We start from the raw sequence: 60,948 nt of genomic DNA, 5'->3' as shown, positions 1-60,948 counted from the left end.
TGAATCAGAGCTGACCCCTCTGCCCTAAAGCCCTACAGGAAAGCACTGGGCCCTTTTGCTAAGTGCTCCTTGTAATCCTAAAATGGGATGAACGTGCTTGTTAACTGAAGGCCTCTGTTATTACATTTACTCCTTATCAAAAAAAAAAAAGGGAGGAGCCGCTGGATTAGCCAAGCCGCTTGTTGGTGTTTTAACACCTAATGTGTCAAGATAGTTCCCATGGGACCCTGATAATCTGCTGCTGCTGCTTTAATCTTCTCAAAGAGCTTCTCTACAGCAGGTCAAATCTCTACAACGCTTTTGTGGGCAGCCCTGACCAGGTAGACTTTGGGCGCACCGTGATTAGAGAGACACTTGTTAAGTGTTGCTCACTACATTCCTCAGCATCACCGACAGCAGGCCGTTTCACACCAACTATGGGTATAAATAGAACAGGGCAGAAAATGATCTGAGGCTACTTGCTATCACTGTGCTTCTTCCTCCTCAAGGGATGAGGTTAGTGATAGCCTGCTTGCCTGTTTCTGATCATTTCTAGGATTCTTGAAGACTCACTTCCTGTTCCTGGCACATTACCAGGTTTCACAAAGCAGCCAGGGGCATGTTAGAGTGTTTTATCTTGACAGAAACTTGCCAAGCACAGCTAAACAAAGAGCGGGCGATGACCACACTTGGCATAGTGTGTAGACATGAATCATAAATGTAGTTTGTCCCTGATAGTTTTGATAATAAGTCTCCTGTAGATCTGTATTTGTAAACTAAAAAAAATGGCATACAAGTTGCTTGTAAGTGGTCTTGAATCTAACATAAATGCATAAACCTGCACACTGGAAATCTACTGTAATAAATCTGTAAAGAAACTTCTCTGTTGCACTGAACCAAAGGGTGCACAGGGCACCACAATGAAACAGAAGAACTGATGTTCTTGCTTACTTAGGATTTCTAAGAGTAAAATTAAGCTTGTTCTGGTTTCATTCCTGGCATGTGCATATTCAGAGTCCTCGCACTGTTTATCTGTGAAGACTGCTGGCTGTTCCCACGCGGGGTAGTCTGCGCACAGCTCCATGAAATGCTCTCACATGTTTGTGTGAACCTCTGCCGGACAAAGGGGTCTGGGCCGAACAAAGTCGCTACTGTTAGCCCATTCCTGTTGGCTTGTCAGCCATTCGCATGCTGCATAAAATCATAACCTTCCTCCGTGAACAAATCCACTTCAAACTAATTTTAATCTTCTTTTCATACAAAATATTTAATAAATACGACTTTCAAGAAAAAAAATTGTATTGCCAGGAACAACACCTCAAAAAAGTTTCATTCTCAAGTTCATAACACTAAGGTCAAAGTACACAAAATATTTCCATGATCTCAAATGTTAACAAGTGAAGTGAACATGCTTTTAAGAGCCTCTTAAAAGATGTGTGCAGCAGAAGCAGGGATATCTGTCAAGCAAGGCAGTGTAATTTGTTGCGGCTCTACAGTATTCCCATTTGGCCCTCCTACGGTTCAAGTATTCATGGTCTAGCTTATTACATTATGCCAATAAAAGCAGAAAGTAATTACAAATTGATTTATCTAAACGTGGTTCATTATACAGGTGCTGCCCGTATTAACAGAATTTTGTTTTTTCTTTCTTTTTTGTGTATCTTTTGTATCTATCTATGTATCTATTTTTTTTTTTTTTTTTTTTTTTTACAGGCAGTCAATAAGCTACACAATATTTTGTTCCCTTAAAGTATTTTCTGTGGCAAGCAATGAGTCTGCCACCGTTTCCTAAAACCCAAAGCAGCACGGTTACAGAAGAAAAAAGTCCTGGCAAAAAGTTGCTGTTGAAACGGTTTCAAACACCTGACATTGTACAAAAACTTTTTTTTTTCAGGCACAAAAATGCCCATCCTATTGTTTAAAAATAAACTATTCTCTCTAGAACACTTCAAATTTTGGCATTTATGAAACATGAAACAATATTTTCATCAAAAATAAAGAAGCTGTAAGCTTACAAAGCTATCAAAACCTTCAAATCTAGACAATACATAAATAAAAAGGAATGGTATTTTTAGGCTCTTGATTATTAAGTTAATAAATCAAATATACACAGTGATTAATTAATTTTTTTACATATCTACACAACGCTCTTAATTGACACTTTAAATTCTTCATATTGGCAGCAGCTGCTGACAGTAACCCAGCCTGCCCCCCCACAAAAAATATAATAAAAATAATAAATTAACTTTTTTGATGGTTGCTGTGGTATGGAGCTGCAAAGGCACTTTCAAATACAGAACTAGTCATACACCAACCATAGAGTCCTCATAAATACAGAAAATACTAAACTATATGGTCCATTTAAATATATATATTTTTATTAAAAAAGACTTAAGACTGTTTGCAATCACTTTGCAAAGCTTACGACTGAAGAGGAGAAAGGTGAAATCCACTTTTTAATACTCTTAAATATACCCACCATGTACGTTTGAAACTTGATTTATGAAAGGGCATTTGACACTAGTTTTGCATAGATGTGAAATGCAGCACTTGGTATTCCAGCCAACCACAGCAACGATCATTGCCAGTGTAAGCCAGCTTGTCAAAACTTAAATTAACACAGGGATTCTATGTAAATAATACCCTTAGAGTCATAATATGACACAACAGTTTAAGAACTAAAAACTCGGAGCCCTTCGCCTAAGAGCAAAGCGGGCTGGTTGCATGGCAACGCCAATGCCTGCTATACGATATACTCCATCCGGTTTAAGCTCTGTGCCGTTTCCAAGTCTCTGTTGTCCTGCTTATTTGTCCAGTTTGGGTGTTTGGCGGGCGTGGTGTGCGCCGTTTTGTCCTCCCTGTCCACCAGGGTGTAGGCTGGCTGCTTTGCGAAGCGGGCCTTTTGAAGGTGCTTCTCCTCCTTGTCCTCTTCCACCTCGGGGTTGTGTGTCCTAATTTTGGCGATGACCGAGTTTTTCCCGTCGTAGTCCCTGATGGGGGCGCTGTTGGCCGCATGCTTCTCGATGGGGTTCTTGATCTGGTTGAGCTGCTCGCGGACGTTGTTGGTGGTGTTGTCGTCTGTCGCAGACGCCGCTGCGTTGCCGTGGGCGCTCTGTTTCCGCCGCCGCCGCACGCACCACAGGAAGGCGGAGCCCACCGCCAGGATCCAGAGCACGATGAACACGGAGCTGAGCAGGGGGACCAGGTAGTCTGCTGGAGGGAGGCGGCGCACAGGAGAGCACATCAGAAATGACCACATTGAGCCACCCACCTCACTATCAAACTGAATAATTCAGTGCTCATGGAGACATATGGCCAATCTGTGAAGCTCACAAATGAACATTTAGCACAACCTTATTGGTGCAATATTTTGTAAAAGCAATTACCTGGACATGCCAGGTACTTATTGGATCACTGGCCCTTACAGATCTGGAAATGTTTGGTCTGTCCAAAGAAACACTTTCCCTAAGGTTCACTTTCTGATAGAATAACCCAAGGTGCCTTTGAAGGCCATTCACAGAGCAGAAGCAGTCCAAATCTCTCAAACTCTAAAGTAAGTTTCATAAATTTTGGTTTACAGCAATTATATTTCCCTTTCCAAGCTTTGGGTATTAATAAGTCCCAAAATGATAATAGCAGTTTGGGTTTGAAACCACTGGAAAATGTGTCGAATGCATTTTTTTCCTCAAACGTACTGATCGATGTTCATGAACAATAATTCAATTTGACATGTGTTTGCCTAAGCACATCATACGCCATGTCTGCACAAAGCCTTGCAAGGTCATTTCATGAAGACAATAAAATCCTCAATGATAGAGGTGTAATGTAAGGTCTGCAAAATGTCGAGTTATGTGATGCCTAGCACCAACTCAGCACACACTCAAACATGTAAACACAAATTCATCAATCAAGTAAACTAAAAGCACAGCTACAATGGGAGCCTACATTCTTTGTTCAAAAACGCTCCAGTGCAGACGCACACACCATATCTACTGTAGAACTGTGTTTCTGACTGAACTCCACGAACAGTGGGGCCGCACTGATGACACCAGAGCAGTGGGCTGGCCTTTGCCATGGAGAGGTGGGCTTGGACCCAGGCTTCCCCTCACACCCAGCCTGTAATTTTCCACGGGGTTTGTTTGGGGGTGGGGGACATGGTCCCCGTCTGCAGATGACGCCCCCGTGCCGAAACCAATGCCGATCCCGGGGCTTTAAACTCTGGAAGACCCTCTCAGACATGTGCCAGCACGGGCCTTTCTGCCAGCTTCCTTTCCCCCTTTTTGCATCTCATGCTCTGCACTTGTGTGCTTATGAGCCAAAGCCTCAAGAAGAAGCAAAACAACACTCGGAATGCCATAGAGGACCCATTTCCAAAAAAAAAAAACACCCCAATTCTCACCGGTTTTGCTCTTGGGTTGTCTTCGCTGCACCCGCACTTCTGCGATGGCTGTGATGATTGTGCTGTTCCCGTTGCGCTTACTGACCAGGTCAATGATATTATCTGTGATTCCTTTCACAGGGCTTCGGTCTAGTGTCTGGTCCTCTGTGGACTAAAATAAAGAAAAAGATTCACATCTGTGAACATGAGACAACTCTGTGAGGTGTGAGGGAGCACTGGACTTACAGGTACTATAAGCTAGGCTATTAACCACATATTGTACCAGAAAAACCAACAAAATTCCCACAATTCACAATACTTCAGGTTGTAACCCAAATGTAAGCAGAGTTGATACTTTTTTAATAGAGCAAATGGAACATGTACTTTGACCTTTTTATAGCAAAATAATCACATGAAATGTGTACGTACGATGGCCACGTGGATCTCATTGCTGGCAGTAGGTGAGGGTTCGCATGTCATGGAAACCAAGAATTCGGAGGAGAGGTTCTTCACCACATACAAGTGCCGCAGCTCACTGCAAATGTGCTCGACGGTCAGGCCCTGGAACCGCACGCCGCCGAGGGAGAAATTCATTAGAAAAGGGGCTTCCCATCCAACCATTTCATGCATGGCACAGTCAGTTTCTGGGAAGGTTAGAGCCTGCTATTGATTATGATATGCTCCATTAAGAGTGGGACCACAAGTCTGTGCGCCTGTCACTGTCTACTGTCCTTGAGAATCCTAGAGACTCCATGCCATTTATGGGACCAATAACAATTTTGGTCTCCAGCAGTCTCCGTTAAGTTCAGGTTCATATTATGCTCGTATTACGCTTACAGTGTTTCAGATTTTTTGGATGCAGTCATGGATATTTTGCTCAGGAATGCTTTTGTTTGGAGGAACACCCAACATTCAATGAGAATACAGCCCCAGACGGGCAGTCTAAAGCTGATTTTTTTTCTCCCTCTAAGAAAACACAAAGTTTGGCTTTGAGGCTTTTGAGAGCAAGCTGGACCCAAAGCTCTTCTCAAGAGGCAGATCTTAGGAACGGCTGGCCTGAGGCTTGCAGCGAATTCCATCTCTCGTAGCCCATTGCCCCCAGAGCTCTCCATGAGTTCACGAGAGGAGACTAACAGCTTGAAAGCTCCACTGCTTTTGCAGTGAGGTAACTCACTTGTGGCATGGACTCCTTGTTAAAGGTAAAGGTGATATTAGCGCAGCTGTGCTCCAGGAAATTGGATCCTGGGTGGCATTTGGTTCTGAGTGGAGGTGGATTGGAGGGCCAGCACTCCCCCAGACCCAGACAGGGCTTCACGAAGCAGTGGTCGTCCTTAATGGGCATGCAGGTTTGGCCCACGGGACACTCTGCGCGGCCTTTGCTGTTGACCCGGCATGACTTAGGCCCACACCACATCTGTCAAAAATCAGACCAACGTATGCAATCAGGAAATCTGACAAAAAATCCCATGGAAGTAAAGTCTGTAGGGTCTTCGCCGGAAGAGCATGCCATACCTTTGTGCAGGTGACCATCGCATTCTGGCACTGGCAGGTGTTGCAGTCCTCCTCCCACTTGGCCCCATCGGTGGTGACACGACCATTGGAAATGCAGGGCCGTCTTGTCACTGCAATCCACAGGAAAGATGTTTCTCAGGACCAACTCAACACCATAAACTGCACAACGAGCTGGATTTCATGACCTCATAATGTTCCACTGTAGTGTTTAACATTTACACGGTTACATGAAGACATCTGTATGTCTAGTATGTCTCATGTCTGCCCAAAGCATTACCATGATGATGCAAAACACATTTCTACAAGAATGACAATGAAGCTTTTGAGAATGAAGACCACACAAATGTTATAATCCTTTGTGCTGCCAGATCAACTGACCCTGAGTTCAGATGAAGGGTCATTAGATCCCAAACCAATGGGTTATTTGTGGGTATTTACTGAAATCTCCATCCTGCACGTAATGAGGGGGCATCAAGGATTCACACGCCAGGCCTTCGCTTTTAAATCGTGATCTCTGCCTCTTTCAGTACCTCTAGGTTAAGAAGCTACAGCCACCAAGTGAGATCTCTGCGGCAGGTCTTGCGAATGGGGGCAGGGCATCACAGACTAACTCCTTGGGAGGCACTGATTGGAATTCCCAGACAGGATCTCACCTTCCTGACATCTGGGGCCTGCCCTGCCAGGGGGGCACAGGCAGCGGTACCCGTTGATCTCATCCACGCAGGTGGAGCCAAAAGCACAAGGTGAGGACTGGCACTCGTTGATATCTAGGTATAAGAGTACAAAGCAAAATTGGTTATTAGTGACACGCTTGGATATTTCTACTTTACAGAGACAAGATAAAGTTAATTTTCCCCCCTTTCTCTCTGAAAATGAGTGACGGCTAGCACCAAACAAGTGTGACTTGTCCCGTTTCCCATAGAAAGAAGATCCAGATGGAAAACGCCCGGCCGTTTCACATTACAGCTGAACAAGGGCAAACACTGTCCAGAAACCCATCTCCATACACATAACCAAAAAACAAAACTACACCCAAGAACACGAGAATGCATAAATCCCTTTCTCATTGTGTCACTACCATCTAGGACAGGGACAGTAACTTCACTCATTGGGTTAACAGTTTTATAGCCTTTAGTTATCAGCTCCAGCTTGGCCATAAAAAAAAAAAAATTGATCAGTATCAATAGTGTAATGGTACTTCTTTAAGTGGCTAAGCCTGGGATACACTTTAAACAAGCAGAGAGGAAACCCTGCAGCCATATGAAAGGTTTTAAGAGAAAAATCCCTTTAATCAGCACTGGCGACAATAAGCGATTAGCTCTTGGAATTACACTTCCCTCCAGGGATCTGAACATTAAGAATGCAAGCTGACATCCCTCTCTTTGGCTGAAAGTCCAAAGCTTTCCTAATTGGACGGCTAGACCATCCATTTATGTCGCCGTGGCCCTCCAAGGCTCAGCTTTGGAGGTGGCTTTTGACACAGCAGACATTAATTGGCTTTAAAGGGGGATCAGCAATGGATTGGACGAGTAGAACTCACTTATCCGACAGTCTGGACCGGCGAAGCCCGGGGCACATTCACACCGGTACCAGTTATCTCCATCCACACATGTCCCACTGTTGTAGCTACAAAGAGGAGAAGGCGCACAGCATTAGCCCCGAGAGGTCAGTCACGGGTCACCGCAGTCCACTTCCCATTCCACATGGTGGACTTGTATAGTCTGGCAAATCCCGATCCAAAATTACTCAGCCCTGTTAAAGCCACAACAATGGCTAGTGTTCACCTTTTACAACATGGCTTGCCATTTATAAATGAAGGACGTACATTTTTACCATTTTCATTTGCAGTAAATGGACAATGTTTCTAAACTCTTTCAGTTTGTGATTGCCCGACAGGGCAATCATGTTACAAAAAGAGTGGTGGTGTTTCCTGCCACTATTTAGCATCTGCGAAAGCTACTTCACTTCTGTAGTTTCATTTCAGCAACAGTTTCGGTAAATGGTTTTGAGTGACTTACCAGGGGTGTGGATTGCAGTCATTGGTATCTGCAAGAGAGGTTTTTTTTTTAGTTAAACGCATATTAAGGCAATCATATATCAAAACAATAACAGGTCTGGGCTTGCCTGTGTAGGCTGCAATGCTGGCAGCTCCACTGCACCTGGGCCCCAGCTACTGACTGCCCCACCTTATTAACCATGCACGGCAAGTCTCGCTGCCACCCCTAATCTACACTACTTCCAGGCTCACCCTAAATAAAGGTATTTATGTACGTAGGAGGAGCTGTATCAAAAGGCAACAACAGGAAGACAGGAGTAGAGGTAGGCCAGAAATTTACAGGGGAGTCAAGAGGGAGAATCCAGTCATCTCCTTCTTTGAAATGTGCCCGAGGCCTGCAGCCAACAGCTCATAGATGTGTGACACAGGTGACGGGGGTCCTTTGGTGTGGCTCCTCCCTCTCCTCATTTTAATTGCCCCCCCCCCAGACCACACTGAAGAGCGGACACTCACTCTGAGTGCAGGTGTTGCCCTCCCAGCCCTCCTTGCAGACGCAGGTGAAGGAGTCACCGCTGACGACACAGGTGCCCCCATTCTCGCAGGGGTTGGGCAGGCAGCTGCTATTCTTGGCTGAAAGGAACAACAACCCGTTTCTGCTGTCGTTCTGCTACCAAACACAAATCCAGACCTTACAGAGATAATCCCCCCCCCACATTACACACGGACGGAACTGCCCCCGTAATGGTTTTTATGCGCTTGCTTTTAGGATATACAAATCGTGAATTAAGTGTTCTCGCAACTTGGTGAGGATAATCCTTTAATTCAGACTTTTTAAACAGATTACTGTCAACACCAGCCGAAAATTACAAGGGAGGGAGTGGGGAGGGGCTGAAGGGATAAAAGAGTGCTACAGCTATGGAAATGGTACTCTTTGTAACTGTGGGTGTACCAGCTGGCACCGGTCAAGCCGCACGCCAGCCAGCGCACTCGTTGAACTTACCTATGTTACAGGTTGCTCCCTCCCATCCGGATGCACACATGCATTTAAAGGTGTCTCCTTCGTCGTAGCAAGTCCCGCCATTGTTGCAGGTGGCTTCGTCACACTGACTCTCACCTGGAATGAATGTGTTTGTCAGCCTCACGCAAATGCACACACGCAGACACACACACACACACACATACACATGCACAAACAAGACACAAGAAGAGCGAGGGCTTACGGGAGTGGCAGGTCTTCCCCTTCCATTCGTCCTTGCACTCGCAGTAGAAGTCGTTCACCACGTCTTGGCACGTGCCTCCGTTGTGGCACGGCCTTGTGCTGCAGTCGTCAATGTCTGAGGGGCGAAATCCCGAGACAGAGTCCTCAGAATGGGTTACCCTTTCATACCAAAAGCACCCCCACACCTTCTGTGCGGGAGGTTTCCACCCAGCAGCTTTAACGCACACGATAAGTCACACTCCCCAGCGGCTATCAGACAGTGATGGCTTTATAGACCACTGTGGGGTGGGAGAGGGGGGCAGAACTCACTGGTCTCGCAGTGCACTCCCTCCCAGCCGTCAGCGCAGATGCACTGGTACACGCTGACTTTGTCGATGCACGTCCCGCCGTTCCGACACGGGTTGCTCTCGCAGTCGTTGATATCTGCCGAAAACGGAGACAGGGAGACGGTGAGACACTGGGAAACTGCAGGAGGCAGACAACGTTGAGACAGTAGATAAAGTTGTGAATGTGGATCCAACTTTAACTTTGACAGGCTGGATTTCCATAGCACAGGCTAATTGCTTTGAACAAAATCAAAAAGGGCTATTCAGTAACAAGTGCACAATATCGCCCTTTTTGCATTGAAAGGCTGTAGTGAGGAGGGGAGATGGCCAGTGAAGTTCAACTTCCCCAAAGGGCAGGCCTTTTTTCCCTGTAGCCACTTGTAACCCCAGAGGCATGGGGGCGGGGCAGTAGCAGCTCATTAAACATCTTCCACTCCGACAGCCAGGAACCTTCCCCGTCTCGCCTTTCAGCCGGCTCTGTCACCAGCGCGAGACAGCCAACCTGCTCTCTGGCCTCCAGTTGCTCTGCGGGTCCTTCACCAGCCGAGAACACACACGTCTAAAGGTCCCACTGAAGCGCCACTCAGGGTCACCTCACTAACATTCAGACACATCAAGGCCACGGGTCTGAAGTTTTAAAAGGGCCCGCGGCGTGCTCGAAGGCCTCTGTACCCAAGGGCAGAGGCAGTCGTCATCGGTAAAGACTCAGCTGCCTCCCCCGCCCCCACACACAGCCTGTACACCTGGGACACCCGGATGATTGAAAGGGCCTTACTCTCGTGGCAGTACGTCCCGGTGAAGCCCTCCTGACATTCGCAGGTGAACTGGCCCCCCGCCTGGCTCTTGCATCGCCCGTGGGGCCCGCAGACATTGGAGGAGATGTATCGCACCCCCTCTGGGGTGCTGTTGGAGGCCACGGCCACAGTGCAGCTGTCTATCACTGGGACAGAAACACAAGCATGTCATGAATATGGACACATACTCAATACCCATACCCCGACTAACAAACATGTCACACAAGCAGGCGCTATCCCAGGAATTAATTTCTTTAAAGCTCTGAAATTGGGTACGCTCTGACAGAAGGCAGTCACCAACCCTCCTTAAAGGACAAGAGAGGAGAGAATGCAAAGAAAAAAATGTTAAAAACCCACACAAATCAGTTCACTTCAGTTTTGGTTCAACCCCGCTCTCCCTCCTCTGGTTCGACATGGGGAATTGGGGGGGGGTGGGGGGGGGGCAGAGGGAGGCATATGGATGCAGCTCTCTTATAAACATTAACCAACAGCCCCTGCCAAGCAGAGACCAGCACAGCCGTTATCTGGCTCTGTGGTTGGTCTGACCTCGTCTCTCTCTCTCTCTGAGCACAGAAAAAAGGGAAGCCCACCAGCTCATTGCCAGGAAGAACACACACAGAGCTGTTAACAGTTCACCAGATTTTCGGGGGAGCGCAAGAGAGGGGGAAAGGGGGGAACTAAAAAGAAAAGAAAAGAAGGGAAATATTTTAGGTAGGCGAGGTATTTGTCAAGGGATGGGGGAGGAGGGGGTCGTGTCAAAGACGGTTTGGCAGCAGAGCTTGAAGACATGAAACAATATCCAAAGTTTGCCATCGGTAATGAGCCCCTGGGGGCCAGTAGAAATTGGTTAGCAGTGAGATGCTTCATCACTCAGTTTTTGCTCAATGGCACGCCATATACTGTCAGCATAGCCTTCTGCTGCAAGCAGAACTTGCAAAGCAGAAACAAGCCGGTACAAGAGGTCTCACCCTGACAACTTGTCGTGCGACAGTGATCTTTGAGATGGGAGCAGTTCTTTCCCTCGTAGTCTTCGGGGCATTTGCAGAAGTAGTCGGTTGCAAGGTTGAAGCACTGCGCTCCGTTCTGGCACGGGTTTGGTTCGCAGTAATCAATGTCCAGCTGCAGAGGAAGAAGGGAGCTTTAGATGTAATGAAACTAGTGTGACATTTCGTATCGTCTGAACAATCCATGGCATCCTCGTCACAGAGGCTGCCAGGAAACAGTCCACAAACACTCAAGAGGGAAAACAACTATGTCTCCTCGCATTGGAGTTAAACCGAGATGAATATTTCATAAGCGGCCTTCAAGCTGAACAAAACCCTGGTTTTACACGGCGGAAAACGGGCATTTGGTGTGCCGTTTAAGGAAAGGGGTGGGGGTAAAAGAAAAGCAGTGGCAACAATGAGGAGGAAATATAAAACACTGGGCAAGTAAGAATGAGAGGAGGCTGAGTGTGTCAGCGCTGCCCACCTGACACAGGTTACCCGAGAAACCAGCCAGACACAGGCACTGGAATCCGTTGACGTCATCCTGACAGCGACCCCCGTTCAAGCAAGGGCTGCTGGCACACTCGTTAATGTCCGTCTCGCAGTGCTCCCCAGTGTAGCCACGTGGACAGAAACAGCGATAACCATTAACCAAGTCCTAGAGGAGAGGACAAAAATGAAGGAGAAGTAGGAAAGGAAGTGAGGGGTGGGGTGGAGCGGGGGGGAAGGTTGTTTGAGAGGGAAGGTGGGGTGGGAGAAGGAAGGAGAGGAGAAAAAAAAAAGCATTACAAAGATCATCATCACTGTTCCAAAATAATCAAGCAAGATTTTCCTGGCAGTGTCACAAGACAAGAATGTTTATGGTAATTCAATCTATTGTAGTCAAAGAACCCTCCACCCTCACACGTTTGCGATCTCTCTCCCTTCCCCCTGCGTTAGGAATGTCAGAACTACTTCATGATGTCTGTTCTGCAAGTGCCTAAATGCACAAGAGAAGTGTTACAAGTGTTAATGGCTGCTACGTAAAAAAGGGTTACTGTTGGACACTATTGGAAAAGTAATAAAAACAAACAAAAGAAGTGACGATGCCAGACAGTCTTACCCTGCAGGTTCCACCGTTCTGGCATTGGCCATTGCAGTCATTGATATCTGTTAAGCAGGAGAACATATTACATAAATCATTTGCAAAGAGACCCCCCTCCAAAAAAAAAGAGCAAAAAATCTTGTTCACAGGTAGTGTAATGGTGTTCCCTGTGTGGCATGATGAAAGTTTTGTCAGATATCCAGCATGCTTTCACTTAGATAAGCTTGTGAGCACAGGTAGAAAAACTAAACGATGGTCACATTTTTGACTTGGGTGGTATCACTGGTACTTACCTGTTGCAGGCTAATAATTGTTCATTAAAAATCATACAATTGCATTTCATACAGATTTATCCACTTTCAGAAAATGTGATTGCTAGTCCAAGTGCTGTGACTGGATATTGATCTGAGTTGGGAGAGTGCAGAAAACAGCAGTTAGAGCAGAGCCATAGGGATGTCTCAACTCACTGATGTCACAGTTCTGTCCCATCCAGCCTGGTATGCACTCGCAGAAGTATCCACCAATCAGGTTGCGGCAGGAGTTGGCATTCACGCAAGGTTTGCCCTCACATTCATTGGCATCTTAAAAACAAACACAATGTGTCATGGAAAAAAGCAAAATACCAGCACAATACAGAGAGGGAAGTCTGTTGCTAGTGCTAAAAGGCGCTTGGGTTAGCCCAAGGTGAGGGTCTGGTGCACTGCCTCATATTCAAACTGATCCAAACTGGTTGCCATGGAGAGTAACCCTTTACACTCAAATATACAAAAAATCCACAACAAACAAAAACACGGGCCAGAATTAGAGAGAGAAAGAGAAAGAGAGAAAGAGAGAGAAAGTGAGAGTGAAAGAGGTGGGGATGTGGGAGTAGGGGTTGCTGGATTAGAAGAGTAAATGGGATCAGTCAGGCATCTCTAACAGGCTCTGCAGCTCAGGCTGGCCCTCCCTCCCAAACGCACTCGCTCAGATTAAAGAGGCAATGGGGGAAGAATTCCGACAGCTCATTCCTCATGAGATCATCCTGGCTTTGGGAGCTCAGCTGTACGGCTGCAGACCTGGTGCTGAAAGCCGCTGAGCGACGAGGTGGTTCCTGCCTTTCCCACAGGACCCCCCACCCCCTCTCCCTTTCCCTGACTGAGCACATGAGAGCCCCGTACCCCCACCCCACAACACCCTGGCTCTCGCACTAGCACATCCAAACTGAACTGAGCACCCTACACTGTGTTCCAGCTCCCACAGGAGACTGGGTTTAACCCTTGAAAACCACCAGGTGCTTCTGTAGAGAGGTCTACTTTCAAATCAAGCATGGAGAAGAGGTGAAGAACAGCTATTTTTGGGAAGGGTGAGTGAGTATCATTATTGCTCCTGGGGCTGCTGGTCGCAGCCAAAATGGAAGGTGAGGCATGGAATCGAACGCTCACCGATCAGGCACGTTTTGCCAGTCCACTGTGGAGGGCAGCTGCACTTGAACCCATTGACCAGGTCCTGGCAGGTGCCTCCATGGCTGCAGGGGTTTGGAGCGCAGTCGTCCACATCTGAGAGGGAGAATGGAGAGCAGGGTATTACCGCTGTAGGGACCTCATCAGGGGGGCACTGTTACCCAAAATACCGAAGGCCACGCAGTGCTTACTGATGGTGCAGGAGGGGCCACTCCAACCCGGCGAGCATTGGCACTCGAACCCATAGCCGGTCTCCACGCAGCTCCCTCCGTTGAAGCAGGGGTCAGACAGGCAGGCATGCTCCGCTGGTTTGGGGGGGGGGCAGGACGGACATGGGTTTAAACATACAATTCTCACACAGCGAGGGGTGTACTTTGCCTCCACAACACTGCCTGAGCGGGAAACCCCCCCCCCCCCCCCCATCCTCCCCCAGACCACCCCAAACGTCCCTGAGTGCATCCAGGAGGTAACCCGCGCAAATCTCATCTCATTATCATTAGCCCTGCACCAGGTCACACAGCCAGGAAATCATCTTTCATGCTAAGTTGACCCGACCAATGCACCGTGACTTCCATTTGACTGCCTGGGATTCCACTCTCAAAGAAGCTATGGTGGGGGTTGGGGGCGGCAGGGAGCATACTCATCATTCTCTCATTCTCTTCCAGATCAATTAATGATTAACACTCCTGACAAGGTAGCTGGAGATGGCCCACTGATTGGTGTCGGTGGCTGGGACACTGAGATTGGGTGTCCCAGGACGAGTTGGGGGGGGGGGGGGGGGGGAGGTTTCGGCAGGGATAGATCCCCTCATGTCTAACATGACTGCCAATTGGATGTAATCCCCCCGGACCTCAGGCCTCTGACTGCAGAGGGCAACTTTCTCCGACACCCTGACAATAAAGCTGTCAGCACCAAGGCATCATCCCTTTAATAAGAGGCATTTTTTCAATTTGGGATGTCCCCGCAGTGAAACACACACAGATTTTTTCCGCCCATCTATCAAGCTGCCCCACTTTGAAATTGAGTTTGACTGCAGAAGCAAACTCAGGCACATAAAACCAGCGGATTAACTGAGCAAGCGAGCCAGGATCCACCTTGGGGCATTGCTGACAGATTAGATCTGGTTACTAACACCCCCCTGATCATTTTTCCTCTTAATGATTCCAAATGAGGTCATCTCTCCCATTACACAGCTCCATCTGATGGTTCAATGATATCACCTGTGAAGCGGGGAGCTGGCCACACAGATTTCTCACAGACCGTGGCATATGCACACGGCTCAGCACTAACCTACAGCCTATGTTTCAGAGATCAAACGAAGCAGAGCTCAAGGCCGCAATGCTTTTTCTTTCACAAATGTTATTACTTCAAAATTATAAGAAAACACAAAACCATGGGTTTACAACTTTTTTTATTTGAATGTACATAAAATTGTCTATAGTGATATTATTTGGTTGATTACATTATATTTTAATTGTGTAATTCAGGCATGCTTGAGTCTAGCTAAATATGGGTTTCAGATATCCAGATGATGAAGTCATATAAACTCCACTACACTGGAAATTCAAAGAGGCATGCACATCAGAGGGGTATACAATCATAGCTGTGCTAGCACATATTAAGAACAAGCACTTCCCTTTTGGACTGGGGTGAATGATTACTGCAGCTGTCCAACATGCATATATGATGCAAAAGCAGGACATTGACAACCCTGCCTGCTTTGGCTACAGAGTACCTTACAGGTGAAGGTACGTACCCCTCTCACAGTTGACCCCAGAGTAACCTTCCTCACAGGAGCACTGGTACTTGTCAGGGCCCGTGTTGCTGCAGGTCCCGCCGTTTCGGCAGGGCTGGTGAGTGCCGCAGTAATTCAGATCTGTGGAGGAAATCAGACAAGGGGATGGGGTGGTGGGAGGAATCATACAGGTGAACAAAACGGACAGGTAAGAGATCGCAGCATGTGGGCGTGGGTACGTGTGTGTGTGTGGGGTGGGGGAGGTATGGAGTCAGGGGTGGCAGTGGCTATACCTTTGTCACAGAGTTGACCACCCCAGTTGGTGTCACACAGACACTGCCAGGGTTCTACACAGGTGCCGTGCACACAGCCTGGATGAGGGATGCACTTGTCGCAGAACTGCCCCTGCCAGCCATACAGACATCTGCAAGAACATGGACACAAGGGGCACTTCAGACACCAGACATTTGGATAAGCCCACACATCTTTGATGTGTTTTATTTCCACTTTTAATGCAGTCACTGTGCTGTACATTATAAACAGAGAACTCTACAAGAATCACCCGATTTCCCAGGAGATTAAGGTAGTAGAAAAGATTTGGAGTACGTGCATACGATATCTTTGTGCCCTAACACTGTTGGCTTATGTGGCAGTGTAACAATTGGTTTTCATAAATATTGAAATAACTTGGCAGGGTTCTGCAGCCAACTTTCTCACAAAGGAGTCCTGTTCTTTTGAGAACCTGCACGGTGCCATTGAGCACAAAGGCAGCCTAGTCCCTGCCAACCAGAGGAGAACACAAGTAGGGCAGTGTACAATGCATGGGGGCTATCTGCAAAGCCATGACACAAGGAGTCCAAGCATCCACTACATACAGCCAAGTAACTGAGGAGATGAAGAAAAAACAGGCCTATGGGGCAAAAGTTCAAAAACAAATATACTGACGTACCCAAATCACAATGTTGCAAAAAAAAATTACATGTATATCCCAAATTAGTCTTGCACTGTAAGCATTTCCAATTCAAGCTTAATGTTGCAACGCAGGAACAAAAGGAAAAAAAAGAAAGTCTTGTAAAATATTTAATGCCATCCCACGAAAACAAAAACAAGAAATTAGAATTCCACCATTGTCTTTTCCACGACTAACATTAGAAACGGTCTGGCCGCATGCTAACACAACAGTGCGACTGGTGGCTGGGCTGTTAGGCTCCATTAAGAGTCCCTGAGGAGCTGTCCGAGCGGCTCTGAATGCATGCGAATTAGAGACAGCCTGGCGCTGAGCGCAAACACGGCGTTTGCACTCAGCAGGCAAGGCGCAGACAGCTGGGAGCCACGTCCCGTCCCGTCCTCTCTCTCTCTCTCTCTCTCTCTCTCTCTCTCTCTCTCTCTTTCCCTCTCTGCACCGTTGCACCGTGTGTTCACAGCCCTACGATGTGCGCTAGGTCCTTCGTGCAGCTTCACACAGGACATGGCGCAGAGAAGCCTTCCTCCAGTAGAGCTTCCAAATTGGATTAAAGCGCTCCATCAAACTTCACATGCGTAGCTTGGCTCCTCTAAATAGTCTATAATGAGACAGAGAGCCTGCATGGTGCTGTGAAAAGAAAACAGACAACAGTTTGGAGGGCAAAAAATAGCCCTGGGCACTGGCTTAACAGTGTAAATAAATGCAATGGTAAAGTAAACTTCAGTCTGTGATTAGAGAGGCAATTCTTGAAGAGAGCAAATCCTCGGCATGAAAAAAGGACAGGAACCTTGAGTGGAATAATTTCCGGTCAGCGGTTAATATGAACCTTCTGCTGGCTCTGCAGGGCAATAAACCTTCCACCGGAGCCAGAGGAAAATGGCCTAATGTCTCTTGAAACAATCCACCTCTCTGTTCTGCTCATGGCTCTCAGCTTTGAAGATTTGGCTTTGATACTATGCAACGCTAGAATCGGATTTGTGAGAGACTGCTGTGAGGGGCATCTCAGCAGCATCATGGTGTCCTGGTCATTTTAAGTCTAAAAGGGTCGTCCATCAGTCATGAGACCTGGACAGGGTAACGTTTTCTGTGCTTCAACCTTCCGCTGTTTGCAACAGTATTAAAAAAAAGGCAGACACTCTGGGTCTGGAGGCTGGCCCTGTGGCTCCAGGATGGGAAAATACATGCAAAACTCTCTGCAGCTGGACAGGACGCAGGGGTGTGCTGCATTTTCCGACTGCGCAGACACAGCAAACCAGCAGGCTGGTGGCACTGGCTTCATGCGGTGGCTGCACAGCGGGCTGCTGTGTAGTCAGGCGGCTCCACTGTGGGAAAGCTGCACCTTAAGTAATTAAAAGCACTGCAGCTTGTCTGGATGGTGCGCAGGAGGAGCACACAGAAAAACAGACCCAGACTGTTATTCCCACTCGGGACACGGCCATCCACTCTGGGGCATGAATTTCTCTGTGGCTGGGGTGCGCAGACGAGAAAATCACTCCCATATTAAGCATGCTAGACCTCTACCCACTATTTTATCAATGAAAACTTTGTACAGTAAAAAATAACAGACAGAAGTTCAATGTATCTGATATGGGAGTTTTTTTTTCTTTTTTGATTTGATTATGCAATCTTTTGGGGTTATTTTACCAGTGCCACAACATTTAAGAGAACATGATGATACCAAGGTGTCCTCGGGCTAGGGTGTAACAGTTACAGTGGCAAGACTCCTCCGATGCAATTATCTCAGCCTGCCTCTAAATCAGAGCCTTTAATGAGCAGTTTTAAGAAGCCATTAATCAGACAAGGACTGCCCCTTAAACCGATGAAAGTCCCATAAAAGAGTTAAACATGGCTGTGTGATAAAGCACACATTCTGGCAGCAAGTCCTTACTTAAAAAAATAAGAATGTGAAAACTGGAAAAACCAGAGAAATCATAAAAAAGCACAAACGTACATATTTCGAAACTCCCCGACTGTTTTCGCTTCCCCTCTCTAAAGTGTTCGATTGTCTCCAGCAGGCCGGCGGGGGAGGGGGGGGGGGGGGCGGGGGGTGGGGGTGTGTTCACCCCGCTTTGATTCCAAGCTCCAACATGCTAATTGTGAAATTGCTCAGGGTAGATCTCAGAGCTCTGCTTTTCATTGTTTCTTGGCCAGGAAGGGGAGCGACATCAAAGCGTGGCAGGAAAACTCTGAATTCATCAGTGTCTTCTGACGAGATTCCATGCCTGCTATTAAGCACTCAGCACTCCAGGGTCTGGCGCACAGCAGCAAAGGAGCCGAGTGCCCCAGCTAATCCCGCTCCTGACCAAGTCCAGGTTCTGCCCACTCTTTGAGGGGGGCATCCAGGATACCCATCTCAAAGCCACGAAGCTGGCATGGAAAAGTGGCGTACCCACACTCTGGATCACTCACTGCCAGCCAGAACTGCCCCAACGGGCCTATCTCTGTTATTGAGAAATCGGGGCAAAAGACATGGGAGATCCCACCAGGCCAGTGCTGGTTCAGCCTTGGGTTTGGGCTGTGACTCAGCCTTCAATTCTTGGCACTGGAACACCCAATAAAACCCACACCCAATGACATTTCGATGGTACACAGTATGTTAACAGCTACTTTAATTATAATGTGCATTTCATCTTTTCTCAGCTGTTGATGGGAAAATGAACAATTGTTGTAAAACAGTATGTCACTCACTTGCACTCTCCTGGCAGTTTACAGAATCCATGTTCAGTGCTGCAGCCCTGCCGGCAGATAGCTGGAGCAGAGACAGAGAGAAAGAGAGGGAGAGAGACAGACAGAAAGACACAAGAGTCAGCATGTTGGTAGCCCCCACCACCACCACCATAACCTTACTCGTGGGAATGAACTAATCTCCTACTAGTGCAGTAATCCTAAAAAATCCGCGATTCATCCGAGCCCTTCCATCGTTCTGCCAGAAACAAGCTAGGGTAGATGGTGCCTTATGATTGCAAAGCCTTCAGTTCAGTTTCTAACAATAGACCCCCACACTGTCAACAGGCAACACAAAGTAAATTTGTTGGTACAAGACCTGCGTGCTTTAAAGGGAAGTCATCAGATTAACCCAGGTAAAACCTTCACATCGCTCCCTTTTCTGCTTGGTCTGGCTGAATGAAAACTGCCCACTTCCTTTTCCATTTTCCACAAGTCCAAACATATCCACATATCCAAACCTCCTTGCTGGCTGCCCCCCTTAAACTCACACAGGCTGGGCAAATGTGTGCTCTCTCTCCCCGTGAAGATGACAGGAGCTCTGAGTACCTGTGGTGCAGTCGGGTCCAGACCACCCCTCCAGGCAGGTCTTATTGCCGTTGTGGTCGCAGGTGTAGTGCCCAAAGAACTCATCGCGTGGGCGGCAGAACTTGTTGCACCCGACGCCGTAGTAATGCTCGTCGCAGGTGACCCGGATCTGGTATCCGAACTGGGCCACGGGCCCGTTGTGCTTCAGGGTCTGCCACTGGCGGCTGGGGTTTATCATGCCGGAGTGGACCGCCTTCTCGATGATCTCGCTACCTGCGGTTAAAGATTTTGACGGGAGACGATATGGTCTGAGTACATCGGTATAAGAGACACATGGTGCGGTTTTCCGGACCACGGCAACCATAAAAGCATCTTGGGAAAAAGAAAAATGCTGTCACAAGTCTCCAAAAACTAGATTACAATGTGGACCCTCAGGAGCAATCTCTCTCTCTCATTTCCATCTAAGGTTTAATTCATGTGTGTTGTTTACAGATTTTTAATATTACTGTCTTCAAAGGACCCTGCTGCCCATTTCCTAAATGCAAGGCAGATCTGCAGGTGCCTTAAATTACAGAGCCGCAACACCAGGCCCATCCTGAAACGGTAAACCCCTCACGCACACACCATGTGCCCACTGCGGCAGCACCAGCCTCCTCTTCACCCTATCAAACAACCAAAAAGGCCCAGGGGCTTGTTCCGGTCCCTGGTGCAGACACAGGATGGCTGCGGCTGGGCTCCGACTAGCTTTTCCACATGAGCAAATACTGAAATCCCCAGCACATCAAGCATCACCACCACTGGTGATCTCAGGGCAAACTCTCACTCTTAACTACCCCCCCCCACCTTTTAATGACAGCCTTTGAAGCAGAAAGACTGAAATACAGCAGGCAATTACATTTCATGTTAGTCTAGAATCCTGAGCTCTTCTGCGGTATTTCGCTGCTGGGCTGCGGCGTGTGTCTGGAGTGAGGTGACGCTCTCTTACTACCTGCTGCCGAAGCCACTTTGCTGTCGGGCCGAGACGCGACATAAAACAGAGAAAGCATTTCAGACCTTTCCACCCAAATGACAAACCCGGGAGAAAAGAGTGACATTGCATTGAAGGTACCTGAGAAAAGCGCTGGCCTTTGATCTGAAATATAGCACAGAGGTACTCTGCAGACAAGTTGTGTAATACCTAAGGTACAACGTGGCAGAATATCCAACTCCAACAGAGTTTCGCAACTATATTTATTATTCTGTCAACTCTGAATACATCACCTACTAATTACATGCCCACTGAATAGAAGAGAAATTAATAAACCGAGCTAATGAACAGAATATTGTGAGTCACCACTTGAGGTTTTGTTATAAAAGCTTATTTGACTAAAATGACATCATTTTCTACTTGAAGGCTTTACTGTGGAGAGCTCAGGAATGCCAGGGAGAATGTGTTGCTAAAAAAGGGGTCATACTGATGTAGCAGAGTCAATATTTGACAGATACACAACAAGCTTATCTTTATTGATGTTTTAGGATGTGACTAAAAAAAGTAGGGAACTTCAGCCTTATAATAATCTATACCATACTTCACACTCGTTGTCTCTGTCAGAAGCTAAAGTACAGCTTTATGATACATGCATATTACTGCTGTGTGCCAGTGCCCAGAGCCAGCAGTCTTTGAGAAACAGACGTACAGATTTCCCCGTGCTCTGCTGCTCTTCGCACTGACAGTCTAATGGCTCTCCGGGAGATGACAAATATGGGGGAAAATAACGGGGTCCAGCTGAGCTCAGAATAGGCCAGGATAAACAAACACAGTGCGACACCAGCCTTCACCTATTTCTGAATCAGGTGGGAGACTTTATTTTCCAGGCCGGTGCACCCCATCTGCCCTAACGTGTGGATGTGAGCCCTGCGTTTGGGCCCGGCAGTGCAGTGTGTGAGAGCCTGAGGCCTGCACTGAGTCGGCAGGCAGGTCATAGCTCACAGCTGTACACCCCCCCCCCCCCCCAACACCCACCACACTGCCTAGCCCCCCCCCCCCGCCCGACCGCTTCACGGCTCAGACAGTGCTATTGCATGACCCCGGCTAGCACCTGCCATTAGTCATCAAGCATACACAAACATTTTCATAAGCACGTAAGCCCCTCTCTCTCCTCTCTCCCGACCATGTCGCTCTCTCTCTCTCTCTCTCTCTCTTCCCCTTCCCCTGTCAGGGCCACCTGTCATCACGACCTCTTTAACACCGGCAACGTGGGCACATTTTCCAGGGGGAAGTCAGGAAAAATAAACTTCCATTTCTGTCCTTAACCGGCGCTGCTCCCAAGGTTAACGATGTGCTTTCCCAGAGTGGGTCCCCGACCCCTCCGGGGACGCAGAAAAATGCATCCAAGTCTGGAAAGAATAACTCTGATAATTGTGACGGGAGAAAGACGCGGCTTCCTGCCTCCTCCTCCTCCCCACACCCATTGTGCAGTAATATATATATATTTTTCTCTTTCTTTTTATGAGGACCGATACTTCCTGCCTCAAGCCCCTTGCATTTGTTAGATCCTCATTACACGAAATGGAGCTACACCAAACAAAGAGAGGAGAAATGATACTCACTACCACCGGCGGTGTCGTTATTGAAGTCCAAGGCTTCCACTATCAAGGTGTAGGACCGCTGGAGAGTGAAAGAAAAAGGTGCAGGTCAGTATGATGAAAGAAAGACCACTCCATCTCACAACCCCCCTCCTTTTATCAGTACTTTTCAAGGCTGCTTTTTTTCTCTCTTAAATTGAGGGTACAGTCCATTTCCAAATCTGCTTAAAGAAGGAGCTTTGTTGTGACAGAATCTTGACACTGGGAAAACACCTAAAAAGAAGTTCTACAGCTGATGGCTCAATAAAAATATTTACTTTTCTATTTCTCCTCTGATCGGATTAAGTGTGGCAAAACAAGATAATCCTAGGGGAAGTCCCCATGCCCAACAGATTAGGTAGTATAGAGAAAAGTGTTGCATGTATAAACAGCAGGTAAATATTTGTTTTTCTATTGCTTTCATTGTGTTGAGGCTGGAGAATCATGGTGAAACTCTATGTACCTCAAAATAATTTAATCTACTTAAAGTACAACACAACACAACAGGCTCCAAATGTTCGGCAAACAACACCTCATCATTTATGTCTTTACCAAATCTAATTGTCAATTAAAAACTGTCGATCTTGGTCTTATTTAAAGGAAATGGTCTCACTCACCAACATTGAAAAAAGTAACATGTCCTGAGGAAGATGGTAGACAGCTAAGAGTTAATTCTTTATTCATTGTGTGCACCTTTGAACTACATCCCACTTCCTAAAGTACCCCCGAGAGGTGGTACGCTCAGGTACCTAATTCATTAATACCAAAATCATCACCATATTAAAAGCTTTAAATATAGAGACCAATGTTGGTCTCCAACAGTGACTCCTGCTATTATTTAAAACTTCTCACATTCCTTTGTTTCCTCCTTTCTGTTTACCTCCCTGCATTCAAGAGATAAAAAAAAAATAACTCTAACGTTAATCAGGCCCATTTGTCTCTGTTCTATTTTTTTTTCCCATAGAAGTGAATGTGGAGCAGGATTCTGAGGAAGCCGCCCGTAACAGAACAGAACATGGCACCTCAGAGGGCCAAAACTCTGGAGATCATTTCTTTATTTCAGCAGTTCTTTGAAATGCTTTGTCTATCTTAAGGCCATCATGGCTCTCACCACTATCAGGTAACGGACAGAAGAGAGCCACGCTGCACTCTGCCAGCGTGTGTGTGTGTGTGTGTGTGTGTGTGTGTGTGTGTGTGAGCGAGTATGTGTGTGTGTGTGTGTGTGTGTATGCGAGTGTGCATGTGTGTGTGGCTAGGTCCACTCGCACCACCTACTTGTCACATTCACACACTCGCTCCTCTTGTTGCACATTTCAATGGAATTCTCAGAGTAATGAAGGCGGCTGCCATCACTGTTCCCTGCTAGCCACTGAGGCTTGGAGCGCTGCCAGGCTGTCTCCTTGGTCCAAGACCTTGACATTCTGCTCTTTCAATCTAAATGAGCCAGACATACCTGTAAGGATTTCTATCCCCATGCTAATCCTGGGTGCTCCTGATCTACCCCCACTTACCAGAATTCATTGCTGGCAATTCAAGACCTTATCTTAACTTTTCACCTTAATGATCTGGTATTGTAAAAGCCCAATGTTACAATACAGCAGAGCGCTGCCATGTCACCTGTACGGTTTTTTCCTCTGAAAAATGTCAGGTGCCCCTCCCTTTCAGTAAGGCCTCTGTCAAGCCCAAGGACACTGCAGAAATGTTTACCCAAAAAGGTAAATAGCTGCCAGCTGCGAGCACAACATCTGTCCCCTGTTAAATTGTGCTCCTCCGAAAGGCCATGTTACTGTGGCCCACGATCAAGTTCTGGAAAGGTGCCAAACTACACGTTTCGTACCCCTCTTGAATGAGGCTATGGTTTCACTTACTGATAACTGTGGGAAAACACTTCAGACGAAAGTGAATGTGGACAAGTCCAGACAGGCACCCTTTGCCTCTGCAGAAAGGGAACCGGGAAGATACCTGCAAGTCAACAGCACAGGCACGCGGCTCAAACAGCACTCTTTACGTCGAAAATCGTTATGGAATCATATTTTATAACCACTCCCAGGCGCTCATCTCGTCAATTCAAACTAACAGGGGGCTGTTCAAAAAACAGTAAAAATGGTAGCCTTCAGATACTTACAGTCTGAAATGCACCCATTAAAAGGGAATCTTGTCAGTAGCTGTGGAAAGTAAACAGGAGCTCCAGGTTTTTCCAATTAATCTCACTCCATAATTCACAATCTGGTTATCAGTTCCGAATACCTTTAGCCCTCTGGTTCAATTTTCCCATGCTTGCCACTGACCCCCTCTCCTCTTTGAACATTTATCCCCTCCCACCCCCTCTCTAGCCCAGCACTGCAACACGGCTCGTCATCGCTCGAGGTCTAGACAGCCTCGTCCAGTACACAGACATGATCTGATAAAGACCAGCGAGGCCTGCAACACAGGCCATCATTCAGTTTGAGCTGCCAGTTGAACAGTCAGGAATTCACTCTGCTGTTTTTCACTCAAGCTGGCTGGCAAACAGAAAAAACAGCCTGCATCGATCACTATAAAAGCTCTCTGTCAGTTCCTGTCTGAAAATAGCCCTAAGCCCAAAAGTACGCTCTCATTCCAAGCTCGTTCTCTGACAATGGCCATTGCACTCATCCTGGTCAGCGAACTACACAGACCAGACAAATGTAAGTACATCGCATAAGTCTTAATGAAAAATGAGTGAAAAGTGAGATGTCATGACAGAGTAGGTACCTGCCTATTGCTAAGCAGTGTACACAGTACACCTGAAAGGTCCTTGTTAAATCTTTCAGCCAATCCACAAGATCATGACTGCAGACCTGCCAGAGAGCTATCCTCCGTCTGTGTACGGCTACTCCCAGTCTGAGCGAATACCTCCCCTGCAAAAAGGAGGAACATTTTAACAATCACCTCGGAAGCAGCAGACTCCAGGGGATGGAAGTAGTACCTTGTTTGCCATAAGATTTCAATCAAAACAGGATAAGGAGATAAGAATGACTTTCACTACATTTCTGGCCAAGTCTGGGCTCTTCATGAGGGATGAGCAGAGCCTTCCTGATACGAGGCTGTTAGCACTCATTTATCTCCCTGAACCAAGGCAAGGGAGTATGCTTTCTAATCTTTTATCACAACACAACTGACTAGAATTGATTAACTTGTATTAACTAAAATATATCACTACTTGCAATCTATTAAACGAACTTGTACCTGTTTTATCTTTGACAAGACAAGGAATGGGAGAACCAATCAGCAACAAAAAGTAATCTCATACGATCCATCAAAGTGTATAACACGTAAGGCACAGAACAGAAGCTCTCTTATTTGTGAAAGACTTGAATGCCATCTGCAGACACTGCAAGCCTTATCATTAATGTTTTTTTTTACAATTCTATCTACAGTGCTTTGTATCTAGCACAGTGCCTTTGAATAAGCTCACAAACCCAACTCACAAGGGATAAAAAATAAAAACAACGTTTTACAAGCACATGTAACTGCCGAGTAAAAAAAAGATAAATTAAGCAAGCGCTCAAATCTTTCATCATATCATCATATCCCACTGCTGCCCAAGCTTGCATGGGCCTGAGCTCACTAGCTGCCTTGCTGCCATTAAATAAAATGCGACAGAGGGTGACATAAAAGATGGTAATCCCAACATACAGGCTAAATATCACTCTCATTACATGGGGCCAACATCGGCCTGTGGGAAATGTGAGTATTCTGTGATATACAATATGCTGAAGTTGCCATTATATGAAGTAAGGCCTGGGTTTGTCTGGGAGCCCATCTCTGCTGAGTCTACCGCTGCTTCCTGTTGCTTGTCCTGTATTAGCATTATTTCTGGTTGGGGCCCCATTATGTGCGGTAATCCTCATTGTAGTCAGTTTGGGCATGCCATTGTTCCTGCTTAATTTTAGCTGTGACTGATTCTGTCTGGGTGGCCAGACCGTAACGTTTCCTAAACTCAGAATGTACTGACCACGAGTGTGTTAGTGGGTGAAAAGAAGCTGAGTCCATTACTGGCTGCACCCACTAGAGAGAGCAATTTAATATTTCGTGCCATAAAAAAGTTTTTTTTGGACACAATACTACCCTTGTCACTGAACTTACTTTTGAAGAGACTGCATGCTGTATGAGATCTACCTGCTCCAAGTGTCCATTGGTAGTTTTATTAAATACACCAGTTTCTATGGGTTAAAAGATGGAATACCTGGTGTCCAGGCAAGCGTGAATTTCACAAAGGCCAGGTCTGAATAAGAGGCCTCTCTGCTGGCTATTTCAGGCAGAGTTCAGAGGAGTCCGAAGCATTATGCGCCAATACAAACCACTCCCACCGACCGATCTGCTGTCTGTCCACAACCTCTAATGAACTTATGGAGTGCAATGAGTGGCATGTATTACTCCCCAGTGACCTCATCTGGAAAGTACAGCAGCTGAAATATAGAAGGTGCAAGACCACATATAACTACTCTAATTCATTGAAATGTTTAAGATGATAGACTATATCTGGGCCTATATAGAAATGTCAAGGGAACAAACAAATTTGTTATCATATTCTGCAAGGAGTATCCTCTCTGAGTTCTATTGTTTCAACATCTGATAAACCACAAATTATAGTACACTCTTCAACATAGCATCGCTGTGCCAGAACTGTAAACACCTCGTGAAAAATAATAGATCACCAACATAGCTTTACAGCTCCCTTCCTTATAGTGCACTAGTTTGGCAGGTTCAGTAAGCATATCACTGATTCCCATAATATTTGTGCTCCTCCCAAAAATAATTACTGATCACAAATACAATGCTCACCTTGACGTGATGAACAGGTGTGTGTAACTCAAGTTCAGCCTGAAGGGCAATCCAATATGGCTACCAACTTCCAGAGGACTGTTAAACGAGCATACATTACTAACAGGATTTGCCTGGTTCACTCAAACTCGTTTACTTTAACAACAGAGAGACAAAAGCCTCTGACTAGCAGTTCGGTCCACGCATGAGGGAACTTCACGCTTCCATAAGGGAGCCTTTTGTGCAACACAGCCCCAGCCACCCCAGCCAGTAGCTCATGACATGAACCCTCATTACACAAACCTCAAAGCTGCCAAAATAGTTGACAGAACACCAGAAGCAAAAAAAAACATGCACCTCTGAGACTAATCAATGATTTCCCAATATGATCTGCCCTTGCCGGTGTGTACACAATTTCCATTCATTCAATCAAAATTGCACAGTTGTCAAATACACAGCCTGCTATATATCTGTGCACATTTTGGTGCACTGCCTCCATATATGACAGATGCACTGCAGATGCAACTGATAAATTGCAAACATATTGTAAACTGAGGTCATACCTGCATAAACACAACTGCATCTCTCTGGAGCGTGAACTGGCAGTTCATTTGGCAGCTTTTTTAAGAGGATCAGTGGAGAAACAAGTGTTTTGAGCTAGCCCTACTCCACATAGCTACAGAAGACCACTGGTAAGGAGGCTGTAAAAGTTACATTACAAAGCTACATTACAAGCACAAGACATATTACCCCAGAGTCCACCAGCTCAAAATGGGCCACAGATCCCTCTTACAGAAGAGCATCATTGCCAGTCTGTCCCATTGTTCAAATTTATTTGGTTTCAATAATTAATTCTGAAGCTGAACTTTATACTTTCCTGACAATCACACACGTAAAAAACATTTCACAAGTAAGCAGTACCAGTCAAAAAGTGAAATCTAGCACAAATTTGTATTTACAAAATGAAGCTGCGGGGCTGCAACCACATTTTACATGCACAAATGGCAAATACATGATTTTTGTCATGTACGACTATATTTTTTTCTCAGGTTTTTTTTTTTTAAATCATACAGTTTTACATGCCACTTTATTATAGTTGGTATGTATGGGATATTCAAGTGTTTGGTTTTTAAAATATCTGAAAAAGTACAAGAAAATTCCATTCCATCTGACCCTATATATCATATATTTCCTAGTATTTATATAATATATATGTATATCTTTCAGAAACATATGCTGCAGCATGTCATTCTGGACAAAGTCTGAATCTAGACCATATTTGGTTCTGAAGTTGAGGGGATTAATAATTACAATGACCTTCTCCTTTAACACCTAGGAAAGGTTGAGAAAGAAACCTTTCTGTCATCAGGTAGCAATTATATAGGTGTGGGAGGGAAAGTAACATAAAAACCCATGGTGCAGACAAGAAATATAGTAGGAGAAACAGCCCACAATTTTAATGATGCACTATGGAGAAATTTATGACCAAAATTAATATTAGTTACACACCTTCCTTCAACTGCTTCAGTCTGCCAAAATTATAAACAAGAAACATGAATTCTACTTCTTTGGCTAATTGCTTCATAAAGAAACTTCCTGACACAACATTAATTGAACATTTTACTCTAAAACTGGGGCATCGTGGAACATGAGATATGGCAAACCACAAATGACAACACAAAAAAGGCTGGCCACATTCACTCAAAACAAATGCAAGAAGTATTCACAGCTGACACCCTTTCTCCAGTTAGCTCATACTCGTGTCTGTCCACAGCCATCATTACTGATGTCCTCAAAACAGACAAGGAAGCGTTTTCCAGGTTTGAGACAAAAATAACACCTCATGAAACTGGAGACAAGCACATCAGTGAACTGTTTGTGGTTCACCTATCAAGCATGTGGAAAGACTGAGTGGGCTGCACAAGGCCAACATTTTTATCTCCCATTTCACTCCCACTTTTTATCCATACTGCTGCCTGATACCAATTTGTTGGCTTGTTTTATAAGAAGCCTCCCTTTTCAGACCCCTGCCCCCCAAAACACCCACCACACATACTCTCTCCATTCTCTCATTTACAATCTCTTTCATTCTTTGAAAAAAATTTAATAAAGCAACTCTAAAAGAAGAAAAAAATTTTCCATTTGAAACAGGCCCAGACATTGCAGGTGCAGTCCTCTTCATGCACCCAGTTCCATCCCTGCTTGAGCTTGTTGCCTAGCAACTTATTCAAACTTATTCAATCACTTTCTCCCATTTAGGGTGGACTACCTCCACACACATCACTCACTACAGAAAAATAACATCGAAAACCCACAAGGGAAAAAAAGCAAAACTTATACAAGAATGCAACATGTAAACAAACATACTATGAAATTATGTTGCTTCTTTTCCATTTCAAAACACTGTCCCACACTTTTTCAGTCTGGCTGGATTAAACTACGAGCCCACTGCCCAAATTGCTAGGTACAAATCTAATGGAAAAGGAAGTATGCAAGATGACAATGTCTAATTATCTCAGTCTTTTCAACAGAAGAATATTGTAGGAGGTCTAGAAAAAAAATGGCATTACACATTTTAAGAATTAGTTACTGGGGAAACAGGTCACATTCTTGTAACAATGTGATTTGATCTGCAGAAATGTTTCTTTTCATTTGCTAATCTGTTTCAGCTGTGAAGATAAATTAGTTCGACGAGGGCATGGCTGCTAATTCAAATACATCATCCAGGAAAATCAATGACAACATACCTTCTGATCAATTTTCATGTATTTTCATGTTGTTTTTAAGGGCGAGACACATGTAGAGGCAATTTATTCTCTGATCGGAGGTCGGGTGTAGGGTATGGGGTGTGGGGGAAGGGGGTGCACATACAGTAGGTCTGACAATTGCGAACGAGAGTGGTAAAATCTGTCTGACACAGTAAGGAAGTTGTGACGTACGGCAAATTCTACGGTCTATTTTAAGTCATGCCTGTGGTGGTGACAAAAAGTATCGTCTCCCTGTCCGGTTAAGGTGAAGAGAAGGGCAGCGCCTGGAGAAGCGGCATGTTCAGGGCACTGTTACAGCACATGCATTCTCCTGAATCATATCAAACGCTCCGACTTCTAGGAGGAGCCGCGCTGCCTCTCAGCATTGTGTGTTAAACATGTCAAGCGGATAACGCGGGTGTTACATTGACTGTTATTGAAGAGCCTGTATAACACCGTTCGCATTGTCAAGCGGTTAAATTACTAGCTGCGCAAATAAGGCAAACACAAACATCGTCGAACCCGACTTCCTTGGCAGAAACATTGTAGCTTTGTGGGGCCCAACAACAGAAACGTCACAGAGCATTAACTTCAGGGGTTGTAGTTACTTCCAGCTTAGAAAAATGGGGAAGATTTGTGTGCGCATTAAAATCCAAAAAATCCGGCTTGTTAAAGCTTATTTGTAACGGTTTAAAACTATAGCTAGCGGAACCCCTCAGCAGCACTTAAGCTGTGACACGACGCTTTTGCTTTAACCTTTTTCATGTATTTATTATGCTAACCAGCTGGTTAGTAATTTGTCTTCCGATCATGTCAGCATCATTTTGGAACAGAAACCTTGATCTAGTTAGGAACATAGCAGTGACAATCCCTACCAAAAAAAGTTAATTTTTAAGTTGCTAAATAATTTACTGCTAACTGTACATGTTTTTTTTTTTTTTTTTTTTTTCAAAAATAAGTTAAAATAACCCACAACATGGGTCACGTACGATTCATTCTTAGTTCATATTATAATTGATAACACAACATTCAAAACTACTTTCGGGCGTGGTGATTTGAATTACTGAGGTATAACTAGTAGATGAGCTACATGTAGCTAAACCGTTGTTCTCTCCCTCTTTCAGTGCCATCAACTACATGCTTCGACTTCACTCTCACTACGTGGTCCACGGCGAGTCTGCCACCGAGCGACACATTTACATGGTCTATAGCAAATCACGTAAAGGCTTGTAATTTAACGTGTCATCTGTAAAAAAAAACTCTCTAATTACTGAAAATGTTGTACTTGGCAAGAGAATAACTTAACTACGTAATAAAGTACATGCAACTAACTGGTTATGCTTACTAAGACTGGTACCCAGTAGCTAACATAAACTACCAGCAAATACGGCGAGCCACTTTGGCGCAGCAACACGATGACATAAACGCGCACTAGCTGGCAAGACCGCGAACTTATCCGTCTATCAGGTTTTTGCTCAGTACATCCCTTCGCCCTTCCTACTAAGGACTGATTGCACGCAACAATTTGAGTGCAACAGGGTTTACTGATTTGCTAAGTAAATCTAATCACAAGTCATCGCATAAGTTGTTTAAACTGGAAATGTATAGATGGATAAAAGAAGACTCTTCAACAGATAGCACGTGAGTTAGAGTTTTTTTTTTTTAACCTAAAATGAGACTTCTCTGACGTTACCTTACTAAAGTCTGAATTGAAAATATACCAGGTGATGTGGTCATCCCATTATTTAAAACGCTAAAACCGGGGGAAATGCGGGCACATCGTCCACTCACCGGCCAAGCGAAGCTGAAAGGCAAGACAATCCTGGCTTTTTCACTCCTCATTGTGTTCTTCAAAGAAAATGTATTCCCTCCGATGATAGGCGTAGATCCTGTCCCGAAACTGCAAGGCCCCGCAGCAGACACCCTGGACTGGTATTCCTTTAAGCAGACTTTGAAATACGTATCGCACTCATCCCTTATGCATTTTCGATCTCCTGGATTCCGAGAGCCGTCACAACACAAGCCGTTCTGCAATTCGCCGTTGACATTCTGCATCGATAAGATCTGCAACTCGAAGTGTCCAGATGTTTCAGACACCTGTTGAAAAGGAGAACAGATTTCAGTACATTTTTTAGACATTGCCATATCGAGAGAGTAACTATCACTCAAACTCGCTGGTTAGCTGTGTGAAATAAGTTTAACGAGGAAGAGAACAGTTTTAGCTGACTAAAATTAGCTGTAAAATTCACAACCCTGATAGTTTGCTGGAAGTCCTTCTAAAACTTAGAGGGAAACTGAATACATAAGCGAACATTGGGCTTGCGTGTCCGTTGATAAAAAAGGAAGAAAAACAGTGAAAATGTTTCAATAAAATCAGATGACAGCACACAAAATCAAGAGCAACATGCATTGGAGTTACTCATCCACTTTAACAGGATGAAGCGTTTCCCAGGATAAAAATATCGCAAAATCTATTTTAAACATACAATGCATACAACTTGTCGTCAAGTACAAACAGAGTATCCACGTACCTTTCCTCGTAAGCACAGTAATAAAGCATGTAAGGAAAACGCAGCAAAAATGGAACTCCGTCTCAAAATCATGCCTCCTTTCTGATATTGCCACTCGCTTTGAAACTAAAAGTCTGGCCGACACACGGCTCTAATATACTCCGATTTAAACATGCACGGGTGGAGAACAACACTTTTTCAACAGAGCACAGATTTCAGATGCAAAACAGCCTGGCTCCTCTTAGGTTTGTATTCTTCAGCAGCTTTTGCGATTATTGTTCTTATTCTTTTTTCTGATCAGCTGCACAACAACAATACACACGAGCTAAGACAGCACCGTCTGTGAGTGACTGGATTCATACATACAACAAGTTCTAGGAGTGGGGGTGGCAAAGCATGCTTCTCTTTAATATTCAAGAGATGGGGAGGTCGGCCGACACAGACTCCACCCTATCTTTGAATCCTCCTGCCTTGCGTATTCGATGGACTCTGTGGAAATAAGCCGCAAAATAAGGCAACTGTGAATACGATGAAGATTTTGTGGGATGATGCCCCACATTTTCACCTCATCTCATGTCTTGGCTAATGACAATACGTGCATTTGTCTTATTGTATACGTTCGATAGGCACGAGGCTTCTGTCAAGTAAGCAGCTTGAAATATGTGAACCTGTAAAAGTCTGTACAAAATGAATACAAACAGGGGTTCCGTTTAGATATCGACGATGACCACACTGCTCTTAAATACACATTTCAATATACTGATCTGTAATCAGAAAGAAGCGGTTAAGATGGGTCGCAGCTGGCTCCTCTCAAAAAAGCTAGTTCAGAGAACCTTGTCAAGTCCCAGTTAGATTAGAAAGATTGTACCCTACCATTGTTAGTTTAGTTTGTCCATTTTAATATTATTTTCGTTCATAATTGAGTTACCAAATAAATAAATATTAACTAGTCAAATTCTGTATGCACAGTGGTATACATATAATAAATGATTTTTGCAGTTTACCTGGTGCTGTTTTAAATTTGTAGAATTTCTTTCTTTCTTTCTTTTCTTCTTCTTCTTCTTTGTCTTCTTCTAGTGACAGCTAGTTATATTGTGTTCCTATAGGAGTCCCATTGAGTGCAATGAAATTATCTGTTTGCCCATAAACCAGTTGAAAGGTACCTGGGCATACCTGCAGTCTGTCAAACCCAGCAGGAACTGTGACTATGCACAGTGCATTTGACTATGAGATTAAATGTATCTTGCACATGAATAATTTAGAAAACAACTTCATACATTCAAAGCCTAAATGAAGAGTTAGGCTGTAGATCGTGCTAAAATGATAACAACAAACAACTTGACAAACTGATATTTTGAAAATCTTGAAATAATTCTGGATGGTATATCAACCAGATTGAATTGATTTAGTTTTGCAGGCTTACAGTGTAACTTGTCCAAATAATATGACATGATATGTATATGTATCATGATTTATTATCTTCTTATACAGTTATGCATTTGAGTGGAACACAAATTAAGCATGCCATTGGTAACCTACAACAACCTATTTGGGAGTTTAAATTGTTTTATGACAGATGCCAGTAGTTTCACTTTTTTTTTTTCTAATACTCCTCCTCCGGGACTCTGACAATAACACTTCAAGGCATCAGCATAACAATACACACACTATTTAATTCAGATTAAACTATAACAATTGAACAATGGAAGAGAAAAAAGACATTATTATCTTTTTTCAATAATGGCCTAGCCCAAACACAGGTAAGTATACCATAACCACAGAGCTTTGATTACAGCTGAAAGGGGGGAGGGGCACCATTCTTATCAGAGCATGTAGGAAATTAAAGCATTGCACAATATAATGACTTCCCAGGAGATAGACATAACCTTGATTGCAGCTGTAAAGGTATTTAACATTTCAGGACCATGTTATAGGAGAAAGAAGTCTTGTGGGTAGCCACAGATGGAACTTATTTGTCATGGTGTTTTGAAGTAATACTGACATACAAACTCCCAAGGGCATCATTATCCTTACAATTTATACATCTGAATAATTAGATTCTGCAGGGCCTTGCCAAATATCTGAAAACATGCCAATAACAATTACCTCTGTCCAAAACTTGTAACAAACGGATTGTTCTGCATCAGACATGCTTGCTGGTTTAGTGTGACTTGTTTCTTTTTAGATAATTGTTTTTTTTTTCTATGTTCTACTAATGTCAGACAAAAGTATCAAAGTGTTTTCCTCACAAGAATTTGAATATAACGCTACTTTTGCAGAAGGCCTTTCTCATGCTTCTTTTATGATGGGCATTTGTGAAGCCACATTGTAGTTCACCCTATATCTGTCTGTCACTATTTAAGATGACATATAATGAATCATTCATCTTATTCCTTCAGTATGGTGGTCTTTCAATGCATTTCTCAATGACCACAGTTTCCTTGCCTGTCAGTTGAACTTTGTCATGGATGAATATGTAGTGATTCATGATTATTCATGTGTTCTGTAGTAAAGCGAGTAGTTAGGCTAACATGGCACTTGCCCTCATTGCCTATACTGCCCCCTAGTGGATTCACTCCATCTTTCAACACCACCAAAAATCTGACAAGGGAATAACCGCAAACTAAGCCTCTCTTTCACCCTGCCACACTGTTACTAGATGACTCATCGGCTTCCATTCTTACAGTCAATTGGTCTTGGGTCCACCAAAGCATTGTTTGATTTTATAAGGTCCTTCATTTGTAGATATGTAGAAAGACAGGGACATTTGGTAGTGAACATTCAGCCCCCTTTAATGCTACACAGGTTTCCCCAGGGCTCAAAAGTGTTCATGATGATGAAACTAAACTGCTGTTAGCTGGATCTTGGTCTCCCAATGAGAAGTAATCCATCCTCTCAGCATGTGATATTTTTCTTGACTCCATGTAATGTTTCAGATATAAAAATGTCCAGAGGTATGTGTGTACTGTAGTTGCATTTAAGTGTGTCTTCTCTTCATGAGTCGAGGCAGTCCTTGATCTCTACAGCAACGGCTGTCATAGAGAAGTGAATGAAAGGAGTCCTTTGTTCACAGCCCTCTCCTGTCTGAACTCCAGCGAAAGTTTGTTTCCCTGTATCTTTGGGCTGAATCTGGGTGTGTGTCAGGCAGAGGTTGGTCTCCATAGAAATAGGAAGTGCCCCTGCACCTTGGTATGTCAGCATTGCCAATGTTGACTTCCAGATGACAAAAGCTTATCATATGTTTGATGGGAATTCAGTTAAATAAAGACCATTTTGTATTTCTGTTTTTACAGCCTTTTTCCTCTTTTGTTTTTAATTTTCCTGTGTTGTTTTTGGAGTAGTTGTCAAGGTCCATTGTAGGAACTTGTACAGTATGTCAGTTCTTCCATCTTAAGGTGTTACCACACATCTGAATAAGATGTGGTAGAAGAAAGAAATACATCTTTACTAGTGGGGAATGGAGAGTTACATGAATGGCTCTCACATTAAAGCAAGTCTGACAGACATGAAACAAAGAGGCACAAAACTGACTGGTGATTTAATGTAGACAAAAGTTTATATGAACCAATGAAAAAGCATTGATTGAAATGTTCCTTTAGTACCTTTTTGTGGTCCAATTTTTGGTTTGAATGTTTTATTGAAATGTGATAGGGCTTTAAAATGTTAGCATGTTTTAAACATTTTTCAGCTAAATTTTGCAAGTCTTTGAGGAAATTACCAAACAAATGACTGCTAAAGTGTGATATATCCCAAAAAGTGCTGACTGAAGTGTGTGGCCACTGACTTTGACGGTTGAATTTTGAACTGTAGATGCTAACATATTTCCTGTTGGCACAGATAGAGATGCAGAGGTATGCCTCCCTTTATGCTCTCTTTAATGCCTTAAAACATTCCTAACCTCTGGGCGTCTCACATTACTCGCCGCTTTCAAATGTTCACTGTCAGTGTAATTAGGGTTAATTACGGCAACCTTTCAAACCCTCTGGGGAAAGCAGATCGATTGTCCAAAATTATATGCTCATTTACATTTTGTCAGTGGAAATTGAATTTTTGAGTTGTGGAGAATTGGGGGTGGGTTGTGGGGAAGTCTCTTCCTCCATCTGCTCCTGCATGTGACCCATTCCAGATAAAGCTGCAGCGCTTGGTGGTGCTGAAGGTTCCTGTCTCAGTCATGAAATCTTGGTAAGACTGCAGGATTACCATCAATGCCTTTAGTGTTGATGTTTGAAACATAGCTGTTACTGCAGAATTTACATTGATCATGCATGTAATTATGTTTCCATCTGTGCTTTAAGTGTCTTTAATGTAAGATGAAACACATGATGTAACCTGGTTGTAGGCATGGGCCAAACAAGTCAATTAATGCTAATAAAAATTATATTATCATGGTCGATCACCAAGGTAAACCTGGAGGCTCTCTGAACACCTGTACAAAACCTGATATTTCCCGTCAGTTTTTATTGACTTGTATTTCACACTTCAGATGTTGGGACAATCCCACTATTTACTGTGTTGGCATCTGATTCAGGGAGTAACATAATGTGAACAGTCCACAGTCAAAGTAAATGTTTGACTTGATTCTCCTCTTAAGATATTGCTATGTTGCCAAGAAACCATCATGCCATGAAAACATTAAAGCATCGCAATGACTATTTTTTACTGATTGACCTAAAAGCAATGGGAGCATTTACTCTTAAAAGGAGTGCTCCAGCAGTGAATTAGTATCAGGTGAACTGTGTTAGCGTGTAACCCAATGAAATGCTTTCAAAGGAATCTCTTCACTTGCTGCTGTGGAACATTTTGTCTGCAGGTTAAAGACTTTGACGCAAGTCTTTTTTTTTTTTTGTCAAACACGTTGCATAGAGGTCACATTATAGTTTTATGTATACCTGTTTTCCAGTGTTTCAAACTGGGTTATTTTTCTGGTTTGCTCGGTGGTTCATTTAAAGGAGAAGTTTCTGAGTGTCTTTGTGTTTTCAGGGGGAGTTCTTTCCTCCTGTTTTGTTGGAGACACAACCCTGGTGCATCTTGTATAGCTGATATCCTCTTAGCAAGTGATTCATTTGAAATGACTACAGTTTGGAGTGGATGACACACAGAAAAGCACTCCTCTGTTCTAAGGCATTGTTATTATCCATCCTTGATCAAAGACAATGAGAAGAGAGAACAGGAAGAGGACACCCTGACAGGTGCTGCCACAGGATTTGTCCTTCAGTGGGATAAGTCCATCACGCACCTTCACAGGGCTACGCACTGATGTCTCAAAGGTTTCAGAGCCTGCATGCTTGCACAAAGATGATTTGAGAACACTCACATACAAAATCATTGAAATAGTTACAGTACTGCAACATGCTACTGCTGTCTCCACCTCCCCTGCACAAATGACAGTTAAAGGTGCCTCACTGGATGTCTGTCATCACACTTTTATAATTGGCGTGTTTTGATACACTTGATAGGATATGGCTAAATTCCTGTCGTATGACTGAAGTGTTAGAGAAGTGCTCTCATAAAGATCACTTATCCTTTTCCATTCTTTTTTTAGTATTTTCCTTATACATTTTCCTCCTTCTTGAATTTGGGATTATCAGGTGTACTACACTTGACTCATCTCTTTGCGCACCCTCACCCATTCATAAAGGAGTGCTGAAGTGACACCAATTGTGTTTTGCTGTCATGGGCTCCTAATTATTGTTGGCAAATGACACAACTCTCACTTGAACCTGGTCTGAACTGTTGCACTTAGCCTGTGCAGACCGACTGCCTTAACAGGCTGAGCCACACAGGAGCCTCTTTTCCTATTATTGACAATGGAAGAAGTTGCCATCTTACCTTCAAGGTGATGGTTTCTTTCATCTTATGAAGAGAGGATAATGTTATTATTACATTTGTGTCACACATAGTGTAGCTGCAGCTGGGTGAAGTCACTGACATATAGTGTGTCTTCAGTAAAAGATGAATTCTCTGTATAAAACATCTTAGCCAGCTTTTTCTGTGAAAAATCATCACCTGTGGCCTCCTGATCACCTAGGCAACAGACTAAATAGAACAAGAGGGAAATCAAAACAGAACCCAGTAAGTGAATGGCAACCCCCCCAAACTATGGGGCATCAGGTGTCGTCTTGCAGTAATACGATTATGTGAATGATCAACGAGTAATGGCTGGCTGGCTTTTGTGGGTTGGAATTGACTTGTGCCAATGGGACCGTGCCTCTGTCATCGCTCATTGGACCATCTCGCCTTTGTGACCCTGCCTTGTTGATACCCTTTGCTGCGTGGCATCCTATGGTGTAACCCAATCCAATTACTTAATCCATCACATTTGCTTGCGCCTGGGTTCACCACTGAGGCGTTAGGGGAGCGCTGGACCGGCTCCTCTTGCAAGAATGTAGTGGAACAGATTATTGTCCTTAATGAGCAGCCAGTCTCCCTTGCCCCCTTCACTTCAGGTTATTTCTTTATTATGTTATTTAAAAGTCGACCCCGGACCCGCGCCTTGGTGGGGCACTCAAGCTATTGGAACAACTGATCAAAGAGAGCACTCAGCATGTGGAATGGTATGAGGAGGACACTTTTGTGGTTTTGAAGTGTTTCTTTACCCCCTCTTTTTTTTGCAGGACCGCTCTCTGCTGCTTTTAATCCGATGAGAAGTCTGATGTATGCCTTGGAGGAATTGAGACAGGAAGTGGTTTATTGGTATTCTCACTGTGTGGTGTGTGGCACATTTGACTTTTGAACGTTTGTTCAATTCATCACAGCCAGTCAGGCCAGCACCAGGATAGCATGGCCAGTGATGAGTTTAAGAAGCGCAGAATGAGAGACCTTCGAGCAACAAGCCACTTTTTGAAGGGAATATGTTGCTATTCCTTTGTTTGTTTTGCCTTCTATAAATTCTATGAGTCTTTGTAATTACGCCTTGGCTATTGGATGTTCAACAACCAAAAATCATCAGATTTTCCTTGATATTTTTAGAATCGTCTTTGAATTTGATGCCTGTGGTGTGAGAGGAGCATAACTTCTCATATCATGTTCAAACAATGTAATGAATGGGAAACAAACATTTAAACATTTCCGTAACTTGTTTGGTGTTTAGTGTTATTTCATTTTATTATAAAAGTCACTTGTAGGACTGCAGAGAGAGATTGCCTACCAGGCTCACAAAGACTGAAAAAATAAACATAATTACAACTTGGTGGAGGGTGATTTGCAACTCCTGTAGCGAGTCATTATTTGCAGGCTCTTCCATAGAAATGTGAGAATCTGATAGCTTAACAAGCTTTCCATTCTTCTTGGCTGAGCCTTCTGTGGAGCCAGCATGCCGTTGACAATAAACACTAGGAACTATGACTTAGTGCATCAATGGCTTCAAACAAAAACACAGACAGCTGGACCCAGGAAAACATGAATTGGGAATAGCTGGCAGCTGGATAAAAAGAAATCAATTAAAAAGGGGGGGGGGGGGGGTTTATGAAATTAGAACATCTTGCGGAAACAGTGATGTCCGTTACCGCTGGTCCAAAAATACATTTTCATTGTGTATATTTTGCATATGCGAGAGAGACTAGGACAGAAAAAGCTCGGCCAGATGTGTGACACAGCACCGTGCCAAGGAAGAGTGCATAACGGGAAGCCTGGGTTAGCGTCAATGGATCTCATGGCTTCTGGTTCCGTCTTAACGAAATGACCCCCCCCCCCCCGGGTGTCACAGAGAACCCCATGCCCTATCTGAGGGGCCATGGGTCTCACTCTGAAAGTGGGGACATTGGCACTTAGGCTGGCCAGGCAATTTAACGTAAACCTGCTGGTGGTTGGGGAATGAAAGACTGTTGGAGAATGTTTAGCTATTTAGTAGCTTTGGCATGTCTTAACCCTGGAAAAGGTACTCTTTGTTTACAAGTTGGGCTTTTACTGAATGCATTACAGAGAGTATTGATGAATTCTTCTGAAGTAAATATTATTCTCCTGTAGTCTTGTATTTTTCAACATTTATTTTAAACCTGGTCCATGGGAAAAGGAGGACGACTTTATTTTTATCTCAGTGTGGGATGATGCTGTCCATTGTAGGCAGCGGGAAAAATAGCAGAGACTTTTATAGGGAACATGTCTGTCTGATGTTTCCTTCTGCTGAGTTTTTTGGAGACGTGACAGCTTGGGGAAGCAGGCCTTTCGGCCTCCGCTTTCATGAGGCTTCTGCAATGTGGCTCATTTTTATTATGGTGAAAACCCCACTGTGTGGGCGAGGGAGGCTACATTCAGCCCTGAATGGGATGGGGCTGGTGGGCGACAGTTTTATGGCCCCTCGGGTTTTTCACTTTCTAAGTTCACGGTTGCAGAAGACGGACGAAACGACAGAAACGGCCAAGCATGCTGAGTAAGCAGATGTCATTTTTTTTAAGGACATGCGGCAGGGGCGCAGGCTCAGAAAATAAGCGGCATCCTCTCCTCTTATGAATTGAAACCCCCCCCCCAGCCCGCACGAGATGTGTTTCCAAGAATACAAGTCGCTCCGGCAGCGGCGCCTGGCGTGGTGAGCGCAGGCGATGAGGTGATATAATGCGAAACATGGTTTTTTCGGGGGACGCGGGCTGTGCCATTAGAGGAAGCCTGGGCCTGGTGTGTTTTATGGAGTGAGATGGGGCTCTGCTGCGCTCGACCATGCAGCAATTCTGTGAACACCAGAGATGCTAAAACCACTAATTCCAGGGCTGCCATTGGCTGCGGGCAGTCCCTCCACGGAGCCATTTGGCGATGATTCATCTCTCCCTATGTTGTAAAGAGTGCAGAAGCACATGAGGTCGGCCAGGGTTAAAGGCATGGGCTGGCTGTGGCCTGCTCTGGATAAATGGTGGACACTGCCTCTCTGTCTCACCCCTGCTCTGCCGCTGGGAGGTCAACGGATAGCGTAATAGAATTGCAGGACTCTTTTTGCTGCCGTTTCCACAGCAAGAGAGAGAGAGAGAGCGAAGCTGCGTGCTGACCTGTGGGCCTCACTCAGAGCCGGCTTGTAATCTGATTACATCTGAAGGAGCTCCAGTCCCCACACTTTGAGAGGTCTGTCTTGAAGTCAATTGCTCGCTTATAATAACACAAGATATGAGATCATGTGGTGCTGAAAAACAAGATCGAGCTTGTGATATGGATGTAAAGCATGGCGACAAGTGATGTAACATATAGAGGAAATTAGTAAGTGTATACATGAAGCAGACTCATGCTTCATTCATAAACTGAGAGAATTAGGTAGTGCTGCTATTTATGAATGACAGTTACATACATGCATGTGTGTGTGATTGCATGCCTGCATGTGTGCATGTGTGTGTAGTGTGTATATGTGTGTGTGTGTGTGTGTGTGTGTGTGTGTGTGTGGCAGGGTGGGGGGGGGGCGTTGGTTGTGAAGCTTAGATGTGACCATGCAAGCACTGGAGGGCATCAGTGAATGGAACTTCTGTCTACTTATTTTCTCACACCTCTTAATCCCTGCGAGGTGCCTAATCTATTTCGAAGGGGATTACCTCATGTGCAAGGCCACAGATCAGATTATCTTCCTCATCTCCCCTCACAGACCCACCCTCTCCCAGTCCCTTCTTACATGTGCTATAACTCTCATTTCTCTTCTTGACCTGAAAATGTGAACTAAGCAAATTCTGAAACAAATCTGTTTTGTGAGAAACTGGCCTCTGCGCTGCTTCAGGATAGATATTTATACGTCCAGTGTCAGCTGTGCGAAAATTTTTCCTTTCTGCTTGTTCCCACATTTCTGAGTGTCATGTGGTCTTTAGAGTCACCCAGTCTGGCGTTCCAGAATGAGTGACATACTCGCTGTCCTGTCCTTACAGCTCAGACCCTTGTCCATTTTCCCATAGTTAGTCAACTGAGGAATTTTGCTGCCGACGCTGAAAAAATGTTGACTTGATAAGAAGGAGAGACGGGGGAAAATCAAATGCCATACTCTTTCCCGAGGGACGAGCAGCCATCTGGAGGTGTACGCTCACTTCATTAAGATCTCTATGTCCCCTTGAGCTAACTGTGAAAAAAATATATAAAGAAATCTATGTGGGAAACTAATGCCATTGCATGCTCCCAGTGCCTTCTTTCTTTCTGTTTTTTTTTTCTGCAAAGAGAATAGTTTTACACGTGTGGATAATTCACGGGGCAGGAGTTGCCTGGTGACCAAACGGGAGGGTGAATTCGATCAACCGAGTCCATGGAAGGATGGCAGCACAGCCATTATCACACCGAGGGGTAAAAGAACAGTGCACCTACGCGCCTCCATGATGGGGAGGCTTTGGCACGGGCCTTGCGCTGGCTCAGCCTACCTTTTCACACTCAGCGAGCTGGAACACTGTCCTCCTAAAGCTGGCCTGCTGCCCCAGTGAGAGTAATTACCACTTTCCCATTGATGCTTTTAACTCTTCCTCCCAGCCTCCCGTTACCCAAGGCTGCCGTGGCATGTGTTTAGAATACCACTGCTAATGCAGTGTATTTATTTGCTCAAGTGCAAAATGAAGCAACTGCAGCAAGCCAAGGCGGGCAGGCAATGGGAAGAGTTAAAGCCTCTGGGGTTAATTGGTCAGTCCGTTAAGAGCTGACAATTTGAGAATCTTTATGTGCTACGTGTTCCATGTACTGGAGAATGCTCTTTGTTTGACCCCTGTGGGTGCTCCTTCATTTTTTAGGTCAGCTTTCCACCAGACACAGAAACCAAGTGCAAAACATGAAACACACCAGGGTCCCTTTTTCTGGCTTGCAACCCCTGGCCAGCTTCAAATCACATCAAGTCCAAAATTCTAGAAACTTCACTTGCATTGGTTTTATTTGCCACTTGAGACATACTGAAGGGGTTGATGCCTGTGAGGAGGTGGTCCTATGTGATTTGATGACACGACAACATAACAGTCTGCTAAGGTAAGCCAGCTTCTGTACATACAAACCTGACCATCAAATTTAGACTGAGTAGACTGAAATGGAATTATGTTTTGTTTCATTCACCAATTATTTTGTGCTAGCGGGGATAAATGCACTAACATGGGTAAATCAGCCCTAATTATGCACTACAAAGCCTGCATCTTAATTCCACTTTCAAAAGGATTCATGCAACTTACAAGGAAAATTAAACATGCTGTCAAATGAAAAACATTATGAGTCCTGAAGGGAAATATTGATACTGGCAAAGAGTCCAAATGTCTTCCCGTTGATGACATAGCATTTTTCCATGACACTTTGATGATTGCTTCCAAATGCCCTTGTCAGTGCTAATAAATCTGCCTCAAACCTTCCACTTCTCTAAGGAAAACAAAATTTGCTCATCACATATGTGTAGTAAGGCAATGAGTTGATGAAGTGGAGCAGGCATGATTGTAAAGTAAACTAAGACTCAGTTTTATGTTAGACTTTAGAAAAGAGTGAGAGGTGTGGATTTGAATTGTTTTCTTAACTTTGTAAAGTGGAAACCATTATTTCCCATTGTTGTGTATCAGTCAATATTAGGAAAATAATTAAACTAGATTACATCATCAATCACAACACAACTCCTGTCACTCCTGTCCATGTTAGCATCCTTTCAATATTTTCACTTATATAATACAAATTATTGTTTTATCAGATTTCCTTCCTTCACACAATTACTTAGCAATTGGCTCTGTAAACTCTGTTCAAAAGAGACAAAGACCCAACCAGCTTATAAATCATTTAATCACCAATTACAAAACAGTTCACCCACCATGTCTGTTTTTTTTTTTTGTTTTGTTTTGTTTTCTCCTCAAGAGACGTATATCTATATATGTGTTTTTCACTGTTGAGTCCTGAGTCACAAATAGGTCAGGGTTAAATTGGTTCAGTATGTTCTTGTGGGTCTTTATGAGGGACCAGTCCAGCTGCTGTGGCGTGGACTTTCTAATTCCTATCTCAGTAAGTCATTTTAATGAAACACTTAAGCAATACAGAAAGAGTCAAATGAAGATTACGAATCTGGAAAGAGTCAGTGTGTCAATGGCGTGTTGATTTGCGGTTTAAAATATATATCTTCTAAATTGTTTGTGGAAGTGGTCCCTCTTGTACGATCACCAGCCAATGATCACCGCCTCTTTCATTGTTATTAGTGCTGATGCCCTTTTCACAACACATGCAAGTGGAATGCTAATATGACCTTTTGCAGTATTCCATCAGGAAGTATGTCTTCTTAGATGGAGACATTAAAAGTGCTTTTAATGTCCAATAGATGAGCCCTTTTCTGAGCATAATGTTTTTTTTTGTCTTTTCAGACTTATTTTGAGGTTTTGCTGTGTCCTGGGTTGTATGAGGTATATACCTGATGCTAATCACCTGTAATTTTTGCTAATGTTCCCACAGAGTTGGACATTGTTGGTTCCGCTCCCCACTTGCCACCCAGACTGTTTTTAGCCTTTACACAAACCCAAAATCATGACAGTGTGAGGATATACTACATACCGCAGTGCTCTCTCATGAGATGATGAGGTCCAGCACTTCAGAATATAACTGTTTTTTTTTGTGATTGGTGAACTTGAATTGGTTTGTGAAGAAAAAAAAAACTTTCATCTAATTATGAGTCAAAGATAATGAACAGTTTTGGTCTAGGCCTTAGTCTTGGCTTAGAGGTACCACCATGAGGGGTGCCCCTATTTCCTCCTCCAGCCAAGAGGAAATGCACTGATACCCAGCATGGCTGACTGGCAGCAGCCAGGGCAGTGGAATAACCTGCTTTCACTCCTCTGACAGATGAAACCAAAAGGCAGGCGGGATGGAGGAGGGAAGTGCTATCATAATGCATTTCACTTCTAGCAGTTTAAAATTAAATAAAGCGCCGTATGTATATATAAGAAGACATCAACGCTTGGTCTTCAGATGATTGGAACAGTCTTGTTGACTGTTGACTAAACAGACAGTTGACTAAAAGTGATGATGCGATAAGTGTTTCACTCCATTTTTTGAGTGAAAAGGTAATGCCCTTTTCTGGATTGTCCCCACTTCGGCGTCATACTCAGAGGACCGGGATTAGTGGTCTAGTGTGTATACTTGTCTCTTGCAATGCTCTTGGGGATATAGACCAAACACCAGACTTCTGAAAGCGACCGTGTTTACTTTGTGTTCTCTTGGAAAAAATGTATTTCGTTTAAAACAGCTTTGGCAGCAAAAATAAACACTGATTTATAAGACTAAAATATGTGTGCCCCTCAATTAAAGACAACATGTGGTCATAGTCGGTAGCAAGCTGACGTTATTACTCGACAATCAATCATACAGAAACAATCTTACAGGAATGAGGACCGTCCCTTGTCCACATTTTTCAGTGTGGGGAGATGGTTATAACAAACACTGATGATGATTGAATTTGTTTAAAAAGGGCACTTACAAACTGTGACTCGTCCTTCTCTTTAGGTAATTATTTTCCATTCTGTCGCTGGCAGGTTATGTTACATTACGTTACAGGGGGATCCACTTCTTCTGCAGTGTGTTGACGATGTGTATGAATGTGCATTAACACATTAAAATCTGGTTTAGGTAGGTTTGTGGAGGAATCTGAAAATAGGGAAATTCAAGTGACCGTTCCCAACCACAGCTGCACGTACTGTGTATTGATTGATGGTCCGCAGCGATCACTGCTGCGTGGACAGGCCTGTCCTCATTTTCGTGTGACCTCATCCTCCGCCCTGAGAGCACGGCATGAGAGAATGAGCATCGGCAGCACGAACATCTGCAGCCTTTCTGTTGTTTCTACGCGGAGGTTGGGCAAACAAATAATTACAGACCCAGCAGGGTGTAAAAAAACAAGAGTTTCTCAGAGCTACATGAAAGCCAGGCGGTAATTCTGCACTCTAATTGAGTGTTTACAACTTTTAAAATGTTGGTGGTGCTACTGTAAAAGACACCCCTATTTTTCTGAAAAAGAAGCTGTTCACTTTAAGTATTTTACTTGCCTCCAGCTCAGAAAGAGTCTCTCAAGGTGGTTCGGTCAGTAAAGGTGCTTACTTGAACCACAGGCTAAGCCCACTGTTTCAGCGCTGACTTCACTTTCAGGCTGTTTCAGTCAACCTGAAGGCGCCTACAAAGTTGCAACACTGACATCAGTGCTGAAGTGTAGTGAGTCAGGCTGAATACTCAGTGAGTGATTCCAAAGTCGGAGTGAAAAAGGGAGATTAAAGAAGCATATTTCAAAAAGGCAATTTTTGCTGCGGCGAGCTATGTCCTAGTTCAGAGTTTCAAGATTTCTGTTCTATATTTTCATAGCTTTTCAAGCTCATTTATAGTGTCTTAAAACTGCTACATGGAAAATAACTTTTATTAAGTTCACTGATTGTTGTAAAAAAAAAAAACTGATTATGAAGAGGTTAACCCACTGTAGCTGGTTGCGGGTGTTCTTGGATTAAAAACAGCACACCTTGGATGTCTTGGCAGAGTGAAGTTATAGAAGAATACAGAATGAGAAGAGCTTTCCTGAACTTAATGCACAGAGGATAAGCCCAGCTGTGAGCACTAACTCAAAGAACAGGGTTCTCACATTAGGTTTAGCTGATATCTCTATTCAAGTCAAGCATTGTTTACTCTAAGTGGGCAGAAGTCAATCCACTAATTACTGTTTGTCAGAGTAATGACCCTCATGTTAAAAATGTTTTTTTCTATTTCTCTCTCTTTCTTTGCACTTATCATATGCCCATGGACAGGGGTAAGCAGCTTTGTGCATGTAGTGGTTTGCACTGGACTACTGTCTGTTGCCATGGCAGCTGCTCACCTAGCTCATCCACCTTGCTCGGGAAGCACTTGAGCAAATTGAATGCAAACCTCTACAAATGCACTTGTTAGCAGAGGAAGCTCAGAAAACCACCATGTAAATTCAATGCATCAAGCCTGCTGTTCCCTTGAACATGAACACAGGCTTTTGTCCTTAAGAAAGAATATAATTTGGTTTGAAGGATATACTGTTATGAGCAATTCATTTCTGCTGTAAGTAATAGCAAAAGGGATTGTACTGATACGTTTTAGAAAGGTAAAGTTTCTTAGCTACAATTTTTGTTATATAAAAAGCAGGCGCTTTAGCCAAATGCTGTTATCAAAGAGGCAATAATAATGTTCATTTTATCTTATGTTATGAAATGTGGAGCCAAGACCACATGTAATCTAATCAAGACATTTCCTTTCTTGTTGCAGACTATGAAAAATATATAACAGAATTAAGTAATGATATTAAAAATAAAAATAAAGCACAAACAGGCAAAATTAATCTTGTTTTTATCTTTTATTTGCATTTCACAATGTTGGCCATGGTTTATATGAAATGCGTTGTACCCAGAAGTCTCTGAGACGGTGGATGGTTGAGTTTGGCGTGCCTTTGTATTTATTTTATGGGAAATGATTTAGAAACCCAACCTTCCGGACTGAGAGTGGAGGGGAATAGCTGGAAAGGGGAACTTGGGTGGGGTTGGGTGTAAGTCTTTCTTAAGAAGGAATCTATGCTTTTATTTGGAAACTTTGCCCTGGGATGAGGTCATATTCTGCAGGTAGGCTCTTGGAGAGCCAGTGGGTGAAGGGTGTCTGCTTTTTCACACACACACACACACACACACACACACACACACACACACACACACACACACACATTATATGTATATATATACTTCCCCAGCATTTCTGAAAATCTGACCATATACAGATATTCCCATGGAAAATAATAGTCTTTCAATGAGATATTTCATATTCCTTTCAACACACAACAAAAAATAAAATAGGCATGAAAAGACACACCCCAAAGGGATACCACCATCAGGGCAGTGGTGTCACAGATGTCTTTGAAGGTATCCCAGGTTCAGATTACTATCAAAGGTAATATTAGCTATCCTTATGTTGTTTTCTTCTGGTCTAAGTGTTCCAGAAAACAAAAGAAATGAAATCGGGGATTTCGTGACAAACAAATCTCAAAATAAAATGCATCTAAAATTGATAAAAAGCCAAGAACATGATAATCATGAAATTGGATACTGTTGTTGATGGTAAGCTATATAATTCTGCAGGGAACAAGAAGGCTTCAGGGAGGCATTATGGATTAATTGATTGTAAAATTTGTACAACACTTTGCAATGATCTGCTACCTTCAACAATAGCTTTGTTTCTAACAGGTGAATAAGAGAATAAAAAAGAGAAAACAGTCAGAGAGATAACACACACATAAATGCTCTGGACTCCAAAGCAAGCCAAAGATCCCAGCAGACCTGCCTCCCATTCATTTAATGCTGTATCTCTCCGCTGTTGAACTGTTGCCAGTATTGCCAATATTTTGTAGAGGAGTACATCCTCTTTTTATGTAACAAGGCAGAAACTAACATTCAGTTAAACCAGTGAATTGTGACATCTGATTTGTATGCAGCCCGTGTATTTCACTGCTGTAATAAAGCTCTGTTCAGAGGGAAAGAAAAAGCTTTGGCAAGGCAGAGTGTCTGAATCACAGAATTGATATCAGTTGTTAAACTGGGATGCTGTGAAAGTTCTGCAGTTTCTGCCAGACAAAGCAAAGCTGGTTGCCTTTGGTATAATTGAAGTTCCAAATTAAGATGCAAAGGGAAAATTCTCAGTCAATCCCAAAAACCGCTCCCATCTCCAACCATAAAAGTCCCACTTGCCATTTCCTTTTCATCTCCCTGCTTACTCTTCCCTGTTTATGATGTTCAAGTGGGGGGGTCAACAACTTTGGCCCATGGCTGGGTGCAATTCTTTCTTCTGACTCCAAGCCAAATATAAGAACCACTGTACCCGTGTCAACAGTAACCTTTTCTCTTTGCTTATATGGACATTCACATCTGCTGACAACAGATTTTGAAAGCATGTCTTCATATCTGCTGAACAAGCAGATCTTGAAATGCGGGGCAGCATTGCACCATAGTGGTTAAGGAGCAGGACTTGTAACCGAAAGGTTGCCAGTTCAGTTCCCCACTGTGGCACTGCTGCTGTACCCTTGGGCAAGGTACTTAACCCACAATTGCCTCAGTAAAATATCCAGCTGTATAAATGGATAAAGTTGTGAAAAACTGTAATCTATGTAAGTCGCTCTGGATAAGAGTGTCTGCTAAATGCCAGTAATGTCATGTAATGAAAGCTGAAAGAAAATAATCAGAGGTCATGATTTATGTCAATGGACTGATGTAAAAGGCAGTGTGGGACTGTATCTCAACCCTTTGATGTGACTTAAGTTTGTCTCTATCTAATACCATTCGTAACAAATGTAATGAAACATTATAAGATTTGAGCAGTTTAATCACAGAATTAGTAAAATGTGACAGGGTGTGGTGTGCCATGGCATCGGTCAGCAGGGATGAAAAAGAGATCTAGTTTTGACCTTAAGAGGAGTGATGTGCCCCATTTACAGTGTGTCCCTGACACGCTGCAATCTGACAGAAAAACAACTCCTTAACACCAGTTTACAATTGCTGATTTATTCCTGGCTCCGAATCCATCCAGCTGATGATGAACAAAGGGTAAACTAAAATATAACAGAGAAAACGGCTCAATAAGGGATTAAATAGGTGTACAATGTTTGGTACACTGCTGGTCCATATACTGTAGTCTATGGAAAGACAGCTAGCGATAGTTAGCCAACTTATCATTTTAATCGAAATTACTGAGGTTTCTAAACTAAAATGCAATCATAAAGAAGAAAATGTCACAAACAATGTTAAATTGTAACCTTACAGGTGCTTAGATAGCTTGACAGAATTAGATAAATCACTAAAGTTTAAATCACAGAAAATCACTAAAGTTTGTTTTCTGTTTTTTGAAAATGGTGATTAGAACAGAAATGCTACACCATATAACATTTGATCAGACAAAATAACATTCTTTCACATCAGTTCTCCAAACAGAAAGGGGACATTGCTGGAAGCAGAGCAAACAAGATCCCACCAAACAGAGAATAAATTAAATTACATTTTAGATGAAAAATAAATCTTTCAAAATTTTCCAATGACAATAGAGACAATATTTTTCCGCTAAAAAACAATCAGTTTTGTGGTGTATTCCATTACCAACCCTCATGCTGTGCAGTCCTGCCTTTTAAATCCACCACCAAGTAATACAAATAGACACATTTTCATTTAAAACTCATCATTCGTAATCCACACAATCCACAATCCTGCAGTCTAAATTAATTTGCATAAAAGGATGTTTTCTGTTGATGCACATTAAGACAGAATTTATCATTAAACACTAGGCAAGGTGGCATTTTACAATAAGTGGTAAAACTCTGTGAAATGGCACCTGAGAGAATCAATGATCAGCAATCATGGGTTACAACATTTACTTCACCTTTCAATAAAACATTTTAGTTGGCGGGACTGGGCAAAAATTGTGATTCTAGGAGCTTCTAATCTTTAGGAGCTGCCTCTCTTTTTGCCATGTTGTTGTCATTTTGAAGCGTCTTAGCAGGATCGTGCTCTGAAGGAGCCGAGGGAAGTGGGACTCAGGAAAATGTGGAGTTGGTACACATTTATGCATGCTTTGGATCAACAGTGAACGTTATCCTATTGAGGACACCACCCCTCTGCATTCTTTTTTGCAATCAAGACTTAAATGAGTTGTTTAGATGGAAAATCCCAGCTGGAACAGTGCCAGCCGCTCTGAAAAGAATGTTATTGACAGCGAGTAGCGAAAGGCAGTTTGTAAACACTGTGAGGGACGGCTTGAGGAGGAGGCCTTCTGAAAAAGCCCACAGCCTTTGCTCTGCGGTTTCCCAGCTCTCATGATATTTGCGGCTCAATTAATCCCAGCAAGGCTCACATTTGACACCAGCCATTCCGACGCAGCGGTCTAAAGGCCATTGTCGCAAGCGCTTGAAGGATTGTTTTGTGTAACGCAAGAATGATGAATGACCCACACACAGAAGCGAGGAACAAGGCTACCGTGGACGTATGTGCCTCTTCACCCACCTTGCCTGCGCAGTCCTAGTGGATCATGTTTCAGGTGGAGTGTTGGGAGCAGCGATGAGCAACACACAGGGCCATAAATCCCATAAGCTTTGAAGACTGAGAGGAGAGTTTCAGAATACTGCAAACAATAGCGATGGCCCTGAAGATAACTGCAGTGCACTCCGCTGTGAAGAGGCCGGGATGGACCTTGGATGACTCGAATGAAAATGAGACAGGCTCCGTTTTTTTCATCCACCTCCAACTGAGGTACATGCCAGTCCTCAAGAAACATTTATTAAACTGGAAAAAATCCAAAACTGTATTCCAAAAATCTTGTGTTGAGCTGTAACTTTCCTTTCTGTGTGTTAGCATATTCCAATAACATAATTCTGTGCAGTCTGTTTGATTTACATGTGTAATTTTTAGTCAATAACATGTTTGTGATTTGCCCACAATGTAAATGAAGCAACATGGAATTGGATTTGTTATAGAAATTTCCTGTTGTAATCTCATTATGGATTTCTGCAGGTGCTAAGCACACCCAGTAGTCACAGGTCACAGGCACCAGGTGTGCATTCAGCAACAAGTCAAACTCCACAAATAGTATATTTAACAAACCCAGGACTTCAATTCCCATCAGCAGCTGAGTGAAAATTTATGTGGTGCCCTTGCCTGTAGAGCGCAGCCCACATGCCCTGCAACCCTGAGGAGATCTATGCAGATGTGTGTTAAAGTGAGGCCCAGGATATCGTGTTGTGGACAGACACTTTGTGGAGCTTGTGTGCGCCTCCACACAAATGAGCCTTCCTCCACTGTCAGCCTCCTCAGTGGGGCCGTAGGTGGTGCTTGTTTCTGCCCAATGCTGACGTTGAAACTCCTGTCCCAGAGAATGTTGGTCCATTTAAGTCTGTGACAGTGTAAGTGAAGGCCCATTCATTCATTGCATGCTCTGGCAGTCTCTGTATCTGTGCTCTTCTCTGTATCCCTCACTCATGCCTTGCCTAAATCTTGTCTGTGTTCTGACTGCAAGTAACAACATGAGAGATCTGGACCTGGACCCCCAACTCTAGATCCTCCATACCTTCAGCCCATCTCATTCCGGTTTCCTACATAACTGGATCCAGACACCTCCAGACTCCTCAGAGTGGCAGAGTCTAGGATCAAGTGTGCCATTCACATCCTAGCAAGGGTGTGGCACGCTCCTATGTGCCCTGCTTCTTACCCACACTCTCTCCTTAAGTTTTTTCCTTTAAAACTCAAGGCTCCACGGTGAACGCATCGCAGAAAAATGGGATTGCCAGACGAGAATCAGTGGTGGCGGCAGAGGAGGAGAAAAGAAAGTAAGTATCATTTCTGCAGAGTGACATCAAAGCTTGGGCTTGTTCGATCAAAGGATGGAGCGCGATGCAGGCATCTTTCCCTGCCCTCTGGAAACATATTTCACATATAATTATGCTATCACACCTAAGGAAGGTAACAAGCAACACAGCAACTTTAAAAAGGAGCAAAAACAGCTGAAGTAAGCCACATAACACTTGCTAATCCGACTGTGCCTAGAAAGGGCTTTCTTCTGTTTTGATTAGGCTCTTTAATTGTTTCTTTTGTGTTGTGTAGTGTGCAGTGTTAAAGACCACAAAACACAGCGTTTTAAAGAATCTGTAATCAGCTTTGATATCATGCACTTTAATTCCTTCAATGGTAATAAAGTTACTAAAAGAACATTTTAAACTTTTAAGCAGTACAAGATAAAGGGCTTTGTTCTCTCAAGTAATCAAAGAAATCTAAATGAACATATTAAATGTCACAAAAATCGTAGAACAGATAAAAATATGCTCTTCAGATGCTCTTATACGTTCTGTCTAACATATATAACATTTCGCATATTGTCCATTTATATTTAGTGGCCAATTCCTGAAGAAATTAAGTACCCTGCTGAAGGCAATAGCAGCGCCCCACAGGGGATCAATCCTGCGATCTCTGGGTAACAAGCCCAGTAAGCCCACAGTAAGCACACAGCCCTTTATGTGTATCTCCTGTTTCACAGTATCAGACAAGCCCTCTCTGTGGTGTGGGGCAGCATCACTCAGGGTCTATCTACTAACAGTGTTCCAATCAGACGCTGCACTTAAGATACCCCACTCTGATAACACGTTGACCTCAGTCACCCCTCAGAAGTGGCCAGTCGGTGCGTGGTGATGCTGACCAGGGGGAACACAAAGGAACAGACTGGTCTAGAACAGGGTTGCTGACTGGTGAGACATCCCAGGCCGGGACCTGTCATGTCCAAGGGCACCCCTTTCTGCTGGACCTTGAAAGGGTCATTGGGAGAAAGAGAGATACGCAGCCCGACAAGAAAGGTGGAATGCTCTGGTTAGTTTGCAGGGCTGTGGTGATTATTTTCCCATTAAAGTGTCTTTGGCGGGTGAGTGCTATTTGCACAGCTGATTCCTGTTTTCTGACCAGCAATACATGGTGGTGTTTGTTTTGAGCGATAACGCCATTGTTTTAGTTGAGGCTCAGATTTATTTTATTAAGGATAAAATGTCAGTGCTGTGCCAGAGTAATTTTTCTTTCTGGTAGTCTCTTAATGAGTCTTCCAAAGATGCGGAAAGCAAGAATACTAAGGAGTGGATTGTCCTGCCTTGTCCTGAACCAGAGGTCCCGCATGATGTTTAGAGCAAACAATTTCTTGTCATAGGAGTGATACAGTCCACTGCCATATGCTGCAAATTCAGCCAAAGTTGCAGCATATGGCAGCCGAAGCTGAATTTTTTTGGGTTGTGGAGATCTGCACATCGGCCGACTGTGTTTTGACATGGTGTGGTGTTCTTTTTCACCAGTAAAAAAAACTTATCAGAAAAAGGAACATGTCTGGCATGTCTGAGAGTGTCTTAGTCACAAACAGAATAAATATTCATTTTAGAGGTGAAATGTTGTGCCATTTGTGTTTTTCTTTGATTGATGACAGGCAAATCCTATTTACCTCAGTTCTGCAGTTCCATTGTGGAGAGAGTACAGTGTTTTGGATAACATCAAGGAAACCATTACACCATTGTTTGTTTAAATCACAAATGTTTCCTTTAGAAAGAATCAAAACATTTCTCAGAAAAATCTCACAATGCCTGAAATGTATAAAATCACAAGGTACGTCTATTCAAAAAACCCAACAACCTACCCTCCGCCATATTTGCGGCATTAAAACATGAAAACTATGGAAAAAAAAGAGTGGAAAGCTGTAACTAGTGAAGTCTGTCTAAAGTTCACTGTCTTTCCCTTACACTGAGATCTCTTACATCCCTGTTTTTTTAACAGACTGCACTATGTTACACAGGTTGATGTAATTACATTACCTCAGCAGCGAAAAACAGTCCACAGAGCTTCTTGAACATTTGCATCTGAAACTATTGGAACTACCTCAATGTTTTCTTTCTTTTTTTTTCTGAATTGGAGGGGAAAATCCCATGTCCTAAATGCTGTTTGAATAGAGAACTGAACAGTGCAGCTGGAGGGGAGGGGGGGTAGTGGGACAGAAACTTGCACTCTCACAGATCTCACTGCCTTCATCCAGGGTGTTTTCAGAGCTGGACTGATATCATAGCCAGGCTGGGTTCTCCAGATCCTCAGTTACATTTCTGCTAAGCTGAATTGAGTAAATTTACGCTGCTGCCTCGAGACCTGCTAATTCAATAAAGAAAAATATACAAATTATGAGACACTTTAAAATGAAAAAGCAACAGGAAACGTCACTAAGAATATGTCTGACAAAAACATGAATGTGATGCCATCTCAGTCATTTTTCTCATGATTTGCTCTCATTGCTCTCATTGCTGCTCTCGTTGTCTGTACTGATGGGATCCTCCACCAGCGGAACACAGCGATCAACAAAGCCATTAAAAATGGCCTCTTTAGCAGTAATTACAATATATAAAACAACCTATAGTAAACACCTGACACACCACCTCCTAAAGCAATTTCTTATGTCTTAAACTTTGTTCTTCAAATCTATGGTTTCGTGCATTTGCATCTCTACTAGCTAGCTTGTACCTTGTCTGGCCAACCATTGAAACCTGGTCATGCAGCGCTTCTAAAACTGTTGACTCCTCATGGCTTTTTGCTTGCGTTGTACTCTGCCTCACTTGTAAGTCGCTTTGGATAAACACGTCTGCCAAAAGAATAGATGTAAACTTAAATGTACAACATGGTGATGGCTGTCAGATACGGAACCTTCATGAGTTGCAAAGCGAGGCAAAAAACAACAACATGAGGAGAAGAGGCAAAATGCGGCGATGCAGGCAGGAATAGGGGTCGACTCGGTTCATTCCTGTGGCCGTTTGGCTGTCTGGCTCTCTGCGGTGCCCGTCTCCCTGCTGCAGCTGTGCCCCAAGACCAGAGGAATCACTCCCGAGACAGTGGTCGCAGTTTGTCACCATCCGGCTCTCCTCTCCACCCATTCACTGCAGAGTGGGTTTAATCAACGTTCACAAACAACCAGCCAAAACAATTATCGTAACATTCTCAGACTCCCCCCCCCCCCCCCCCAATCCTTTGTTTGTGTGTGTGTCAGTGTGTGTGTGCATTGATTTATACCAATTCGCCATTCTAGCTGAGACATCGTGTATCAATTTGAAGGTCTTTGTTATGTTAGGAATTGTGGGAGAAATATGGCATTGTAGCTGGAGTGAAGCTGCAGGCATATAAACACTTTAGATGCTGCATTTAGAATGTGTTCAAGATGTTTTGTGGTCCTGGTGTTTAATCTCAGGCAAACACCTCTGTGTGACACTGATAAACTGTCCTTGCCGTCACTTAAGACATCTAACAACTCCCTTAATGGCGAGAAAATGCATTTTTTATCAACTTTATCTGCAATGCTTATTCTCTCTGGAAATTGCATGTGTATTTTTGGATGCTTCAGTTCCTCCTAGTCTTGAAAATATCAAATTAATTACAGCGGTGTCAAGGTGCCAGGGCTTGATAACCAGATTTTGCATATGTTCCTGGAGGGTCTTGCTCAGCAATAGTCTGATTTTGGGAAAACTGGTGCTGCAGAAGTTTGTTGATAGTTTTCATACCTAATTAAGAAAAGTGCTCATTTGTTGAGAATGATCAGGACCACATCAGCAGAACAAACTGGCTCTGTTCAGTCGGGGGTTGGGATGGGTAGGTCAGCCATAATCCCCTTGTCTTTCTCCGCTGGGCACACTGGAACTCACTTGGACACCTTTAAGTTACTCAGATAGTGTTAGGAGAATGTGCCTGTTCTCCAACAGCATTTGCCCCCTAGTGCACTGTGGGATTTGTAGTGTGAAAAGTAGGCATGTGTGTATATTAGAGGATTACAGCTTCCACTCCTGAGAGGATTGTTGTTGTTGTGGTGATGATGAGCTTAAATATATAATTAGTGACTACTAAAGACTGGGTGAAAAATGTGGAAAATGCAAAAAAAAAGAAAAGTCCAAGTCTGTTTGCTGCGCCAGATTCATAAAAATTTGACGGCTTTTACTGGCTGGTGGTTTGTGATTTGTGACTGTGTTTATGATACGCCAAAGTACTGGCTGATCAACAACCATGTGGCGTTCCAGAATGGCTCCAAATCAAAAACATACAAATAACGAACAATACCAACAATTGCATCTAAGTGCACAATGATTTGTTATCTCTGGATAAGATTGTGAGCATGGAACAAATAAAGAATTACAGCAATAAATAGCAGACAGTCCATGCAATGGACTTTGTACAGATTTTGCAAGCTGTAATTTCTGTTGCTATGAAAATTGCTTTCTACAAAGTATGTCATTTTCTCAGCATTTACTTTTGACCTGGTAGCTAACTTTGCCTTATAATTCAGACAGTTTTCATTTATTTTTATGTCCTAATGACCCCAGGTAACTTTTTCCACAAATGTACATGTTGTTCCTACCTGCATTACATGTATTAGATTAGTACTGTTAGATCTTAAAAACCATGTTCAACCAAAATAAACTGGAGAAAACACATTTTATCTGCAGGGCAAAGCTTTGAAAGGGGATGTTTGTTCCCTCCCACTCCCCCACTCCATGTTTAGGACTCCCAGTCCCGTTTTCACACCTTCTCCTCTTCTGTAATAGTGGTTTACAGACTGTAATTTCAGTGTAGCGTGCGAGAGGGGGAACCGCTGCCAGTAGAGCACAGTTAGACACTAGGCATCTGGCATGGTGGGTTTTTTTGTGATACACTTGGGTTCTAGGGAACATATGTACATGCTTTAAGTTATTGGATGTTCTGAGGTGATCATTGTGTGTGTGTGTGTGTGTGTGTGTTAGGAGAATAATGGGGTCTAAGCATGGCACACACACAAGCAGTACGTGTAGTGATTTCTCTGGTCTCAAGGTGCACTGGCTGGGCCAGCTACATATGGCTAGTGTATTGGGAGGGTGGTACATCTGGTCTCATACCCAGGGTTCAGATACAGGGACAGCCCGTGTATTGTGCTGTCTTTCTCTATAGTCCTCAGTGGGATTTCATTTGGCACTTGGGGCCAGTGTGGCAACTGTTCAGGATGCTTCTTGTGATTGAATGTGTGTGCAGGGCAGCTGACTCAGTCTGGTCTCAGGTACAAGCTGCTTGCCATAGGAGCAGGTTTTCTGCATGCCTGTGAGGATTCAAACACCAGGCCATCTACAGGAGGTTAGAAGAATAGAGCGTTAACTTGCTAACTCCTGGCAGCTGTTTTTCCTGCCATATTCAAAGGGTGGCACATGGCGTTTACCCCCACCTCCGTTTCATCACAAACGTGCAGATTGATGGCCATTGCTGTCAAGACGGCATTTAACCCGTGCGTTATTTCAATTAGGACGATGGTGCAATGTTTTCAAAATAAGATGGCAAACGTTTAAACCAAAAGAAAAATGGGGCCAATACAATCCCTCCATATGGCAATGGCAATGTGCGGAAAGCGTTTTCTCTCAGTGGCGGAAAAGAGGGGCCCGCACCCCCCGTGTTCTCTCATCGAGGGACTTGCGTTGCCGGGGAACAGACCTCACACACGCTGCCCGCTGCTGACAGTATGGATCACGGCTGCTCTGTGTGGTTCTCCCTGTGCCAGTCACTCCCAGACTGTCTTAAGTGAATTACGTTACATTACAGCTTTTTCCTGCCACACTCCCTCACGTAGAGCAGCTGTATACAAACTTACATCTCCAACCAAACTAAACAGCAGCAGTTTTACTGAAGCAACTGAGGCGAAATACCTTGCCCAAGATTACAAAGGCAGAAATCAAAGCCTGAATGAAAAGCTTCATCCATTCACAGCTACTTTATACTGCAGTCCATTATTAAGTATACAAAATAAATTAATGTTGTTGTCAGTGACACTACTGAGAGTCTCAGTTGAGCTTAGAGGGGTGAATGTTTGCAATGAAAATTAAATTTTATGCAGATGGTCAGTTAATGTGATATTGCCATTCAAATATTATACTGTCCCACCTCTCTGAAATGATGTGGTCAACAAAAGGATGAATAGCTTCTCTTTAATGTCTGGATAAGGTTATTCTAACAATCCAGTTTAAGTTTTTAAGGCCTGTATTTGTGCTGGAAGATTGTATCTTCTGGGTGTCAGTTTTGAAAGAGGCTGTAATGTGTTTACAAACAGCACTTAGGGGTGGTTTCTAAGACACTGGCAAATGCATTGTGACAGATGGACACGCTATCAAGTTTGCTTAAGCCGAAAGGATAAACAGGAAATCTGAGCCAGCCGTGCCCTGAGAGTCTTCAGGTTTCCCCGCCGGTTTTTGTCTGAGACGTGTTTTGGGGCCAGATTTGATGTGAGGCAGTGATGGTGACCACACCAGGCTAATGACCCCTCCCAGGCCGGGGTGTCTCTCTCATTCTCTGATTAACACCACCGGTGGCGGCCACCTCCTGCCTTTTGATCTCTGTGGCAATCCCTTTTTTCCAGTGAAATGGAGACAGTGGACTTGTCAAAACCCAATCAGCAGACAATCTGTAACGTGTTCCATCAGCTTATGTAAGGCTTTTTTTCCTCTTTACTCTTTTCCTCTATGTATGAGCAAAACAGCAAGTTTTTTCCCTCTATGTCAATGCTTTGAACTGTTTCAAACCCTCCACAAAGAATCAAAGGATGCATTACGGTCAAAAAACTTTGCATTACAAGAACTATTTCACTGCATTGTTCCTGAAAAGCAAAAAAAAAAAAAATGAATCAGAGTCTAGATTATACTCACAGAATTCACATTGTGAAAAGAGAATACTTTTTTATCATGTCTCTCTCCTGTCTACATGCCTGGTGGCCCATGGGCCCACAAACATAACGCATAGTGTTAATGACGAGACCTAGCCAATGACCATGAATGGAAAAAGGGACCTGAATCACCCTCTCTGGACCATCCACTCACAGACCTGAAAACAAGGACAGACTCCACACATCCTACAGTGCCTCACCACCCTATGGCAGAGTAACTGTCTGTTACATCATGAAATTACTCATATATGTATATATATATATATATATATATATATATATATATATATATATATATATATATATATATATATATATATATATATATAAAAAAACATGTCCATTCTCACATCCCCTTTTGCGAGACATTTGGGATTTTTTTTTTCAACTTTTCGAGTCTCACTGTAAGTTTTGAACTTTTGATCTATTTTTTTTTTCTCTCCAACTTTTTATTTGCAGGGTCCTTCTTGACTGTCAGAGAAAAATTAACTTTTTTTTGACATAAATGTATGTCTTTACACAGTATTATCTTCTGTTACACCAGAGGGCTTCATTATATGTGCCCTTGACAACAAAAGTTGAGCAGTCTACAGATGGAGGAGTATGCAGGGATGCTTCATGTTCTGCTTGGGGGTTATGGTTAAAGGGAATACTTTGTCAGTCATCTACAAAGACTCTGACTGCTCAACTACTAGAACCAGGACCAGCAGTCCTATTTGTGATGCCCATCTCAGAGATGTGTCGATGGGATCTGTGCGGGAGATGTATGATATGTCAAAACCACACTGCAATTACCCGTGTCTATTTCATGGTCCAGTGTCTTGCAATCAGATCGAAAGCAGCAGATGTATTGGATTTCAAAGACAGCTGCTATAGAACTAACCCCTGCGCTCTAGTCATCGATATAACCTGCATCCTCGCACCACATACTGAAATGGCACTCCTCAACTATTCATGAATAGTGGCCAGGCACCAGCAGCATGGGCAGCAGGCAGGTTACAACTGTTTCATTACATAAATATGTCTCCTAGACGTAATGAATGAATGATTTTGGTGGGGGGGGGCATCACACTCAAAAATGCCACCCTTCAGTTGCATGTCAGCTCGGACTCTGGTACTGCTGTCATCCTACATATGCTGTGCCTGTATTGGGATTGTGGCTAACATGCATATCTGATTTTAATCAGGAGTAGACACAGATGCATAAACATGCTTTTGCACTTACGGTCCTGTGCAAGCTCATTACTGCACACTTGTACTTTGCGATGGTGATAATTTTGGTGAGCACACCAATTTTTGGTCGGTTAGTCAACACTCATTTTCCATTTCCCCGCACATTAGCTCATTAGGAGCATGTTTATTTTAGGGAGTCCAGCTCACTCTATGCATACATTTCCTTATGACTTTACAGTTAGCGATGGGCTGGCTGGGGGTATGGTGGGTATTCATCTGTGAAAACATAACCAATTATTACAGTCTAGACAGAGAATAAAATCATGC

The 60,948-nt window shown here is 43.7% G+C and overlaps 1 protein-coding gene across 2 annotated transcripts; it reads right to left on the bottom strand.

Annotated features, from left to right (window-relative positions):
- Nucleotides 1-2,058: 2,058 nt before the first annotated feature.
- On the bottom strand, nt 2,059-32,673 carry jag1b (jagged canonical Notch ligand 1b). 2 transcript variants are annotated; one of them, XM_036546664.1, is made up of 26 exons: nt 32,332-32,673; nt 31,592-31,897; nt 22,254-22,311; nt 19,686-19,937; nt 19,101-19,161; nt 15,742-15,872; nt 15,470-15,589; nt 13,905-14,018; nt 13,696-13,809; nt 12,742-12,855; nt 12,293-12,339; nt 11,675-11,848; nt 11,173-11,323; nt 10,186-10,350; nt 9,394-9,507; nt 9,086-9,199; nt 8,866-8,979; nt 8,379-8,495; nt 7,888-7,915; nt 7,410-7,495; nt 6,523-6,636; nt 5,870-5,979; nt 5,532-5,771; nt 4,787-4,918; nt 4,379-4,529; nt 2,059-3,192 (listed from the first exon to the last, which is right to left on the bottom strand). In XM_036546664.1, the coding sequence occupies exons 1-26, from the start codon at nt 32,401-32,403 to the stop codon at nt 2,723-2,725; spliced, it is 3,669 nt and encodes a 1,222-aa protein (XP_036402557.1). In that variant the 5' UTR covers nt 32,404-32,673; the 3' UTR covers nt 2,059-2,722. The 2 variants fall into 2 exon arrangements, with proteins under 2 accessions (XP_036402557.1, XP_036402558.1); XM_036546665.1 differs by having other exon boundaries at nt 2,059-3,189.
- Nucleotides 32,674-60,948: the final 28,275 nt, after the last annotated feature.

This window comes from Megalops cyprinoides, chromosome 15, assembly GCF_013368585.1.
Source record: "Megalops cyprinoides isolate fMegCyp1 chromosome 15, fMegCyp1.pri, whole genome shotgun sequence".
Lineage (NCBI taxonomy): Eukaryota > Metazoa > Chordata > Actinopteri > Elopiformes > Megalopidae > Megalops > Megalops cyprinoides.
This window is presented reverse-complemented; position numbering and strand designations above follow the sequence as displayed.

Coding starts and splice junctions, on each gene's coding strand:
- jag1b (XM_036546664.1), bottom strand. CDS start 32,403: ATGATTTTGAGACGGAGTTCCATTTTTGCTGCGTTTTCCTTACATGCT. Junction 9,200..9,393: donor GGGAGTGCACTGCGAGACCA/GTGAGTTCTGCC, acceptor TTCGCCCCTCAG/ACATTGACGACTGCAGCACA. Junction 8,496..8,865: donor GGGAGCAACCTGTAACATAG/GTAAGTTCAACG, acceptor TGTTCCTTTCAG/CCAAGAATAGCAGCTGCCTG.